General features: G+C 37.2%; 6 protein-coding genes across 6 annotated transcripts; 4 read left to right on the forward strand and 2 right to left on the reverse strand.

Moving 5' to 3' along the window:
* The first annotated feature begins 999 nt into the window (after window positions 1–999).
* LOC306872954 (caspase b-like) lies at window positions 1,000–4,224 on the forward strand. Its single transcript, XM_079421913.1, has 4 exons — window positions 1,000–1,092; window positions 1,635–1,704; window positions 2,840–3,119; window positions 3,210–4,224. The coding sequence occupies exons 3-4, from the start codon at window positions 2,849–2,851 to the stop codon at window positions 3,368–3,370; spliced, it is 432 nt and encodes a 143-aa protein (XP_079278039.1). The 5' UTR covers window positions 1,000–1,092; window positions 1,635–1,704; window positions 2,840–2,848; the 3' UTR covers window positions 3,371–4,224.
* Window positions 4,225–6,533: 2,309 nt separating this feature from the next.
* Window positions 6,534–21,725, reverse strand: LOC306872234 (NACHT, LRR and PYD domains-containing protein 12-like). Its single transcript, XM_079420728.1, has 10 exons — window positions 21,652–21,725; window positions 17,767–18,113; window positions 17,345–17,386; window positions 12,827–14,609; window positions 11,308–11,481; window positions 11,032–11,238; window positions 10,811–10,993; window positions 10,567–10,740; window positions 10,131–10,177; window positions 6,534–10,061 (listed from the first exon to the last, which is right to left on the reverse strand). The coding sequence occupies exons 2-10, from the start codon at window positions 18,020–18,022 to the stop codon at window positions 9,523–9,525; spliced, it is 3,405 nt and encodes a 1,134-aa protein (XP_079276854.1). The 5' UTR covers window positions 18,023–18,113; window positions 21,652–21,725; the 3' UTR covers window positions 6,534–9,522.
* A 5,187-nt stretch (window positions 21,726–26,912) lies between these two features.
* LOC306872921 (uncharacterized protein) lies at window positions 26,913–30,260 on the reverse strand. Its single transcript, XM_079421847.1, has 7 exons — window positions 30,117–30,260; window positions 29,691–30,023; window positions 28,747–29,064; window positions 28,245–28,427; window positions 28,033–28,128; window positions 27,800–27,864; window positions 26,913–27,699 (listed from the first exon to the last, which is right to left on the reverse strand). Exons 1-7 carry the CDS (start codon window positions 30,172–30,174, stop codon window positions 27,472–27,474), a joined length of 1,281 nt encoding a protein of 426 aa, XP_079277973.1. The 5' UTR covers window positions 30,175–30,260; the 3' UTR covers window positions 26,913–27,471.
* A 9,083-nt stretch (window positions 30,261–39,343) lies between these two features.
* Window positions 39,344–42,624, forward strand: LOC306872235 (nucleoredoxin-like protein 1; the record flags this gene model as incomplete). Its single annotated transcript, XM_079420729.1, has 3 exons — window positions 39,344–39,826; window positions 40,934–41,267; window positions 42,273–42,624. Exons 2-3 carry the CDS (start codon window positions 40,942–40,944, stop codon window positions 42,622–42,624), a joined length of 678 nt encoding a protein of 225 aa, XP_079276855.1. The 5' UTR covers window positions 39,344–39,826; window positions 40,934–40,941.
* A 4,603-nt stretch (window positions 42,625–47,227) lies between these two features.
* LOC306872955 (caspase b-like) lies at window positions 47,228–53,801 on the forward strand. The gene is made up of 3 exons (XM_079421914.1): window positions 47,228–47,354; window positions 52,406–52,673; window positions 52,760–53,801. Exons 2-3 carry the CDS (start codon window positions 52,415–52,417, stop codon window positions 52,921–52,923), a joined length of 423 nt encoding a protein of 140 aa, XP_079278040.1. The 5' UTR covers window positions 47,228–47,354; window positions 52,406–52,414; the 3' UTR covers window positions 52,924–53,801.
* A 1,900-nt stretch (window positions 53,802–55,701) lies between these two features.
* LOC306872953 (caspase b-like) lies at window positions 55,702–60,284 on the forward strand. The gene is made up of 3 exons (XM_079421912.1): window positions 55,702–55,769; window positions 59,728–60,004; window positions 60,083–60,284. The coding sequence occupies exons 2-3, from the start codon at window positions 59,737–59,739 to the stop codon at window positions 60,244–60,246; spliced, it is 432 nt and encodes a 143-aa protein (XP_079278038.1). The 5' UTR covers window positions 55,702–55,769; window positions 59,728–59,736; the 3' UTR covers window positions 60,247–60,284.
* The last annotated feature ends 664 nt before the right edge of the window (window positions 60,285–60,948 follow it).

Genomic DNA, 60,948 nt, shown 5'->3' on the forward strand with positions numbered 1-60,948 from the left:
GCAAACCCCTATGACCTATGAGCAGGGATTACACCTGGAATTTATTCAACTGGAAGTACACACTCACATTTTGAACTGTGTGGCTATTCAAAGGAGGGAAGAAACTATTGTTAAAAGGGTGAACTAAAGAAATATCTTGATTTTTAGTTGTTTTTAAATAATTTGAGGTCCTCTTCAGGCCCTTTTAAAGTCTACTGAAGATTGAGGAAAAACTCATTACTTATTTTCAAACACATCTGATTTTTATGTTTCGAGGTCATTGGTGTGCATGTATGATTATATACAGTACTATAAGGATCTTCAGATGACTGGCATTACATAAATGTATCCATAAATAACATGCATGCTTTCATCAACATTTGCATTACTAATAATCTCTGAAATTACAAAGAAAATTGTTCTTGAGCATGTTTTTATTTTCAGCAGTTGATGCACAAGAGATTTTAGATTATAATTAATAATAGAGTGTAACTATATTTTATTTTAGGTGCTGATACTGGCACTAGTTAGTAGGGATGAGTGAACGGAGACAAAAGCCAGCAAATGTTTTTCTCCAATGTCTTGCTCGAGTCAATTATATGCGAATGTGTTTGCCCATTTGAAAACAAAACAAAAAAAAAAATTTTTTAAGTTGGTCTAAAAGTATCATAATCATAATAATCTCATTTTGTGATGTATGTCAAGTTTGCTCTCATGAGCTTCTAGTGAACAGGAATGTGTTTCACTGGTCCTAGGTGCTACACATTACCTCTTTAAAAGCACAAATATCACTCATATTTTCAAAAATTACCAGATAACCACTATCAGTGTACAGAACTTTCAAGACATATCGAACATCTGTGTAACAATAAATATCTTAAGTTAAATTATATTCTTAATGCATCTAAAAGACTGCTTGAAAACAGCTCTTTTTTTCTTCCTTCTTGGACAGATGTTCTTTTTATTAGAAATGGGGGGAGGGCAACAACAATGCAGACTGAGCCTGGGGAAATTGCTTTCATCTACAGGAAGAAGAAAAAAAAAACTGTGTAAAAGTTCATCCGGCTGAAGCTAGGAAGAGTAAGCGAAGACTGCAACTTTACATTCAACTTCGTAAGTACAACATTAACTTCATTTAACAAGTTTTTTTAGATATACTTTAGTTGTCACAAGCTCTCAGTATAAATTCTTTAAGTCTATTTACACCAAGTGTGTGTGTGTGTGTGTGTGTGGTTTCACAGTAATGTTGGTTTCAAATGAAAGGTAACCTTTCATCTTTGACACTACACGGTTGAAACCAACATACAAACCACATTCTTTATTCTGACAAATATTTGATCTGTAATTGAGGTGTGAGACAAATAAAACAAATAAAAAACAAACTCAAAGGCAGTTATAGTCATCGGGGTCCAAGTACCAATAGCGCAGATGGTTTGGTGATAAGCTGCTATATATCTTTCCTGATTTGATCCCCAGGTTTGTATTATGCAAAAGTTCAAAAGGAAATGATGAAATAATTAGCAATTCAGCCTGATGCAACGTAATATACAGGACTAAAATATGAAATGTCTTAACCTGATGCTCTCTCTAATGGACGACTTTAGTATACCAGTCCTCATTGCAGCGTTTATAATCCTTTTTTTTTAAATCTACAGAAATGTGCGAAAGTGAAACTGATCGAAGCGAGAAAACAAGAGAGCGTAGACTGCAACTACCATCAACCTTGTAAGTACATTGTTTATTTCATAGCACATGTCCTCTGCCTTGGCTACGTTAGTTGTCACAAGGTCTCAGTTCAAACTTTTGAGTTTATAATTACACAAACTAATATATGCTTTCTCAGGTTTTAAACATCGTGTTTAAAGAGGAAAGACACATCCGCCTTTTGTCTTTAACAACCAGGCCTACATGTTTTAAACCATATTCAAAGCAATTCTGACAAATCGAGGCGTAAGTCGTACAGAAATAGATGTATTGCCCATGTAAACAAAAATGAGATTCAGATCATAGAGTTTAGAGTTCATATAAACATATTTTATTCCCATTTTACTCCAAATAAGGAAAATTAGTGTGTGAAAACCAGAGGTGGGTAGTCCAGGGGCCAAAGAGTAAAAGTCTTGCCATATGTTTATTCCACCCATGAACTCAGCAGCTGATTTCACCAGAGGAGGAACCAAGACATTCCTTTCAAGTACAAGCAAGTCTCAAGTCAAATCCCAAGTCCTCAAAGAGTTAAAGATAATGAGGCTGGAGGCTAAGTAAGGGCTGCCCGTGCTGGGAACCCCCAACTGCTCCCCGGGTGCCGCAGCATAAATGGCTCCCCACTGCTCCGGGTGTGTGTTCACGAATTGAATAATTTGAATTTGAATAAAGGCCTCCTGTAGTGAATCCATGTGTTTTTGTAAGATAAATATCCATATTTCAAACGTAATAAACTTTTTTTTTCTCACTTCCGCTGATTGTCTGACAGCAATACATGCCTGTACCAACGTAATAAATACGTGCCTCGGTCATGTATTGACCATGTGTTTTAGCGCCACTCTCTGGACATTTCACTTTGAAACTGTCGCGAAACCTGCAGTAAGGTACATAATTACGGCGTTACATAAATGTATAGAGGCACGTATTTCCAATGAGCCCGGGTTGGTGTTAACTGTATAGAAAATTACTATTATATGACAGTTATTTTCTTTATTGTTAAATTACCTGACATACTTATTTCCTTGCTGTGATGACCACAAGCACTGCTTAAACGGGCCACACTTTTTAGCGTGCCACGCTGGGAGCATGAATCAGCTAAGACTATGGTCCTAGGTCAATCAAAATTGTTGTATTTTTATTTTTTTATTTTTCCCAATAGTGAAACAAAATGGCTGCCACCAAAAGAGTGATTTGTGACATACTTGAAGATCTTCTGGAAAAAGATTTTGAAAAATTCAAATGGGAGCTGTCGAATGGAGTAATGCCAGACATCACCCCCATTTCTCGAGGAAAGTTGGAAAAAGCTGAAAGCTATGATGTTGTGAATCTCATGGTGCAGCAGTACGAAACTTCAGACGCTGGGAAGATTGCAGTCAGAGCACTACGCAACATTAAGCAAAATGAGCTTGCTGTCCAACTTAAGGGAAAACTTCAGGAAGGTACTAGAAGTTTCAACTCCTTGATGATGTATTTGCAATTTTTGATTCATACTGTTACGCATTTTGAGTTTAACTCTGTCTCTCCATCAGTTCTAGAGGACATTTCTGCTGAAGGTGGAGCTTCATCTGGTGCAGCAGCTGTAAATGCTTCAACTGCAGGAGTTAAACAGACCATCAGCTGCAGTGGAGGAACCGTAAAGGCCCCTGTTGTTCATGGTGGTGTTTTTAACGGCCCAGTGAACTTCAGCTAATGTCCAGGGATCTATCTATCTTGTATCAATGATTTTAATGACTAAAATGGAAACTAAAGCATTTGCTATTTGTTGTTAGATTATTTAGACAGCTCGTAGTTTAATAGGTAACATCCTCGTATTTGAAATGTAAGCTGACATTTTGCTTTTGATTTGTTTTATGCTCATTTACCACAGCCACATATATTTTCATATGTTAAAATGTGTATTTTTTACGTTTTCAATGTATTTGAGCCTAAATACAGCCTGAGTAATTTTGAACAGCAACTCTCAAGTGGCAGCTTTCTAAAAATACTGGTTATGTGAGGAATCTGAATGACTAATGACAAGTAAAGTTTTTATTTTGTGAATGTCATTTATGTACTTCCTTGCCAAAACATGTAGGGGGCACCTGAGAAGCGGATTTGCCAATGTTTGTATAACATATTCATTAAAAACACAGCACAGATTCATCCACTCAGCATTGTTCTTGTGATACTGTATCTGTAATTTGCAGCTTGTTACAGTCCATTTGGGTTTGTATTGTGGGAGCTGTAGTAACAGAATCCCCCGAGATGAGATGATATTGGGCACACTCATATGCACTGGTATCTTGGTCCTTGTTAAAAGTGGAGAACATCTGCTCATTGTGAGGTCACCAGCATAGAAGAGAAGCATCACTGAGGACAAGTTCACAACAGTACCATGACGCATATGTGCATCTTTCTCTGCTTGTAAATAAGGTGCAGCACATACATCATGTTCTACATCAGAATGCCGGCTCCTGTGTCAGCAGCACCACGTGTATGTGTTGCTGAGACACGGAAGAGAAGAAACAGTTGAATAAAGTCATTATTTTCGCTTACTTTGCACACAAAAAGTATTCTCATAACTTCATGAAATTGCAGTTAAACCACTGATGTCACATGGGCAATTTTAATGATGTCTTTACTACCTTTCTGGGCCTTGAACATGGTAGTTGTGTTGCTGCTATGGAGGGTCAGAAAGCTCTTGGATTTCATAAAAAATATCTTACTTTGTGTTCCGAGGATGAACAAAGGTCTTACGGTTGGAACAACATGAGGCTGCGTAAATATTTATTTAATATTTGCATTTTTTTAGGGGTGAACTATGCCTTTAACTACAGTGTGCCAGCAACAGCCCAGCGAACATCACTTGACATACCTGATTAGTGTCCAAAAATGATGCAGGAAAAAAAGGGTGTTGACTCGTGACATGATTCCATCTAGTCAACTGGTTTATATTGCCTTTCTGCTGCCCACCGATAGGGCAATTGATGAACAGACTCACCAACCACATGCAGGCAGGAAGAACTTCACTAGACCGGTTACATATTCAGTAAAATCCTGGTGATATAGTTATAGCTAAAAGTTAGATTTCATGACAATCAAGTTTGTAATAATGTTCTGATATAGTTTACTTCATGAAAATGATATTTTCTGTATAGAGTGAAATAAAAACCAGGCTTGTGACTGTCCCATTGACTGCAGAGTTAATTACACTGTCAAGGTCCGTAAAAGTATAAAAAACATCAAAATAGTCCATCTGCCATCAGTGGTTCGATCTGAATTTTACGAAGCGACGAGAATACTTTTTGCACGCAAAGAAAATAAAAATAACGACATTTATTCAACAATTCGCCTTCTCTGTGTGTCAGCATAGCACCATGTGTTTTTATACTTTTATAGACCTTGACAGTGTAATGAACTCTGCAGTCAATGGGACGGTCACAAGCCTCCCGGTTTTCATCCAAAATATCTTAAATTGTGTTCCGAAGATGAACTAAGCTTTTATGGGTTTGGAACGACATGGGGGTAAGTGAGTATTGACAACATTTTCATTTTGGGGTGCTTTTTACATTAAGTACAACATTAACTTAATTTAACAAGTTTTTGGATATACTTTAGCTGTCACAAGGTCTCAGTATAAATTCTTTAAGTCTATTTACACAAAGTTTGAGTGTGTGTGTGAGTGTGTGTGTGTGTGTGCATGTTTATGTGGTTTATGAGGACACAAATGTGTATAATGACATGGGTATGACAGAGGTATTACAATATGAAGGTGGTTTATGAGGACACTGACTATGTCCCCGTAATTCAAAAGGCTTAAAAAACATACTAAATGGTGTTTTTTTGAAAATCTAAAAATGCACAAAGTCTCCTGTGAGGGCTAAGTTTAGGTGTAGGGTTGGTGTAGGGCAATAGCACACACAGTTTGTTCAGTATAAAAACCATTACGCCTACACACCACATTCTTTATTCTGACAAATATTTGATCTGTAATTGAGGTGTGAGACAAATAAAACAAATAATAAACAAACTCAAACGGCAGTTATAGTCATCGGGGTCCAAGTACCCCGTAGCACAGATGGTTTGGTGATAAGCTGCTATATATCTTTCCTGATTTGATCCCCAGGTTTGTATTATGCAAAAGTTCAAAAGGAAATGAGGAAATAATTAGCAATTCAGCCTGATGCAACATGTAATATACAGGACTAAAATATGAAATGTCTTAACCTGATGCTGTCTCTAATGGACGACTTTAGTATTACAGTCCTCATCTGTCATGCACAGCTTAGTGTTGCCTAGCTTGGTCAACTCAAATCATCAAAAATAGTATTCAAAATGTTACAAAATTAACAACTCAGGAAATTTAATTAAAAATATTTCACTCAATAAACTTCAATATAGTCAGTTTGGTCAATTAAATGAAATGCAAAAGACTAAATTCAAGATTCAACTCAGAACAGTTTGATTTTGAAGTTTGATACAGTACTCTCAATTTAACAAAACACATAAACAAACAACAAAAAAACTCTGTACAATCATTGCAATCGATTTATGTTCGACTGGGTTCAAACCAATAGATTCACCTGGAAAATTATTCGATTCCACAGTTCTAGAAAACTGGTAGGAAAATATAAGGGGAAAAATAGTTATGTCTTAAAAGATTTTACTTTGAGCATCAAGGGAAAAAAAACTTGTTTCCATTTATGCAAATCTAGCAGGTAGCATAATCATAATTTTATTACCCCGTATGGGATGCTACATTTTATTCTTTCCGACATTAAAGCACTTGAATACGACAAGCTCATAATCACGACTTCATAAAAATAGGAAATTTCCGATAGTGAAGGCAGCATAACAGACAACACACACAGCTTCGTGTTCAGACAGTTTTATTTCGCTCTCATCGAGTTAAAAACACAAATTAATGTATTTGTACTCTGTGTTGAAAACATACATAAACACGCTGCTGTACCTCTATTAACATAAGGCTTATTTTGCAACGTTTATAATCCTTTTGATGGATTGCATCAAGGAGCTATAGCTACGGGGCAGGTTTTTTTAATCTACAGAATAGTGCGAAAGTGAAACTGATCAAAGCAAGAAAACAAAAAAAGCATAGACTGCAACTACGATCAACCTTGTAAGTACATCCTGGGAAAACTAGGTTGCTGCTGGAAGAGGTGTTAGTGAGACCAGCAGGGGGTGCCCACCCTGTGGTCTGTGTGGGTCCTAACGCCCCGGTATAGTGACGGGGACACTATACTGTAAAAAGCACCGTCCTTCGGATGAGACGTTAAACCGAGGTCCTGACTCTCTGTGGTCATTAAAAATCCCAGGATGTCCTTCGAAAAAAAGAGTAGGGGTGTAACTCTGGCATCCAGGCCAAACTTCCCCATTGGCCTCTGACCATCATGGTCTCCTAATCATCCCCATACACTGATCACTCTGTCTCTTCTCCACCAGTAAGCTGGTGTGTGGTGGGCGTTCTGGCGCAATATGGCTGCCGTCGCATCATCCAGGTGGATGCTGCACACTGGTGGTGGACGAGGAGATTTCCCCCCTTCTATGTAAAGCTCTTTGAGTACCCAGAAAAGCGCTATATAAAATGTAACAAATTAATATTATTACTTATTACATCCCCAGTCAACAATCTGATCTCACACTCAGGGGTGGATTGGTCAGGGGCCCCTAGGCTACTCTTTGTGTGAGGCCCCCCTTAATCATTATGCTTCACTGGAGAAATGTATTTAGTACCATACATGGTCCACACTCAAATAATAAGGTGAACTGAAACATTAGCCTTATTAAAGGAACTATTTATAAGCTTTTTTCTCTTCTGGGGTCTCAAATGGAGGCATTTTGGTCAATATTGATAGTCCCTGTTTTAATAAATAATTTATTGAATCATTCAAATCAAACAATTTGTTCAAAACCACTGATTCAATTAGAAAGGACACAAGTCCATGGACCGTGGATCACTGGCTCACTCGATTTGTTCAAAAACTGATTCATTCAAGAAAAGGAAACACCGTGCCGCTATGCACTGTTGTATAAAATTAATAACATATTTGTGCTCGCGCACTTGTACTGATGTCTTGCTCTAGAGTCAATTATATGTGAATGTGTTTGCCCATTAGAAAAAAAAAACACAAAAAAAACTATACATTTGTAAGTTGGTCTAAAAGTATCATAATCATAATTAATAATCTCATTTTGTGAATTACGTCAAGTTTGCTCTCATGATCTTATAGTGAACAGGAATGTGTTTGACAGAACTTGACAGAAATATTCAAGGACTTTAAAACTGTCACTTCAATGACAACTCCCATAGTTGTCACTAACTTGTTTTACTGGTCCTAGGTGGTACACATTACCTCTTTAAAAGCACAAATATCTGTTAATTATAAAACATGTATATGTCATCAACTTTTTAGCCTCCCATTTCTACAAATTACCAGATAGCCACTATCAATGTACAGAGCTTTCAAGACATAAACATCTGTGTAACAATAAATACATTAAGCAAAAAAAAAAAAAGTTAGAAGAAGTGTATATTCTTAATGCACCCAAAAGATTGATTAAAAAAAAAGCTATTTTTTCTTTCTTCTTGGACAGATGTTGTTCTTTTAATTTAAATTTTAAGAAATGAGACAAAAACATAACACAGACTGACCCTGAGGTGCCAGTTTGAGCTTGACAGATAAAAGAGGCCGAGGTACACCCTCTAAAACTCCAAGGACCATAAAAAAAGCAGAGGAAGGCCATGGACTTGCCATCACGGAGCAGTGTCACCGAGGTGGGTTAAACACTACAATGCTAGTTTGGACATAGGTCCAGTACTTTTACTTGTCGGGAGTAGGGCCACAACATCACCTCCATTCAAAATGTGAACCAAACACTCTTCTTGTTCGGGCTTCAGTTGGCAAATGCCGGGAATATTCTCCACATTCGAATCCCGTGTCTCCATGTCCGCTGTCGTTTTAGATTCCCCTAACCTAAACTACACTCGTTTACTTTCTCTAAACTACACTCTTAAATTCGGCGCTTAGCGTCTACGTCACGGCTCTCAGCCCACCCTCTGTTCGTTGGTTGGTTGGATGGCTGGTGGGGAGCCGGAGATGATCTGGGAGCTGGTTTGCTATATTAGACTGAGTACAGAAGCAAACTGAAATTGAGCGGAAGTACGAAGTCTGACATAGTCAGGCTAGATTTTGTTGCCGGTTTGAAGCATGTAACTTAATTGTGAGTGTGGCAAGCAGGTTTTGAGATTGATTTATCCACCTGCAAAATTACTTGGAACTTTTTTTTAATTAATAAAATGTAATTCTTATGAAAATTAACATGGTTTAATTTCTTTTGGCAGATTTTTTACAATTTGTATAACCACAGTTCTACTACAAATGCCATGTTTAAACTATGGTTTTATTTGTAGTAAAACCATGGGTAATTTTCGTAAACGTTCTCAATAATAAATGTTGTGTTAAATGTCCTCTAACACAAATTAAACCATTTTAATTTGGATAATTCCAAAAAGGACATGGAGGGGAGTTTAATTGCAGGAGCTGTAGGAGTATTAAGACAATTAAGAGAGAATTAAACCGGACAAAACATAAATATTCAACCATCCATGTTTGAACACACACACAAAAGAAAAAAAAAAGTCGGACAGGCAAATAACGTGGTGACGCGAACCCTGCCACTTCGCTTCTGAAATGCTCCTGGTGTGAGTTTGCACCACGTGGAGGACGGAACAAAACATTGCCGGAGCCATAACGCGCCGCAGATGCGTGCAGTGTAAACAAGGGGTTATCAAATTTGAGCTGATGGTGTACTCATAAATGGTAAGATAAAGAGGCTTTCAGGTTACATCTGACAAAAGGACACAGAGCCCATGTCCACCTTGAATGCTGCATAGAGAGGATCTTTAAAAGCCGCGAGGAAGGTGTATAAGTGTGTGAGTGTGTCAGAGACGCTGTAGAAGGATAAAATGCCAGCCGTCGTGTCCACATACACACCCACTCTTTTAGATGAACAAGAGGATGGAGTCTTTATATTAATGTCTTCTTTAGCGTGAGAAACATATGGAAAAGATGCAAAGGTAATTTTCCATGACACATCATTGTTTCCAAGCTGAGCGGTGGCCTCTACTACACAAAGATCATCATATTTCCTCAGGATGTTTTTATGTGTTACCCCGACCGTCCCCTCTTGACCCGTCCATTCGGCCTCCCAGTAACAACGACCAGACAGGATCTCTCTAGACAGCACTTGTTGGACAGATTCAAATCTCTCTGGATGATCTGGATACGGCTGCTTCTGCATTACATATGCCGCCGTTCTGTCTCCATTGAGACACAACTGAACATGAGCTGTGTTTGGATCCAATGTGAGATCGCAGGCATCTGTGAGACAGAAAACACATCCATTAGTGCCTCAGAGAGACAGAGAAAGATAGAGAATGAAAAACTTACACTTCCTTTTCCCGGCTTTGATGAACTGTTTACCCATAGGCTCAGTTCTGTAGAAATCAATGAAGAGAAAAGTAAGAAAAGGTTATGAGAATGAAAGCAAATAATAACAAAAGGTCATGAGTTTGATTTACAGGGAATGAATGAACTGAATAAATGAAGTAGCTGCACAAATGTATAATTGCTTAATATGTCGCTTCAACAACATTGACCCTACGACTAATGTTTTGTCTTAATTTAAAACAGCTCTACAGATAGATTTTTATTAAAGAATACGCTTTTTATTGAGACATTCTTCTTTAACTTAAGGACTACAAAAATACTGACAAATTTAAAAAATCAGACACTGAATCATAATATGTGAGTCTATAAGTTATTGTCTGTATACACAAGGCCATTCAAAAATATGAATGTCACATCAATGACTCACAAGACATACTTAAGTATCTGCAGTGAGCAGTTTGGATCCTCCAGTTTGTGTTTGAGCAGCTGGTCTCCTGATGGTCCTGGATGATTGTAGCTCAGATCCAGCTCTCTCAGGTGTGAGGGGTTTGAACTCAGAGCTGAAGACAAATATCCACAGCCTTCCGCTGTCACCATACAGCCAGACAACCTACAGATTGACAAAACAAATGAGAAACAATACATTTGTCAAAGAATTAAACTAAAGCTCCTAGTTTTACCTCAGTATCTCCAGCTGACAGTTTGGACTCTTCAGTCCATCAGAGAGCAGCTTCACACCAGAATCCTGCAGGTCATTGTTACTCAGATCCAGCTCTCTCAGGGGCCAATCTGAGCTGAGAATCGAGGAAAGGTGCTCACAACTCTTTGCAGTGAGGTTACACCAGCTCAACCTGCAGGAAAACATTTCATAACTGTCTTTAATCACTCATCTGCCTCATACAGTGTGTTAATGCTAAATATCATCAATACTTTCCTCAGAACCTGAAGTTTTCTCTCTGTATTTTCCATCCCATCTAGGAGCTTATGGAGTCCAAAGTCCTGCAGGTCATTGCCGCAAAAGTCAAGCTCTCTTAGATGATGTGAGATATTTTTGAGAGCAATGACCAGCTCCATACAGCTCTCCTGGCCGAAATGACACCAGGAAAACCTGAACGAGTACAATATCAGTATTACATTTCAGGCTACATTTTCACATTGAAAAGGAAACGGTAATGACCTCAATGTCTCCAGATGACATTGTGGGCTCTTTAGTCCAGCAGAAAGTACATTCACTCCCGCCTCAATGCTGTAATTGTGACTCAGGTCTAGTTCGATCAGAGGACAGTCCTGTAGCTGAAGAGCCATAGCCACTGTTTCACAGCACTGTTGTGTCAGTCCACAGTCTGAAAACCTGTAAAGATGGCAAGATGTTAGGTAGTCATGAAGAGTTCACCTCTACACCGTTTTAATAAATAGATTCAAATAAAGCTAAATAAAAAATAATGTAATACACTGCACAAAAATGTTGGAACGCTACAAAAAGCTTAAATACTTGCATGTCATGAAGAGTTTACAGTATCATACTTGTACATTATTTTATCAACAGAACAAAGCAGCAATGTAAAAATAAACAATTTTGTAAAAAAAAAAAAAATTATAATAAAAAAAATACACAATGGCTTACACTGTGTTGCTGGAGCATCACTAGGTTTCAAATCAGAACGCAGATTTCGGAACCACTAATGCCTGAGCTGTCGATTGAAATATTTTCCCTTCAAAACGGACGTAGGAAGCTTCATCACCGCATGTGATTGCTAGTTAAATTATACTGCATTTACGTTGTGTCAGATTAATTGGAAAAATAATTTTCGCCTTGCACAACTCGGGAAATGTGATAATCTGAGGAGCGTGTGAATGCAGCAATTCTATATGCTCTGACGGCAGCAGGTAGCCTACCGTTAGCTAGCTACATTAAATGTGCTTGAATTGAAATGCCTAAAGCTAAACTTCCCTTGTAATGATTTGCAATGAGAAGCATTTCTAAACCTGTTGTCCAACAAAAGAGAACATTAACATGTTTTGTTAATCATCTGTCAGATGCATTCTTTTGTGATTTGATGTGGCTTCTTATCACAGAATATGGCAGAAAATATTTTCCATACTGTAAAAGGCTGTCAATTAGCAATGAATTTCAAATATACTTAATTATTTTGAGTGTATATTGTCTATACGTTTCATCATTCAAAACATTTATATCTTCTTTTTACTCAGCTACAGTGATAGCTGGATGCTTTTGCCCATATTAGGGATTTCCCTGGAGCATCATCAGTTCTATTATTTCTGAGAGGCATATGTGGAGTTTCTGCGTGAGGGCACCCTCTAGGTTTCAATAGCAATGGAACAGACATTGCATGTGTTTTATTTATTCAATAGATTTAACAATTTTGTATTACTCAAATAGAATTAAAATGGAATCATGAAAAATCTAAATTGAAAAACAAAACAGAATGTTAAAAGAGGTTGTGGGGGAAATAAAAAAAAATTTGAGGGGAAAAAACAATATGTTGAAAAAATAAAAAAAATAATTTGGAGAAAAACAAACAAACAAAAGTATTCAGTTTTAGGGAAAATATTACCAAAAATAATATGTTGAAAACATTAGAAATTACATTTTGAAAAAGTAAAACAGAATATGCTGTCTAAAAAAAAATTTTGGGGGGGACGTGAATAAAACAGAAGAAAGTTTTCATACTTACAAGGCTTTTCTGCAGCATCTCACGGCTGGGACGAGTCTCCTGCATCCTGCATATGTGCTGTTGAACATCTTCGGGCTAAAGTCATCCAGCACCTCTCCTGACATCAGAAGCACATATACCAGTGCTGAGCAGTTGGAGTTGGACACTTTCGGCTGGCCGCTCTCTGACCTCAGATATTTCATGATTTGTTGGTACAGGGTTCTGTCCTGCAGCTCCAAGATGCAGAAGAAGTGGTTGATGGATTTATTTGGGCACTTGTCATTGTTTTGCAGTTGCTTGATGTATTGGATGGTTTTATTGATGCAGCTTTTACTGTCCAGCGTTTTGTCCAGCAAGCCGATGAGGAGTTTCTGATTGGACTCAAGAGAAATGCCCAGCAAGAATCTCAAAAAGAGATCGAAATGCCCTCGGTCACTCTCCTTCGCTTTATCGATCGCCTTCCTCAGGAGAACATACAGCAGTTCTTTATTATTAGGACGTGAATTCTCCAGAAAGAAAGTCAGCTCGTCCATGTCCAGCTTCAAATAGCAGAGGAACACATGCAACGCGGCGAGAAACTCCTGCACACTCAAATGTATGAAGTAATACACCTTCATCTCGTGCAGAACAGAGTCTTTCTTGAAGATTTCAGTGTACAATCCTGTGGACTCCTCGCATGCATAAATGCCGCACGCTTTCAGATCCTTCTCATAGAACATGACGTTATCCTCCTTCAGCTGTTCGAATGCCAGTTTAGCCAACTTGGAGATCATGTCTTTGTTTGAACTCAAAAGCTTTGTGCGATCTCTTTCCAGTTTCTTCTCATACTTCTGGTTCTTCATGTTCATCTGTATCAGAAGGAAGTGAATGTACATTTCGGTGAGGGTCGAAGGAATGTCCTGCCCATCGTTTTTGACAAGAATATCCTGAAGAACGGCGGCCGTGATCCAGCAGAAGACGGGAATGTGGCACATGATGTAGAGACTACGAGACGTCCTGATGTGTGAGATTATTCTGGAAGCCTGAGCTTCATCTACGATACGTTTTCTAAAATACTCCTCCTTCTGCTGATCGGTGAATCCGCGCACCTCCGTAAACAATCCTATGTAGTCAGGAGAGATCAGATTGGCCGCTGCCGGTCGTGACGTCACCCAGATGAGAGCCGACGGAAGCAGTTTTCCTTTAATGAGGCTTGTAAATAAAACATCAACAGATGACCGCGCATTGACACATTTTACTAATTTATAGTCAAAATCCAATTCCAGGCGACTCTCGTCAAGTGCGTCAAAGATAAATGCCAGTTTGCATTTTTTATAAAACTTGGTGTTTTCCACATCATTCAAATCAGGATAAAATTCCAACAGAAGCTCATGGAGACTGATCTCTGTATCATCTTTAATCAAGTTCATCTCTCTGAATGGCAGCAGAAACACACAGTCCACATGTTGATTGGCTTTTCCTTCGGCCCAGTCCAGGATGAACTTGTGCACGGAGAACGTCTTTCCGATGCCAGCGATGCCTTTAGTTAGCACAATGTTTCCCTGCTCTTTTTGCTTCAGTAAACAGAATATGTTATTGCAGTCGATCGGTGTGTCCTCAAATTTGGGAGTTTTCAAAGCTCGGTCAATCTTCAGAACCTCATGTTCATCATAGACATCTGTAATGTCCCCTTCAGTGATGAAGAGTTCAGTGTACACTTTGCTGAGGAGTGTTTTGTTTTCTTTTTTGCCCTCAAACACACGACCTGTTTTGGCCTTCATGTTGTCTTTGTGACTTTCCAGAATTTTTTGCAAGATGTCGTCCTCTAGGACAGATCAAAAGAACAATAATTGTTGTGACTTCTGCCTAAAATCACTGATATGTTGGGGATCATAACTTGTAGCCCTACTTAAAGGGTTAGTTCACCCCAAAATGAAAATTATGTCATTAATTACTCACCCTCATGTCGTTCCAAACCCGTAAGACCTTCGTTCATCTTCGGGACACAAATTAAGATAATCTATCTGACACTCAATAGACAGAAATACAACTGAAATGTTCCCAGGTCCAGAAGCGTAGTAAATACATCGGTAAAACAGTCCATGTGACATAAGTGGCTCAACTTCAGTTTTGCGACGCTACGAGAATACAAATATAATATACATTTATAAGAATATAATTTTTTTTGTGCAAAGAAAACAAAAATAATTTACTTATTTAAATGTAATAATTTAATTATTCTCCCCCGAGTTACATCTTCCGCCATTTTGGGGAGTACCTAAGGATGTATTTGACATAATCAGCATCGTTTACGCTTAGGTGAAAGCATGCGTGTGTGTTGTGATACTCTCTAAAATAGCGGACGACGTAACTCAGGGGAGAAGAATGGTAATTATGAAATTTTTGTTTTCTTTGCCCAAAAAAATTTTATTCTTGTAGCATCGCAAAACTGAAGTTGAGCCACTGATTTCACATGGACTGTTTTACCGATGTATTTACTACGCTTCTGGACCTGGGAACATTTCAGTGGCATTGCTGTCTATGAAGGGTCTGAGAGCTCTCTGATCAAAAACATCTTATTTTGTGTTCCGAAGATGAACGAAGGTCTTACGGGTTTGGAACGACATGAGGGTAATTAATGACATAATTTTCATTTTGGGGTGAACTAACCCTTTAAATGATCTAAGGGCATAGTCTGAAGTGCAAGGTGCAGGTGCACAAGGGTGTGTCCGAATCCACTTTTGCTAGTTTAACGACGGGAAAAACAGCGCATGGTCTAAAAGGGTTGTCCCTATTCTCTTAATGAGTCATGGGTGTGTTTTAGGCATAACGTGGAATAAACCAATCAGTCTCATCTCCCATTCCCTTTAAGAGCCAGATGCGCTCGCGCCATGGCGAATTCGCTATTTACAAAGTGGAATTTGCAAGAGCAAAGACTGAATGCGTCTCCAGAGAGGAAACAGATCTGCTGGAGCGCGATGAAATAGGTAGCCTCATTCTGATACATGCAATGACTATCCATTATGACATGCAGGGCTGTGACGGTCACCCTGACAACCGCGTCACCACCGCGGTGGTCTATTGCCACCTGCGGTAGTGCACGTGACGTCACACACTCTATAACAAGCATAATACAAAGTTCTGTATACAAGTGTAATAATAGTAAAAGTTGCAAATTGTTTTATGTAGAATATAAATCTATGCTAATTCAGAAATGACCTCAAACGCCATTCACGATGTTTCCTGTAGATTGGCAGGTTTGAGCGCAGGAAAATACAGTTTATTTTTGCTTTCAGCAAATTTACTTTGTGATGAGCGATGGACCTTGTTGGGAAAACAAATACTACATCGCCGATCTGAAATTATTTCTATTCATGTCAGCGTTTGTGCTTGTTTCTTCAAGTTCACGTGACAGCAAACGCCCGGCTGGTCAGGTTTGTATTGGTGAGGCTTTCTCCAAACTGGCCAAATACAAACAAGACAGCGGTAAATGGAAGATGCTAACAAGAAATGTGGCAACATACACCACGATTCCTATTCCAGAGAGAGTGTGCAGTTGAGGAGTTCATGCGCCCGCTTGCTTGGTAGCGGAACAATAAACCGCGTATAAACCCGATGCCACGTTACAACACAACAGGTTGAGTCTGTCTACACAGGACATTTGAACTTTGTGTCAGTACGTCATAAATAGGAAGAGGCAGTTTACTGTGAGGGATTTGTCGATTTGTCATGTCGTATCGCGCCACATCCAGAGTAGACAGAATCACTGACTATAATGGGTTCTCGCCGCGCCGCTCGCGTGAGGTAGACAGGGCGTATTTAACTTTCTTATTTAAGGCTACTTTCCTATTTAACTGTATTATTTCTTTGATATTTATTTTAGTGCTTTGCAGGCTGCATGCTCACTGACGGAAGTGCTAAAATAAACATGCATGTTTGTTAATAGATGATTGAGCCTCATTTATTTATTTTTGCATTTCAGAATTATATACATCACAACACCGCGCCACTGGCGGTAGTTGATCCATTACCACAGCGGGGGTAAAAATCTGCCACCGTCACAGCCCTAATGACATTTTTATAATGTAGCCAACACAATAATAATATTTTACATTGTAATCCTTTAATTTTTATATTTAGTATGTTTGTGTGCTACTGCTACTTGTGTGTAATAAGCAAAGTGTATGTGTGTTGTGGACCTGCCTATAGGCGCATATTACTAACACGCTCTTTAAATAATAATAATAAATAAAACTGCGCCATTGACTTTGGACCTCGTTTTAGTTGGTCAATGGCGCTATTTCAGTTGCCTCAAAATAGCAATGTGCCAACAACGCACCTGAACACACCTCGTTTTCAGACCAGCATGCTCATTGGCACACAAATGGGTGCAAATGCATTTGTTATTTAAACTATGTCGGGCTGAAATTAACAAAAATCACCTGCGTTGCGCCTGTTGCCGCATTACGCCGAGTGTGAGATAGGGCCCTTAGAAATGTATCTAAATATGAGTTTGAAACAATTATAACCAGGATAAATAAGTGGCTATTGGTTTTGTACCTTGTTTCTGAGACATCTGTCCTTCAGGTGGATTTTGAAGCCCTTTTGAGTAAACATCATAAAACAAGCCAGAGAAATACACATACATTAATCATAAATGGTTTAGCTATTAAAGTAGTAACAAAGCATATTTATTCAAACTATGTTGTGGTTGTGACACGTTAACCAGTGTTGCCAAGTTTTGCTAAAGAAATAAACAACCTGGACTGAAAAATTACATCCCAAAATAAGTAACCCTTGGTGAATTTGGGAAGAAATAATACAGAATATAAAACTATTTTTTGTAAAAAATAATTAAAATAAAACCAAGCATTGAAAAAAAATAAAAAAAAATCCTGTGTCTGCCCAAATCTAGAAACGAAGAAAAAAAAATCAAACTTGGCAACTCTGATGTTAACAATATTGCAGCGTTATGATCTTACCGACAGCACCAGTGTTGATGATTACGGAGCCTTGGATGACATTTCCAGTGAGTACAGGAGCGATTACAGTTGCACCTGCTTTAGCATTCAAATCAACACTGACTGAAGCGTGAGACCGGCCGATCATCTGCACTGACCCATCCACTGCATCTGCTTTCTCCAGTTCATCAGCCGTTACTGCATTTTTTTGTCTCTTTGGTTTGTTATCGTCCAACTTATCCACTGCTTCCAGAAGCTGCTCTGGAACAGACGCCATCTTGTCTACTTTGGTCTTGTACACACCTTATTTTTCAATGCAGTATTAAGCTGTTTTCTGGTAATGTGCGAGACCTCCGGATCATTAGCTGCTGTAGGGAAATAACGAGAAGAATATCAAAATGCAAATGGTAATGGTAAAACTGTGTGTTCATAATTATAATTATAGTTATACTACGGGGTCGTTGAATGCTTGAATCTGATTGGCTGACGAACGTTCTGAGGTGTGCAATTATTTTCAGGGAAACGCACGGCGAACGTAGTTCCAGGCAGCTCTCTTGACCGCATTACAGTTCCATATCACTTCGCATAGTTAACTGTAATAACGGAAATTAGCATACAGTAGTGCTAACGTTACCTATACAGCACACAGGACTAACAAAAACAACAACATGACAGACATTTCTCACTAGCGAGGTAATAACAGCGCTGCATCTTAAAGCAGACTTACAGTTTAGAGACGGTGCTTCAGAACACTGTTGAGGGACACACAGAGGTAGCCTAATTCATACAAGCTCTCTCTCTCTCTCTCTCTCTCTGTTTCTCTTTCTGTGTCTCTGTCTCTCTCGCTCTCTTTCTAATAACTTCATTATTAACTGCATTAGTCTGCTATCAACGGCTCAAGCCTCCATTGCCAGCTTTAAAATGACGTTTTGGAACTAGCAAAAGAGTCGTTGGATGAGATGCGGAAGAAATAATCCTACTCACAATAGCGATTTAAGTAGAAAAACCGGACGAATCCCTTGAAATATATCATCTGATCGATGTCTTGAGGTGTGGCAACCGTAGTATAAGCGGAATAATTGACTCCGGACCGTTGAATTATTAGAAAAATAATGCACACCCGAGGTGTAACGGCCACTCCGCTTCGCGTCGTGGCCGCATCACCACCTCGGGTGTGCATTATTTTTCTAATAATTCAACGGCCCGTCGTCAATTATTCCTTACTTAATTCATAATCTGCCCTCTACAGTGGTGGACAAAGTACACAGATCAAGTACTTGAGTAAAAGTACAGATACGTACAGTGGTGGAAAGAGTACTGAAAATATATACTCAAGTAAAAGTACCATTACCTTCCAAAAAATGTAGTGTGAGTAGATTAAAATTACTTGACCAAAAAACTACTTGAGTAAGAGTAAAAGAGTAGCCTATTTAAAAGTACTCATGAGTATTGAGTAGTGAGTACTGAGCTGTGGATTCTACCCCGTCATAATAACCGCTCTACGCTGCAATTTATACATGTGTGACCCTGGAGCACAAAAGCAGTCTTAAGTCGCTGAGGTATATTTGTAGCAATAGCCAAAAATACATTGTATGGGTCAAAATTTTTGATTCTTCTTTTATGCCAAAAATCATTAGGATATTAAGTAAAGATCATGTTCCATGAAGATTTTTGTAAATTTCCTACCGTAAATATATAAAAACTTAATTTTTGATAAGTAACATGCATTGCTAAGAACTTCATTTGGACAACTTTAAAGGAGATTTTTTCAATATTGAGATTTTTTTGCACCCTCAGATTCCAGATTTTCAAATATTGTCCTATCATAACAAACCATACATCAATGGAAAGCTTATTTACTCAGCTTTGTATAGATGATGTATAGATCTCAGTTTTGAAAAATTGACACTTATGGTTTTGTGGTCCAGGGTCACCTTTAAAAAACGTTGTACATTCTGGAATTCATATTATCTTGTTTGTCATAAAGAATGAAGAATATCTATAATCCAGCAGTTTTGATTGATTTTGACTGCCAACTCTTTAAAACACATCAAAACAGCACGGAAACAGTATTCAGTTGAAGAAAAGATAGAAGTTATTCTCAGTACAATTATCCCCATTTAAATCATAAAGTTTGAAAAATAGATTTAAAATCATGTGTCAAACCTTGTTTGTGGTGTAAAAACACCCCTGGCCAAATGCCCCCACGGGGCATCACTTCACACTTTGATAATTACTGTAGTTACTGTGTTCTGAACATCACATCCTTTCTTTTTACATCAGATGGAATCTGTCTAGGTGGCTGAATAAAAATATTTGGACTTTATATCAAAAAATTTCCTCAACTTAGCACCAGCAAGCTTGTAGTTCGGTAAAGTTGGCAAGATATTGACAGATTCGACTTTTCCGGATCAATAACTCGCGAGCAAATCGTTTTTAATACACAAATGGCACCTCTTTTCTTTTTTAGTGATGTAGAAAACGAGCTACAAGCGAGGTTTCCTCAAAACAAGGTTTCTTCCGCTCTGTATAAAATACATTGATCTAAATGGGCTGGCGTCTCAGAGACAAGTCCTAAGGGACCGTCTGCAAAGCGCCAAACTAATAACTAAAAGTTTTTACTAATAACATACTGTTTAAATTTAGTTGAGTTGACTCAATTGAGTTATGTACATCCTGCATTAGGTATCTGAGTTGAAATAACATGTTTCTACAGTGTGGAACCAAAGCTAATAATTTAAGTAATTTTATTACATCATGAAGTTATGTTGTTACGAAGTTATTACCATTTTTTTCTTAATGAACAATTATAGAAAATATGCAAAAATATTTATTTTCTAAATAAATCTTGAAGTACAACCAGCAGGAGAGCAGTGATGTGTGGACTGAATTGGTTGAAAGTACAGTGTGTTACAGTAAAATTATTAACAATTGTTCATAATAAAAATTCATAAAAAATGTGCTAAAGACATTACTTTTAAAATGAGTGTTGTAGTATAACTAGCAGGAGAGCAGTGATGTGTGGACTGAATATGGTGAAAGTACATTGTGTTACAGTAAAGTTATTAACAATATTTCATAAACATTCATAAAAAATATGCCAAAGCAATTACTTTCAAAATGAGTGTTGTAGTATAACTAGCAGGAGAGCAGTGATGTGTAAATTGAATTTGGTGGCACTACAGTGCGTTAGTGTAAAGTTATTGAGTATGTTATTAGTAAAAACAGTTCTCGTTTGGCGCTTTGCAGACGGTCCCTTAGGACTTATCTCTGAGACGCCAGCGCATTTAGATCAATGTATTTTATACAGAGCGGAAGAAACCTTGTTTTGAGGAAACCTCGCTTGTAGCTCGTTTTCTACATCACTAAAAACGAAAGGAGGTGCCATTTGTGTATTAAAAACGATTTGCTCGCGAGTTATTGATCCGGAAAAGTCGAATCTGTCAATATCTTGCCAACTTTACCGAACTCAAGCTTGTTAGCTAGACAGTTAGCATTAGCTAACAATATTTACTTATTTTCAGTATGGTTATGAATAAACATTCATATCTGTCTGCTCGCCTCGATGATCTAAACAATATAAAACTTTGTACTGTTGATAAACAATATAAAAACAGACGTCACATAGGGCTATGCATAGCAATGTAATAAAACTGCTAACTTTACAGCAGCGGGGAATATGAACGTGCATGAGTTATTTTATTTAATCTGTGTTATTTTAATGTTTTGTTTTTTGACCTAAAACATAGAGACACTGACATTGATCTGTGTGCATTCAAGCATTTCAGTGGGCTTAAATAGATCACCTTTTATAGCAGATTTAGTTCACAAACAACTGACAGTTTTGACTTAAATATGATTTTCAGTTACAATAATGAATCCTAAAATTCGACATTAGTAACTTACTTTTAGCAGCATCAGTTGCACTCACAAGATCTCCAGTGTTTACTTGTGAGTTGAGTTCACTGGAGACTCGCTCTAAACGGATCATTTGAATCAGTGAGTTGAGTTCACTGGAGACTCGCTCTAAACGGATCATTTGAATCAGTGAGTTCAGTTCACTGGAGACTCGCTCTAAACGGATCATTTGAATCAGTGAGTTGAGTTCACTGGAGACTCGCTCTAAACGGATCATTTGAATCAGTGAGTTGAGTTCACTGGAGACTCGCTCTAAACGGATCATTTGAATCAGTGAGTTCAGTTCACTGGAGACTCGCTCTAAACGGATCATTTGAATCAGTGAGTTCAGTTCACTGGAGACTCGCTCTAAACGGATCATTTGAATCAGTGAGTTCAGTTCACTGGAGACTCGCTCTAAACGGATCATTTGAATCAGTGAGTTGTCGACTCGAGAACAGCTGCAATCGGATCATTCCAATTCGTGAATTAATCGTTTGTTGCGATTTGCGAACCAATTTCACTGAAAAATTGGTTCATTGAAAATAATATTATAATATCCATTGAAAAGATTATAAGGAGTAACCATATGTTTTATGAAATGTAGTGAAGTAAAAAGTACGATCTTATGCTTTGGAATGTAGTGAAGTAAAAGTAAAAGTTACTCAAAATAAAACTACTCCAGTAAAGTACAGATACTTGAAAAATGTACTTAAGTACAGTAACTAAGAAGTTTCACTTCGTTACTGACCACCACTGGCCCTCTAGAAGCGCCCTCTGCAAGTGCACGTCACATTATTATTCATCCCAAAGAGGCACAAAATCACTTTCACAGAGTTTAGATTATATGTTCCCTCCTGGTGGAATTACCTGCCCAACTCAATCCAAGCAGCAGAGTCCTTATCTTCAAGAATCGGCTAAAAACACACCTCTGCCATCTTTATTTGACCCTCTAACTCTAGCACTCTCTATTCTAATTTTATTCTAAAAAAAAAAAAAAAACTAACACTAGCTTTTCAAATCTTTCTGTATTCTATCTATTTGTTTTCTTTTTATTTAGGGTAAACGTACCTATTAAGCTGACCAAAATCTACATTGAGACATTTTTAGTGCACACGATATTGGTTTCAGTACAAAAAGTTATGTTAAAATAAAATATTAATCTCTCTCACAAAAATATTAAATTTTATTTTAAATGACAAAAGCATTTCAATTAAGATATACATCAGCAAAAAAAATATTTTAAGGAAAATGTCTTAAGAATAATTGTAAAAATATATATTACAAAGGTACAAAGTCAATCACAAAAAAATAAAACAGAACACTAAAATCAAGCAGCAAGGCACTGAAGTTGATCAGTTATATATTCATAATGAAGTGTCATCTTAGCACATTGCAACATACTATTTCACTTTAAGCTAAGTAACAAAAATCAGATAAAATAAACCAAAAAAACATTTAATTAATGGGGATGAACACAGAAACTAGCCTCATTATGAAACCTCTTTTAAATGGTTGTTAAATCTGCCATAGGTGATTGTCTTCAGAAACATGTTTTGTTATTCTGGTTAAAAGTTTCTTCACATCTTGATAGCAATCATTAAGTTAAGTGGTCTAAATGTATTTATCTGTATTTATATATTCTGTGGAAGAAATGTTCGTCCAATCAAAACGCTCGGTCCGAGCGTTTTAATTGGCTTTTCTACCTGCCTGTCAACATGTGTATTTGCATACCTCTACGCACCCTGTTCACGCAGACACGATACGTCATCAGCGTGTTCACACACGCTGTGCAGATAGGGCGAGAATGGCAGGCAAACATCAACAACCCAATCTTCCTTCCTAGTATTGTAGTACTTTTACTAACTGTGCTATAAAGTTTTCTCACCGGTGAATGACAGATGATGTAGGCCAGCGGTTCCCAATTCCAGTTCTCGCACCACGCTCTGCATATTTTGCATGTCTTACATCTGAATCAGATAATCAGCTCGTTAGAAGAGCTAGGTACGTTTACTCTATTTTACAATTGACAAAAGCATAAAAGGCCTCTAACACTAGATTATTCTATTCTTTTTCTATTCTAGCTGTTTTCTTTTTTATTTATTATATAATAAATATAAAAAAAATTGCTACGTGTACTGTGTTAGGCTAACAGACTTGTTATAGCACTTGCATATCATTGCTCTTTTGTTGATTTTGATTGCTTCTGTTGTCCTCATTTGTAAGTCGCTTTGGATAAAAGCATCTGCTAAATGACTAAATGTAAATGTAACTAAGATGCTTTAAAATAATTTGGTAAGAAACACCAGTTTTCAATATCAAGCAGCAAAACACCCTACTGAAAAATAAAAACACAACGGAAACGGTCACAGAATTTGTAACAGTTTTACTGTGGAAACTGTTGACCCTGTTGACCTCTATTGGCAAACAACCGCCTTCTCTTGGTGGCTGGTTAGTTTGCAATGTTTGTAATGGTTTTTGCAGTGCAAGCCATTAGAATTTCTGTGATTGTTTCTATTGTTTTCTTCAGCAGGGCAGGCTGTTTTGTAGCCTAAAATAGCTGGAAGCGGATGAGACCGGAAGCCAGGCAATTTTGAGATGGCCATGCCCCACACTTACTGGAAAAGGTGGATAAGATCAGATGAGAGAAGATGTATGACAAGTTGGGTCTGAATATATATGTATATATACATATATGTTGCGGTCCTACTCACCCGCTCTGAGCGGGATTCGAACCGTGGTCTCTGGCGTGGGAGGTGGGTGCTCTAACGAGGAGGCTAAAGGCCATAGACTCTAGCGTCTGTCGCTAGAGAGCCACTTGAGATCAGGGAGTGAGGTTTTACCTGCACAGCACTTACCCGCTGGCCTCTGCTACACTCACCCCCTAAACCTCACTCCCATCCGGGTCACGGCACCAATGTTGCAGTCCTACTCGCCCTGCTCCGATCGGGATTCGAACCGGGGTCTCCGGCAAGGGAGCCGGGCGCTCTAACGAAGAGGCTAAAAGCCATAGTGTCGTACCTGCACAGCACTTACCCGCTGGCCTCTGCTCATGTACCTGCTCATGTATGTGTGTGTGTATCTGTTACGAATCCTGGCCATGCACTTCCGTTTACTCACCACCAGAGGTCACCAGAGTATTTCCCTTAATTGCTTAAGTGTTCCCTTAAGTTCTGTTATGCGTTGCTACAAAGTCCTTAGTAACCGTTTCACCTTAAAAAATTAAGGGACCAAAATAGCTCCCTTAAGACATCTTTTACTCTAGCACGATGGCTGATTTCATGTTCATAGAAGAGGAGCAATTACCTAGGCACATTTTTAATGATCGAAATAATCCATTGGAGACTATGAATGATGCGCAGTTATTGAGAGAATATAGGTTTGATCGTCAGTCAATCCTTCATCTCACCGCAACGCTTGAGCCACCAACACCAAACCCGATGAAGTCGTGCACTCCCAGCACTGCTTCAAGTTTTGATTGCTTTAAGGTTTTTCGCTTGCGGTACTTTTCAGTCTGTCATTGGCAACGTTTTCAGAGTACACAAATCCACTGTCTGCAGAGCTGTCCATCGAGTGGCCTTAGCCCTGTGTCGCCGAATTGATTTTGGGGCTTTGTTAAAAGAATATAACATTGTATTTAATACCATATATTGGTATAAAACTCTGAAAGGAGAGCAAACCTTTAATCCTGTTTCTATATATAGGCCTAACACTTCTATTTCAGCAGAAGGGAATTTGATTGTTGAGGACAATTTCAATAACTACTATGTTAGAAATCATATTAACAGAAAATCTATTCCAGCGTCTTGTTTTAAATGGATGGCATTGTACAATGTTAATTTGAATGTTTCTTGGTCTCTTCCGCACAAATATTTATCAATAAACAAAATAAAAGAAGCCACATTTAAAATATTACATAGATGCTACCCTTGTAATATTAAGTATATGCCAAATATTGGGGGAAAAAGTACTTTCTGTTATAAGAGACCATTGTGCATCTTTTTTTGTGAATGTGTTTGTTACATTTTTTTGGAATGAGTTATGTGTTAGAATATGTATCCACACTTTTGATATTTTTTTATTATAACTTCTGTATTCAATATATTGTTAATCTTTTTATTATGCTTGGTAAATGTTTTATCGCCACCAGAGGTCACTCTTCCATCAAATCGACTCTCACACCACATATATGACTATCATATATTACCCTGGACTGCATTTCCCATCATTCATTGCACTAAGTACACACAGCTGTCACAATCACACACCCTTTATAAACCATGGACTTCCTTTCACAGGTGGCTGAGTATTGTTCTGTGTATAGCAGTCCCCTAGTGTTAGCTGCCTTACCGAGCCGTTCTGTGTTTCTGTTTAGTCTCATGTACTGTTCTGCATTTATCACTCACCTTGTGATAGCTGCTTTACTGAGTATAGTGTCCAGTCCTAGTTAGTCTTGTCATTCAGTGTTTCCTTGTTTCCTGTTTCCTTATTCCTGCCAGTGCATCTTGGATTAACCCTTGTCTCGGCGTTCGGACCCTGTTTGTACCTCGTTTGGATTATTGCTCACCCCTCTTCTCAAGCCCGTTGGATATTGTTTGCCGATCAAAGACCCACGCTTGCCCTCTGGATTATTCTTGTATCTTGTCTGTGCCATACCTGTGTGCTGATGTTTTGACCCTGCTCGTGTTTTTTGACCACATCTTTGTTTAATAAAGTTTGCAAATGGATCCGCACGTCTCACGTCTCGTTCGCCCCGTTACACCAGTACTGTCAATTGTTCTGGTTGACTATAATTCTTAAGTTTTGTCTTTAATGGGCATAAAAAAACAAACAAACAAACAAAAAAAATCTTTCAAAAGTCAAAAATTGCTTTCATTGTTTAACCTTGTAGAATTTTCCCCCTTTGGTGTATGCTTTTTATTTATTTGTTGTCTTTTAGTTTATTTAACTTTCTATCTTGTATTGGTTTTGAGGTTGTTGTGGTTATATGCTAAGTGTTTTGGCATCAATAAAAAAATAAATAACATAAAAAATCCACATTTTTTTCCACATTTCTGGAATTAATGGTGAGACTGTAGATCAATACTGGGATCTGCTGAATTAAGGCTACTCATCACTAAATATCCCTTATTTTTTATGGATATTCCCTTCTCACTTAAAGTCTCTAGATCATGGAATGACTAATTTTATGAAAAAACAAAACAAAAAAAACCCGCCATGGATAAATCATGTGCATCACTTCCAGAACTGTTTTTGAAATACAAGACACTTATGGTATTCTGGTACATTTTTAATACCTGGCGAAATGGGAACCTTATATAATAGTGATGCGTGACTGACTGCAGAAATATCTTAATCAGGTTATGAAGATGTATTCTAGCAGTATTCACACAAATAAATAAAAACTTTTGAGCTAATCGTGAGATTTTGAGATAATTGTGCATTTTTGCAAGTTGCACAATTATTGTGAACACATTGTAATGACCAGAATAGATGTTTGGCAACTACTAATCACATTAATACTAATTAGCTCACAAATACCTCATTTCAGCCTGTCAGTACATTTGTACTGTTATTCATACACCATAACATTTATTTTCTTCAATAATTTAATTCTAGACTATGTACTTTGATTTATTGTTACATAACACTAACGGATTTGTGGCCATGAATAAATTACAGACATAAATGTAACCAAACATATGTCAAACAATCTTATGTGTTCAATACTGTTTTATCCAAAATAATACCAAGGCCACAGATTTAAAGTCACAAAGCAAGTGAGAAGCATTCAGGTTTAACCTGGTCTCTAATAATGTTCTCAGTCTTCTATGGTATAACAGTGGCGTAGTCGCATGTTTCCTGCCCATCAGAAGTCCTGTCTGAAAGATGTGTAGCTGGAAATCTAATGCTGGAGTAGTTGAGATTGTCAGAGGGGCTGCTGGGTAAATGTGCTAGAGCATAAACAGAGGCGTCATGTTCTGCAAATCCTGGAAGGACCAGACTATAGTCAGGATGATCAAGTGTGAGGATGTTTTCATAAACCGTATGTGTGGCCTGAAGAGAAGAAGAAAAATAAATGAGTGGAAAAATTTATTACAATCCACAGACAAGTGAGTGCATAAAGACTGAACTCAAACAGACAAGATGAACTAACTTCTCTCGTTTCTCCACTGGGCAGATTCGTAGTCGGGCCATGAACCACATCTTTGGGCTGCGTTCCTGTTTTGTTACACAATATTTTTTTTATTTGTGACAAAATGTATTAAAGACCTTTCTTTTGACACAATATGCAGCTTTGTGACATTAATGTATGGTTTGACTATGAAAATCCCGTGATTTACTATGGCAAATGAGAACAAAAATGGCTGATGTGAGAAAGACATTTACCTTCTTTCTTCTGCCTCCTTCTTAAGTAAATGAACAATGAGAATACAAGCCCTGTCAGTGTCCCTATGACCACCACCATGATGACTGGTGTAAAAACTTGAAAAACAGACAAAAACATCTAGTAAATGTCCTATTTTTAATGAAACTTGAGAAACACACGTCTCTGGTCTGGACATTCAGTCAGAAACTTCGAGCAACAAAATCCGTCACACCTGAAAGTGGTTTTGGTGAAGCTGCATCAGCAGTCGATGAGAAAAACATTAACACTGAAGGTGCTGACGATGATGATGATAATGATGATGCTGATGAAGATGTGATGGTTTTGTCAGATGCAGTATCAGCTGTCACTGGTTTGCTGGTGTGAAATGAAGCTGTTGTTGCTGGTTTAGGTGTGTCTGAAGCACAAAAAATCATTGGGTTTAATGCATGACAGCCCATGCAGTTATTTCCGGATATGATGACAACAAAAACTCTTTAAGATGCTTTTTATATATTATGTAAATGATTTAATTCTTACAGTCTTATTGTGATAAAGAGTCATGTGACACTTTGTATTTCCCCCTGACACAGCTGTTAGCAACGCTTCACTAATGTTGAGGGTGTGGAGAAAATATAATGAGCAGTGATGTGCGTTTAGCATTTTCACTACTTCTATATTAAAAACAAATCTTTTGTATCCCTAAACATATTGTAAAATGTCTGATGTCATCTTACCAGCAGAAATGTTCAGATCAAAGACTGAAAGCCACTTGTTCTTGTGCCCTTGTCCTCTCTGTACAGCTCCACACCAGTATATCCCAGAATCCTGTTCTCTCAGATCAGTGATGTTCACAGTAAAGACTCCTGCAGACACATTATCGCTCAGAGAGAATCGACCGTTACTGTTGCTCTCTGATGAAACCTTGATAGCTGATTTCTCACAGAGGGACGTGCTGCTTTCTTTGCAGATGAATTTGACATTGCTCTTCAATTCACTTTCATAACGGCAGGGAACATTCAGATGCTCTCCAGGCACACCAGACACTCGGGACACTAAATCAGAGAAATACATTCCCCCATCCTTGAGTCTCAGATTTCTCAGAGTGACAGTATTGTTTTATATTCTGCTTAACATTCATTCACACCATTTTCACTGGCTGCTCCGCTTACAAACACTGATAATGTTATGAATATGAAGTGAAAAATGATTTCTGCAACAGAACGACATTGACCTTTTGGATCACTAAATGTCAACAACTCTGACAAGCTGTTAATTACAAAATTAACAAAATAAGTTGTTTATTTATGAGTTATTTAGCCGTTACAAAATAAGCACACCTAAATACTGAGGAGCAAGTTATGAAAAAAGAGAGTCTGAGTTGTGTATACTTTTTTTTGAATGAGCTATTTATTCTCAAAGAATCTGCATGGCATGTGTCAGGAAGTGATGCGGGTCAGTATTTTTGTTGTGTGTGGTGTGAACACTCTTCACCATCCGCAGAGGATACTGTGGTTTCTGATATCTCACCTCTCTACATCTTTCAGCACACGATACAGTACTGTCACATCCGCAAACAGACCTTTGACATATTACTTTACAGTATACTAGTTTCATTTATACATATTTTACACCATATCTATGTGCTCTGATGAAGTACTTCACACATATTCTGACTTACCATGTTTAATTTCCAGATGAATCTGTGTGATTTCATCAAATTTTCCCCACCCTGTCTCTATTCCACAGCAGTATTTGCCTTGATCGTCTGTTCTCAGATCAGTGATGGTGACGGTGAAGATCTGGGCTGATTTGTTATCATTCAGAGAGAATCTCTCGTCTTGAGCTGCTGATCCAGATTCAACAACTTTGTCTTTAAACACTACTGGACATTCTCCTCTGCAGAGATACTTCTTATGTCCTTCATATTTAGACTCATATGAACACTGTATCTCAACTTTTCCTCTTTCATGCGCAGTGAAAGTCAAGATCTCACTCGTCTCACATCCCAAGACTATTAAAACATAAAGAGAAACACAGCTCAGTGCAAACATGGACCTGATTGAGAACAGAACAGACTGTTAGAGAGACACAGAATAACTCTCACCTGACATGAGGAGCAGCAGGTGAAATATGAGGAGTTTATCATCACAGATCTGGATCATTCTGCTTTATCTGTGTGGAGCTGGTGGTCTCTATTAATGATGAGCTCAAGCTCTCTCTCTCTCTCTCATTTGCTCCTCCTCTCTATGAAATACAGTGTTTGCAGCAGGAACTCCCTCTATTGCCATCTTCATTGCATAAATTAAATCTTAAATTTACATTTGTTCATTTTGCAGAAGCAAATAAATTCAGCTTTGTGCTTAGAAGAGATCAATAACTTTTAAGTACACATGAACATGAATGAATATATATTTCATCAAGTCATCAACACTGATCACAACCAACAGACATCAGGCATCATTCAAATGTGTCATACTGTTTGAAACCTGCATATGTGACAACTTGGTGTCAGTATGATCCAATAATGACACCATGAAATGCGGGCATTTAGGATTGAATATTACTTTATCATTGAATAGTGCTTGTTTATGTGCATATTTATTCGTTCATGTAGTTGGCCTTCCAAATATGACTTTTGAATTAAAAGTTACCTCTAGGATCATTTTATGTGGTGTATTTTAGAAAAATACAATGTTTCTCTTTCTCACTTTAACATCTCACATATTTCTCCTAGACAGAAATGTGGTTACTTTAAGATCGAATAGAGATTTTTGCTTGAGTCGCCTGCTTCTCAAACTTTTCTCCTGAGACAAAAACTCTAACACTCTCACAATGGTCTCCTTTAAAGCTTTAAAAGAGCAACATCACACACTGTGCTTAGGTTTTTCTCTTTAGCTAAAAAATCCGGGGGTCTCATATTTGTCTCATGTGAAGCTTTAGAAGAGATCTCAACAACTTTACAAACTGTGTACCAAGTCAAGTACTTGAAATGCACTAAATAAAGGAGGGGGGGGGGGGGGTCCTAAATTCAGAGTTAAAGGCTATATCGAGAGAGAAATAATGCAAAAAAAAAGATAATGTTTCTTTTTATAGGACAATGTTTATGTACTTAGGCGCATAATTCATTGTTGGAAATACTAATGTGATTTATAGAAAATGTAACCCTGGAGCTTTCTTTGCTGAAAGGCACATACATGGCTTATGACTCACTCTTGAATATTAATTGACTAATTTGATTATTTATACATTAAATGCTAGAAATGTTTGAGCTCATATTGGGGCATTTCACTTGGTGCACACTTTGTAAAGTTATTGATATCTCTTCTGAAATTTAGAGGAGACAAATGTGGGAGCTCCTGAGTCTTTAGTGTAGGAGAAAAATCTGAGCACTAATGTTGTTGAGATGTTTTCTAAAGCTTTAAAAGAGACAAATGTGAGAGATCCAGAGTCTCTGGCTAAAGAGAAACATCTGAGAATCTTGTTTGAATCAGTGGAGAAGACAAATATGTGTCTTTAGATTAGGATAAAAATCTGAGCACATTGTGTAAAGTTGTTGAGATATCTTCTAAAGCTTTAAAGGAGACCATTGTGAGAGTGTTAAGGCCTTTCCACACTGAGCGCAATGCGAAAACGCGAAGCGAATCACCCGCGAATGTTGCTTTCACACCGAGCTCGAAACGAATGTTTGCCTTCTGCTAATTCACGCCTGCACGCTAGGTGGCGCTGACCAACAATTGCAACAAAGCAAAACATGTATTTAATTTATTAATATATTTGCTTACCCACTTTAAACCATCATCGAGTGCTTGTAATAACTTCCGATTGTGATTTATAGTTGATTTTGATTCTATAATAAGCAGACACATGCACTCTTTGTGTGTTTAATAACGCTACACTGCTAATATTAGTCATACACATCCTTTATTGCTATAAAAAATACCATGAGCTGCATACAAAACACATACAGAAAATATATCGTCAATCATGTCTATCTGCTTTCATATGTCATGTGTAGACAAAAGTTTCACTTGATTTTTTTGTTTTTTTTAAATATGGAAGATCTAGACTAGAGAGTGAACGTTGCTGACTCATAACACTCGCACACGTGGAAGAAAACAGACCTTTAAACTTTAAACAGACCTAAAAATTCCTTTAAACTCTACATTGTATGAGAGAAACCTGAAAGCTCACATTCTCACTCAAGTACACCCGGGAAACGAGACAGTGCTGCTTTCCTTTTCCCTCCCTCCCTCTCTCTCTCTCTCTCTGTCTCTATTGGATTAAGGCCTTGGTGTATTTTCAGCCAATTAGAGAGCTCTCTAATACAGTTCTTACTAGTAAGAAATCCAGTTACAGAGCTCTACAATTGCATTCTTACTAGTAAAAACATGTATTCATGAGATGCAAAACAGATTTGTGATTACACCCATTCCCCTTTCCAAATCCTGCCTGTGGTGATACACTTCAAAATAAAAGTCCCTTAAGCATGAATTAAGAGTATTGTCCTTGTGTCAGAATGACCATAAAAGTAAGATGACAGCTTGTATGTTTTGTTTTTGAAAAACAATATTTAATCACTAGACTGATTTAAATCGTTATAGTCTTGAAATACTTAAAAGCAAAGAAGACACAAACATGTTTCCTCTAAAAAAGCTAATGTCGGTAAAAAGGTCTGGTAATGATCAAGAGATTGCACTGGAAAAAACAATGATATAGGTAAGTGGTTGCAAACTATTTATTTTAGCTACATTTAAATAAAAAAAAATGCTGAAAGTTATCTCTTCATAAAGCCGTCTCATTATAGAAATATCTATCTAGAAATATCCGTATCATTATAGAAATATCGAAATAGAAATATCTATTTCTATTTATTGTTCATTCATTCATTTGACGTAATGTTTTATCCTTCTGATCAGATACAAACATATTTTGTCTGCTATTGTGTAAATGAGTTTTTTTGCTCCTTACAAAGATCAAAATGTCTAATATTATCCATCAAACAACAAAGAATCTAATAAATCACAAAAAACACATAATACAAATCCATTTTAAAGCTAGCAAAGGAATGCTTGTGTGGCAAACTAATGTTTACATGATGCTTAATGTGCTAACTCGAGAAATGGATGTTATTTTATTTAGTGAAATTAAATGAGGGAACATTGTTTTTTTTAATATATCGATCCTTTCTGTTTCTTTAATCCTGAATGTGCCTTTTATACCAAAGAATAAAGAATGTTTCTAAAGTCTGATGATGTAGATCCAGTCTGATTTTAGAAGGCGTCTGCTGTGGTATATTGGTGCAGTGAATGGGTGCCGTCAGAATGAGAGTCCAAACAGCTGATAAAAACATCACAATAATCCACACCACTCCAATCAATTCAGTTCCATTCATATTACTATACTGGCATGACATACTTGGGTACATATTGTATATCTGTTTCCTTAAACTAGTTTGTCATGCTGCTCTTTATTTCAACACATTTACAGGTAAAGCCTAGCATTTTAAATTTGCGATTAATCGTGATTACATTTTTTTATCGATTGACAGCACTAATATATATATATATAAACACTGAATGCGTCAATGTATCTTGCTGCTAGTAAGATACAATCTTGTTTTTCACCAAATAAATATTGAAGTTGTGTTTTTTTGTTTAACATTTTGAAGTCATGGCAAATTTTATCCCCCATCAAATTTGGGATACATTTTCTTTCTAATTTCTTCATAGTCCCTCTCTCTCTTTCTCTCTCTCTCTCTCTCTGTGCGCATGTGCGGGCGTCTGAGGAGCGTGTGAGCGTCTGAGCGAGTTGCGGTGTGTGAGTGAGTTGATATTCTTTTTTCCTTTTCTGGTTTTTGTTGTTGTTGTTTAGTGTAGATTTAATTGTCGCTGATTGTATCACCTAAGGGTGGTTAAAAATGGGGACAGACTCGGACGGACGTGATCCTTTAACTGATAAACATGGGTGCAAATGTTTACCTGATGAATCCATCACAGTTGAGGACTGTCTAATTGCTATTGGTAGTGAGGTTGGAGCTCGTAACATTGTGTCCGCATCAAGGATGAATAAAGCGGTTGTTGTCTTTTTGAGAGAAGTTTCTTTGGCTCAGCATTTGGTTGAGTTTGGTTTATCTATTAGAGATACTTTTCTTCCAGTTTTACCGTTGTCGAGTCCTTCTAAAAAGGTTATCCTTTCGAATGTACCTCCATTTATTACCAATGATTCACTCGAGCGGCTGTTAGGACGCTATGGTAAATTAGTAGCGCCAATTAAAATGATCCCTTTAGGATTAAAAAATCCGGAATTCAAGCATGTGATGTCGTTTAGACGTCAGACTTTCATGATTCTGAACGCTGAGTTTCAATCTTTGAATACTTCAGCGAAAACCACTTTGCTGGGTAAAGAATATACCATCTATATCAGTACTGAGTCACTGAGGTGCTTTACTTGTGGGAAGTACGGTCATACAAAATTGGTGTGTTCAATGAATGATGAGGTTAACATTAGTACTAATATCACTGAACTTAATCCTTCTGTGGAACAATTGCCATCTGTTTCTTTAAACAATGAAGGCGGAAAAAATCATAGTGACGGGACTGATCAGAAAATTGAAGCTCTTTCTCTGTCTAAAGATGGTGGGAGTATAAATGAGCTTGTAATGAATAAACACTCTGAGGATGTGGTAGATATTCCCGTGATTACCGCTGAAAGTGTAAATGATAACGAAGCAGAGCGCGGTGATGTAGATGCTGGTCAGATCAGTGGATTGGACAGATCTACAGAGAGTGCTGAGATCGTGAGGGCTGGTGGGGAGCCGATAGAGTCTCAAGTATCTGATCTCAGCCAGGCACAGGATGATGATACTGGTATGCTGATAGAAGGAAGTGAAGTTCAGTCCATGGATTCTGACAGTGACACTTCTGATATAGCTGAATCTCAGGGAGGTTCTGCAGAGAATTGTCACAATAATAAATTAAAGCATTCTTATTACACAGTTCGCCAAATAAATGAATTTCTTGATGATACCTTCAATCAGAGAAGACCTAAACTTGAAAAATACTTCCCAGATTTACAGCTTTTTATTGATTCATGTACCCTGGCTATGAAAAAGGCAACCCTGGAGGAACTTGATCAACCTAAACGTTACAGGCTCAAGAAACACATGAGCACTGTTAAAAAGAAGATCTCGTCTTAATGAAATATCTATGGGATCATGATTGTTAGTCCATTTTTTTGGGTTTTTGGATACCCTAGTATTATTCTGTTTATGGCATTCATAAATATTGGATCTTTTAACATCAATGGATGTAGGGACACAACAAAGAGACTTGCTATGTTTAATTATTTAAAATTTAAAAAGGCAGACATTATTTTGCTTCAAGAAACTCATTCTGACTTACAGAATCAGACACAGTGGAATTGTGATTGGAAAGGAAATATTTTAATGAGCCACGGGACTAATCTTAGTGCTGGTGTTGCTATACTTTTTTCTCCATGTGTCTGTAATCAACCGGTTATGTTTGAGGTAATACCTGGTCGAATTTTAAGAGCAGATGTTATGGTTGGACAAATGGGGTTTTCTTTTTTTAATGTATATGCTCCAAATGTTGGACAAGAGCGTAAGATATTTTTTCAAAAGTTGTCTGATGCTTTGTCACAGTGCCCACAGGATAATATTGTGGTAGTAGGAGGTGATTTTAACTGCACTATAAACCCTGATTTAGATAGGAATCATGATGAACCTCACCCAAGTTCTGCAGAAATCTTAAAAAATGTTATTGATTATCATGACTTTGTTGATTTGTGGAGAGATAGTTTCCCTGGAGTTAAACAGTACACCTGGTTAAAAACTAACTCCAATGCGTTGTCTGGAGCGAGACTTGATCGATTTTATGTTACTAAGAGTAACAGTGGTAGGTTTTATAATAGTTTAATAGTACCATCTTTTCTATCTGACCACCACTATATCTCTGTAGCTGTTTCTGTCCTGTCTTCTAAAATTCACAAATCACATTGGCATTTTAACAATAGATTATTACAGGACCACTCCTTTATTCACTCTTTTAACCTTTTTTGGCAATCTTGGAGAGAGGAGAGATGCAGTTTTTCTTTATTATGTCAGTGGTGGGATATGGGCAAAGTGCATATTAAGTTGTTTTGCCAACAATATACTGCCCATAATACCAGAACTCTTAAAGAGAAAATGAAATCACTAGAAGAGGACATTCTGAGACAAAGCAGTCATGGTGATTCTGCTGATTCTATTGAGAGGAATAAATTCCTTTTAAAGACATTGTTGGAGGAGCAAGGAAAAACAGCCCTCTTAAGGACCAGATATTCTCAGCTAAATGAAATGGATGCTCCCTCTGCATTTTTCTTTGGTCTTGAAAAAAAACCAAGAGAACAGAAGTACTTTCACAAGCTGAATTTACCCCAGGGTGGTGTGACAACTGACCAGCAGGAAATCCGTACTCATGCTCTTTCCTTTTATGAGGACCTCTACTGTGCTGAAAGATGCGATGAAGCTGTAACAGAACAACTTTTGTGTGATTTACCACATTTATCAGAGGAAGATCAACAAACCCTTGAGAATCCTATATCCTTTGCTGAACTTTCTCTGGCCGTCCAGGAGTTGAGCCCTGGAAAATCGCCTGGATTAGACGGTCTCTCAGCGGAATTTTATCGTGTTTTCTGGAATTTGATTGGGGAGGACTTGTATGCGGTCATTCTGGAAAGTTTTAATCAAGGGAAACTTCCACTGAGCTGTCGGAGGGCAGTTGTAACATTGATTCCAAAAAAAGGAGATCTTGGGTTCCTTAAAAATTGGCGACCCGTGTCACTGATCTGTGTTGATTTTAAAATTTTGTCTAAAACAATAACTAATAGACTTAAAAAATATATGACAAACGTTATCCATGAAGATCAATCATTTTGTGTCCCTAAACGTTCAATTTTTGATAATCTTTTTCTCGTCAGAGACATGATTACAGTTGCACAAAGACACAAACTGGACATTGGATTCCTATCTTTGGATCAGGAAAAAGCTTTCGATAGGGTGGACCATCATTATTTGTTTAAGACCCTGGAAGCTTTTGGTTTTGGTACTTATTTTATTTCTCTTGTCAAGCTTCTGTACAATGATATCTACAGTATGTTACGGATTAATGGGTCTTTAACTAGACCTTTCCCTGTGACCAGAGGAATAAGACAAGGATGTCCTCTGTCTGGTCTTTTGTATTCTATTTCTATTGAACCTCTGTTGTCTATGCTGAGGAAACAGCTGTGTGGGTTTGGTGTCCCAGGTTTTCCAGAAGTAGCCCCGGTGAAGCTTACAGCATACGCAGATGATGTAACTGTGATGATTAGGAGCACTGATGATGTTACTAAACTTATATCTTGTTTGGATAGGTTTCAGAGAGCTACTTCTTCTCGTATTAATTGGGATAAATGTGCATCCTTGTTGTTGGGAGAATGGGAGGATATAGGACCACCTCATTTGCCACAACAGTGTAAATGGGCTCAGGATGGATTTAAAGTACTTGGTGTTTTTTTTGGGACAGCCCAATACACCGAAAAGAATTGGGTGGGATTAGCAAATCGGGTGATTGGTAGATTACAGAAATGGAGATGGCTTCTCCCGCAGCTTTCATTTAGAGGGAGGTGCTTGATTGTTAATAATTTGGCAGCCTCTATGTTGTGGCATAGGGTCACTGTTTTAAATCCTCCTAAAGAATTGCTCATTGCCATTCAGAAAGCTTTTGTGGATTTTTTTTGGAATGGTCATCATTGGCTTATTCCTGGGATACTTTACCTTCCTGTGGCAGAGGGAGGTCAAGGATTAATACATATAGAGTCAAAAATATTAGCAATGAGACTACAAACATTGCAGAGACTTTTGTATTGTTCTGCTCCTTTAAAATGGGCTGCATTTGGGTTGTCTGTATTAACAGATCTAGGTGGAATAGGCCTTGATAAACAGTTGTTTTTAATGGAAAAACTATTTGAGGAAAGGGCACAATGTTTTTTTCCTAATTTTTATATGTCAGTTATTAGATCATGGAAATATTTTTATTTCTCAAGAACAGAAGAGGTACATTATGGGATTTCAGAACCTTTGTTTTTTAATCCCCTTATAAAATTACCATCTAATATATCTTGTTTTATTCCACGGTTATTAAATGCTGGGGTTAGTAAAGTAATGGATTTGATTGATTTGACACAATGTGAGTGGAGAACTGTGCTGTCACTTGCGGCGCAGGTTAAATTAAAATCCTTGAGAACTGTGGATAGGATTATTAAGTGTATTAAAGATGCTTTCCCCCCTGCATTAATTTCCTCTATAAATTCAGCCCTGGTAAATGGTTTTTTACCTCAGAACTTCCCTGAACTGAAGGTGATCCCTAAAGATATGGGATTTGAGAGTAGGATGAATCCGAGTACATTGTTGAAGGGATATGGTGATTTGGTTTTTCATAATGTGGCAAAGAAAACTCTTTATTATATTTGTGTCAAATCCTTACATATTAGACAGTTGCAAGGAAGACCAGATACTAAATGGAGAGATAAGATTTCTGTTTGCGAGGGAGTACATCCATCATGGAGAGTATTATATAAACCTCCTGTCTCCAAGCGATGTGGAGATCTTCAGTGGAGAGTACTCCATTGTGCTATAGCTTCAAATAGCTTAGTCTCGAAATTTAACGAGATGGTTTTATTGTGTCCGTATTGTAATGCTCATGATACTGTTTTTCATATGTTTTTTGAATGTGCAAGACTTGGTTCCTTATTTGAAATACTTGAAAGATTGATTATAAAACTGGGGTTTTTGTATAATAATGTTTTGTTTATTTTAGGATATCGATATACAAGGGCGTGCCAACAACAATGTGTTCTTGCAAATTTTTTAATTGGTCAAGCTAAGCTAGCCATTTTGAAGTCTCATCAGTGTAAAAATGCAGGAAAGGATGTTGATATGTTGGCAATGTTTAAATCTCTAATAGAATCCCGAGTGATCATTGAGTATACATACTACCAACACACTGATAATGTTGCTTTTTTTGAATGGAGGTGGGGTGTGAGAGAGGCATTAGTGTCTGTGACTGAAGATGGAAGTTTAGTTTTTAATTGGTGAAATATGTTTGGTTTTGGTATTTTGTGTTTTGTAATGTATGTTTGTGAATTATTTTTATTTTTTTAACCCATAAACTTGTTTGAATAATAAAATAAAGGGGGTTAAAAGTCTCTCTCTCTCTCTCTCTCTCCCTCTCTCTCTCTCTTCTCTCTCTCTCTCTCTCTCTCTCTCTCTCTCTCTCTCTTTCTCTTTCTCTCTCTCTCTCTCTCTCTCTCTCTCGGATTAAGGCCTTGGTGTATTTTCAGCCAAGAAAGGCTTATGGGGATCTCTGGCAAACATGGTCATAATCCTTCCAGAGACCAAAACGATAATTTTCATGATTACACAGAAACAAAAATCAATACTTGAAACTTGGCCATACATTTGCATGCTTTGCTCATGGTAATAATCTTATATTATATGAGTATCTGTCAGATGCAACATCTACGGAAGACTCTGATACTAATCTCTGTCTCTCAATAGGATTATGACGGTGGGTTCATGTAGATTAGGTGGTCTGTTCGCCGTGTCCTCAACTCTCTCTGACCGAAGAGTAAATAAACACTGACAGAACGATGTGAGACTGTCTCATGTCGGTTTAACCCTGTGCATGTGGTGAACCTGTGGAACCTGAAGCTGAACTCGTGATCGGTTCGGTTCTGATCAACAGCGATTCTGAGAACAGCGACACTCCATCACTGAAGGTCTGAAAATAACTTATAATAAATGCATTTTTGGGCAGTTGTTATGCGGTTCTACACATGTGCACAGTGATGTCTGTGCAATGCATTAACCTAATTCTTCTCTGGACTTTGTGTTTTTTATGATCTCCTACATTGAACCGGTGCTGTATTCGGCCCAAATATGTCATCTCGTCCAGATTAACCATTTCAAACGCGACTCCATCCTTACCCAGCTAACAAAAATGTGTTCTAAAATGTTTTCCAAATGTTCTAATCAAGTGAAAACATTACTTCTGGATGCCCAAAACATCCGGTTTTTTTTATGTTAAGGGAACATTTGATCATTTTGCAAACATTACGTTACTATTGAATGATCTCTGAACATTCTAAACTGTTTTAAAATGTGTTTTTTTTCTTGAATAATGGAACGCCAAGGGAACATTCCATTTATCATTTTGGCAAATGTTATGGGAATGTACTTTTAAATGTTCTCTGAGCATTCTGAAACAATTGGTAGCATTTAAAAATGTTAGATGAACATCCAGCTAAAATGTTTTAGAAAAAACATTACACAAATTATGTTTTGTGCAAATGTTTAATGCTATTAAAGACAACTTTTGAATAAATATTAACTTTACTGGAAGAGCGTTTGTTTAAAACTTTGAGAGAGCGTTGCCTGAATGTTAGGTATGTTCTATGTTCCCTGTCAGCTTTATACAATATTCTATAACAAAGGTTTTTAATTGTACTTTTACATTTGCAGTAAAATAAACTGTTGGCCTAGTTCTTCTTCTTTTACTTTTACATTACACTTTTACATACCACCACACATACACATTTTATTAAACGTTTTTCCTTTCCCTGCAACTTTATTCATATAGGCTATTTTTAAATCTTATCTTAAGACATTTTTTTTTTCACCCTAGCTTATAACACTAATTATGTTATCCTGGTTTTCCAGCTGTATTCTGTTGATCCCACTTTTTTATCCTTTTATTTTATTCATTGTGTTTTTATTCTTTCTAAAGCACTTTGTTAACCTCAGTTGTGTTTAAAAGTGCTCTATGAATAAACATTGTTGTTGTTTAAGAATATTTTCAAGCACTGATCAGCACGTTCTCTCTTCAGAAGCTGTCATGGTGGACCTGTTCCTGGGGAAGGTTCTGGTGAAGAACAATAAAGACAAAGACGAGCTGGACACGGAGCGCGAGATCATCCTGCGGCTCCAGAATCGCATCCTCATGCTGTTCTTCGGCTCCGGCGAGTGCGAGAAGTGCCAGGAGTTTGTGTCGACGCTCAAAGACTTCTACAAGAAGCTCACGGACGAGTTTTATGTGGAGCGATCGGCTCAGCTGGTCCTGCTCTACATCTCGCTGGACTCCTCCGAGGAGCAGCAGGAGAAGTTCTTGAAGGAGCTGCCCAAACGCTGCCTGTTCCTGCCCCACGAGGATCCCTACAGGCAGTACGTACATGTTTTTTGTTTGTTTTTTTTCGGAAAAGCATACTAACAATTTGAGTATACGATAATTTCTAGTACAGTGGTTAAGGACACTTTGATGGGGTCTGCAAGATTACTTAAAAGTGCTTAAAATAAGACAAAAGATGCTTTCAAATTTTTTTTTAAATTAGGACCCCCCCCACAAAAAAATACAAAACAACAACATATTTTACAGTTATGTCTAGCATGTATATATTATGTACTGTACTTACTGTATTAATTCAAACAACTGGGTAATAATTACTAATCATGATCCAGTGACATTTTACATATTATTATAGTTTTGTTGATATAGATTTTATTTGAATTCTTTCAGTTTTCATTTTAACCTTAGTTAAATTTTCTTCATTTTTCTTGTTTAATATTAATATTTAGCTTTGTTTTCATTTTTTAATCTTAGTCTTTATTTTATTTTCAGAATTTTTTTTGTGCAAAACAAAATAATTTTTTTATTTTTTTATCATTTATATTTTTTTCAGCTTTAATTCGAACGTTAACTAACACATGTTAATTAAGAAAATGTTGTAATCATTTTAGTTTTTAGTTAATTATCTTATTTTTTTAAATGTCTTGGCAATGTTTTTCTTGGTTATGCAAATGTCGAGGGAATGTTTCATTTTATCATTTTGTAAACAATTATTATTTTACTCTTCAGTGTTCTGAAACAAGTAACATTTCAAAAGTGTTAGATGATCATCCAACCATACATTTTAGGAAAAAAAAAACCCAATGTTTTGAGAACATTATTAGAGGTCAGATAACTTGGAACCAACATTCTTTAAACATTACTGGAAGAGTTTGTTTATACATTTGGGAGAAAGTTCTGAGAACATTTTCTGTTAGCTGGGTTCAAGTCAAAAAGGTGGAGAATCTCTGATTTAGAGTGTTTCTGAACCGGTATGTGTAAACATCAGATGCGTATATTGAGTGAAGGAGCTCTAGTTTATGACGTGTCTGTGTCGTTGGCAGGGAGCTGAGCGTGATGTTCGAGGTGCTGGATCTGCCCAGGGTGGTTGTTTTGCGTCCGGACTGCTCCGTTCTCACAGCCGACGCCGTGCCGGAAATCTGTAAACTGGGGCCGGACTGCTACCGCAACTGGCAGGAAGGGGCGGAGCTTATCGACAGGAACTTCATGATGAACGAGGAGTTCGACGAAGGCAAAATGCGCAGCATGACAGACCCAATCCGACGAGTCAAATACAAGGTGGAGGACAAGAAAAAGAAGAAGAAAAAGAAAAAGAAGAAGGACGGGGTGAGTGTGGAAGAGGAGGATGAGGACAGAGATGAAGATGGAAATGATGGAGGAGGAGGTTGGGGCTGAGGTTAGGACATCTGATGCTCTAATAACTATTAGTGAAAGAAGCCATGAGCAAGTGTCGAGTAAACATCGCTGATCAGATGAAATAACAGCGCTGAAAAAGCAAGATGGATGATCTACAGCAGTAGTTCTCAAACTTTTCAACTCCAAGACCCATCATTGTCCACAACAATATTTGAAGACTTATAGGTTCTCTCTGGAAAGACAAATGTTTTTATTTTGCAGAAATTGTGTAAACGGATTCAAATAAGAAACTAAATGATTGTAATTCAGGTAATCGAATTTCAGCAATCCAAAATTTATAAGAGCTGAATGTTCTTCAGTTTTCCCGCTCTTTTCGACCAATGAATTTCCAGATGTTCATGATTTACTGGACAAGACTAAAGGGGTCATCGGATGCCCATTTTCTACAGGTTGGTGTGATTTTTTTAGGGTCTTCATGAAAAGTCTATAACATACTTTGGTTCAAATTTCTCAGTATTAGTGTAAAACAACACCCTTTTTACCCCAAAAACAGCTCTGTTTACAGCAAGCCGTTTCTTTTCATGTCCCTTTAAATGCTAATGAGCTCTGCTGACCCCGCCCCTCTCCTCTGTAGGGTGACGAGCCATTCTCTGATACCTTAAACTTTAACCTATTCGTCGTGGAACTTGCTAACTAGCACATTAGGAAAGGCGATTTGTGATTTACTCACTTCTTCTGGTGAAGCTGGACCTCGAATGATTCACACGAACATAGACACATTTATTTAGATCAGGGGCGCTTTCCCTTCAAAAACAAATGCAATCCACTGCGTCTTCAGCGGCTCAGATGTCGGGAGTAAATGATGACATGTTCATTATTACGTCTAACAACAAATCACCTCAATCACTTAGGAGACATTCTTGTCTGCAACCACTCTGGCTTCGAAACAATGGCGGACTGATGACAGCTCACTCAAGCCGGGTCTGTGATAAAACACCAGTGTCAATCAACAATCGTGGGAGGGGCCTTGGTACATCTGGCCCGATTCTGAGAATGGATTGATGTGAGAAAGTGATTGTGGAAAGAGGGTGGATTTTATCATTATAAGGTGGTTGTGTACACACACTGCCAATACACATTTCAGTTCAAACATCAAATAAAAGTGATTTTACATCTCATTTAAGGACCCCTTTAAGGATAAGGATTAAAAAAATAATAATAAATATATATATATATAATTCTTTATAAAAATGGCCAGGCCGATTTTCTTATAACTTTCCTCATATTTCCAGTTTTCTCAGAGAATCCTGCACTGTAAAAACTGACAGAAATGTACACAACTAAAGAGTATTATTTTCAATAATGTAGTCAGAAATGTACTGTGCTTGCTGGGTTACTTTCTCCCAAATTACTGTGAAAGTAATGCAGTTATTAGAATTTCACACTAAAATTTGTAACTGTGAAGGGGAAAAAATAATTGTTAAAGGGGTGAACTGAAATAAGAAATATATTGTTTTTTTGTTGTTTTTAAATAACTTGAAGTCCTCTTGACGCCCTTTTAAAGTCTACTGAAGACCCTGGTTTGAGAAAAACATGGCTTCTGAAATGATTGACACTTGAGCTCAATTTCAGGATCCATTACTTATTTTCAAAAGCATCAGATTTTTTTATTTGTATTTTTTTTCCAGGTCATAGGTGTAAATGTATGATGTATACAGTATTGATATGATGATCTTTAGAAGACTGGCGTTACATAAATACATCCATAAATGCTCTTTTTTAACATGCATGCTTTTATCAACATTTGCATTACTAATAAACTCTGAAATTACAAAGAAAATTGGTCTTGAGCATGTGAAGTATATTCACTGTTTTATTTTCGCCAGTTGATGCATAGAGATTTTAGATTATAATTAATACTAGAGTTTAAGTATTATATTTTAGGTGCTGATACTGGCATTAGTTAGTAGGGCTGAGTGACTATTAACATGCTAACTGATACTGCTGGAAAAATTCAGACATAAAATGATCCTGTTCAGAGAAGCAGTGTCATTCGATCAATATACAAATGTGCCATTTACGTCACACCATGAAAGAAGAGCAACGATCATGTCATTGACTGTAAAGATTGTGTTTGTCTAAAGGCCAATGTTGGATTCCGGTTTAACCTGTTTGTCAAAATGCAAACAACACAGGTGTCAGCCTTTAAGCAACTGAGCGCCAGTGGGCAGGGCCTATGTTGAAATGATGTTAAATGATTCGCCGATGTCTTGCTCTAGAGTTTTGTCTGGTTGGTGCAAAAGTATCATAATCATAACTAGATTGTAGACATAGGCTGTGTCCAAAATTCAGGGTCTGCATCCTTCGGAGTATTCATTTGAAGGATGTTACGTCACAGCGCCGCGACGAAGGCTGTCCAAATTCGTAGGATCCTTCAAATGCGGCCCACAAATACGTCCTCCTTTTCTCCGAATTGGAAGGATGGGTGTGGTGGATCCTTTCCCGTCCTACCTATCCCATAATTCTTTTCGGCAGAGCGTAATGGCGGACGAAGCGAGCGGTAGCGGAGTGGGAGAGGAGTTTCTCTGACAAAACAAGCTAAAGTTTATGCTTCGGCTCAATGAATTTGTAGGAGAAATTAGTAGAATACTTAAAAACAAATAAAAATAGGCTATAATGGCTTACCTGGATGTGACTGTCTTGTAGTCTGATATAAAAAACTCTCCGACAACGAGCAAAGAAAGTATTTAATTTATTTAATTGCTTTATTTCTTCCAAAAGAATTAAAATGAGGAGAATAACTCTTTGTTTGTCCATTTTCCCGCTTCTTGCTTGGCGCTGTCACGGTTGCTAGGCGACAGGATATGAGCAACGGGTAAGGGAGGGAACTGAAAGAAGGGTAGGCTGTCCAAATTCACAAACACCGACTTCCGGGTTTTGCGGACGTCGGAGGATCCCTTCTCCTTCAACCGGGTAGGAAGGATCCTAAGGAGGATGCAGACCCTGAATTTGGACACAGCCATTGTTGTAGACAAGTTTTAAGCTGGCTTGAAAAAGCCTAGCCAGAAAGTTTTAAAAGCTTGCAGTCTGAAAGATTTCAGTTCGAAGTAGTTTGAAATTTAAGATAGTTTTAAAGATTAAAGTTTGAATCTTTTCAAGGCAATACAGGCTATCAGAAAAACAGATAGGAATAAAATATATTGCTAGGGTACCTTGGGTGGTTGTTAGGTTGTTTCTAGCATGACTAGCATGTTGTTAGCATGATTAGCAAGTTTCTAACATGTTAGCATGATTAGCAAGTTACTAGCATCTTGTTAACATGTTTATATGCTAATCCAGCTAAAACCAGTTGATTCAGTAAAAAAATTATAATAATAAAATACTGCTGAAAACCAGCTAAGACCAGTCTGACCTGCTAAAAAGAGTGGCCAAAACCACTTTAAAACCAGCTTGGGAGACCAGCCAAAGCAGCCAATCAGTTTAGGCTGGTTTTAGCAGTTTTTGTTCAGCTGTTAAGCTTTGCTATAGCAATAGACATCTTAAGGGGAGACACTGCAGGCAAAAACACTTTTTTTCATGCACCTGTCAAATTTGAGATTTGGGGTTTTTTGGTTTTTCATAAAGTATTTTTTCAGACTAACGGAAAGAAAACATGCAAAAGACACTGTTAAGTATATATTTTATAGCACTGTATCTATTTGTGTTAATAGATTTCAATTACAATATATATTTTTAAAGAGCGTTTTCTCAAAATGAGTTTTCTCTCCTACATATCTCCACTTCAGTAGCACTTACATAGACCAAACTTTACATCTTTATTCCTGTCTATATCCTGAAGGTTTTTACAGAGGGATTTGTTCATATATAATTTGCTTGATTATATACAACATTTTATCACCCCCCAAAAAATTGAAAATGTATTATTTTCTGTCTGTTCTAAGTATTTTCTGAATTATGGAGTGACAAAATGAGATACCCCAAATTCCCTCTATAAAACCTTTTGACTCTAATATGTCAATAAAGTGAAATAAGAATAATAAATAATAAATAAATACATAATTTTGAAACCAACTTCATCCAGTGTTTAGATTTTTATTCTAAAAATGTATGCAAATTAGCGCATATTTCATTAAATAATGCCTCTTTTGCATATTTAAACCTAACATTTTAGAAAGCTTGTAATACAATTTTTTTTTGCAATGATCAATGTAATCAATCAACTAGGTAAGTAAGGTGATAACTATTAGTTAATTTTTTTACCCTATTCACCTGCAGTGTCTCGCCTTAAATACACCATAAGATTCATCGTACAAAAGTTTTCACTCCCTCAATGAAAGTCTATGGGATTTTAGTCTGGTTTATGAAAACCGTAAGCCGGGCCAGTTAGAAAAATTATAGCAACCCAAGTCAGCCCAGTCTGAAGGCCTGACCCGAGTTTGGTGGTTGTAGCCTTAAAGGTCTAGGAGGAGATACACTTTAAAATTAGGTCTCAGAAGAAGAAAAAGAAGAAGTTTAAATAGGATTTAAGTAAGTTGGCTTTTTCAAGCCAGTTTATAGTGAACAGCAATGTGTTCAACAGAATTGAATCACTGTAAAACTGTCACTTGAAAGACAACTCCCCTAGTTCTCACTAACTTGTTTCACTTGTTTTGAACATAACGCACACTGAGCTGGGCGCAGTTTTCATCTACAGAAAAATAAATGCAAATATGAAACCAACCAAAGCGAGGAACCAGGGAAGGGACGACTGCAACTTTACGTTCAACGTCGTAAGTACAACATTAAGTTAATTTAACAAGTCCTTGGATATATTTTAGTTGTTAAAAGGTCTCAGTGACTTCGTTAAGTCTAATTACACAAAGTGTGTGTGTGTTTTGTGACATAAGAGGAATGACATGGGTATGACAGGTATTACAAGGAAAAGGTGACTTTTCAGGACATTACCCCATGTCCCCATTTTTCAAAATGCTTATAAATCATACAGAATAATTTTTTTTGAGAAAGTAAAAATGCACAAACTTTCCTGTAAGGGGTAGGTGTAGGGCAATAGCACACACAGTCTGTACAGTATAAAAACCATTATGCCTATGGAATATCCCCACAATTCACAAAAACAAACATGTGTGTGTGTTTTTACAGAGATGTTGCTTTCAAATGAAAGGTAGCCTTTCGTCTTTACATGTTTGAAACCAGCATACAAATAACATTATTTATTCTGACAAATATTTGATGTGTAATTGAGGTGTGAGTCGTTCAAATATGTGCAAAGGATTTTAGCTCACTCTTCAGGGCTTGTTTTTACAAATAAATAACTCAAGGGCAGTCACAGTCATCGGGGTCCAAGCCCCAATAGCTCATATGGTTTGGTGATTAAGCTGCTATATATCTTTCCACATATTATGAATCTTAAATCTGATTTGTAGTATGCAAAAATACACACCAGTTAGGAATAAAACATATAAGGAATCACAAACAAATATACAGGAATAAAATCTTAACCTGATGCTCTCTCTAGTGGACTACTCTAGTATTACAGTCTTGATCAGTCATGCACAGCTAGGGTTGTCATCAATGTATGGGATTAGATCTCTGCCACAATTCTGTGCAAAAGTGCATTTTGCACATTCAATGATCTGCTAAATGACTAAAAGTAAAGTAAAAGTAAGTAATATATATATATATGTGTGTGTTTGTTTAGTCATACGTTTGTGATTTAGTTAATAAAACTTTGTGCACAATACATATGAGTGTTGGTTTCTGATTCCCTGCTTGCCATAAAGCAATTTTAAGTCAATTTAATGATTTTGATCTTGTTACATGCTCTGAGTAGTACAGTACATTAAACAGGGTAGTTCCCTTACCCTGGAAATTAAGAGTTCTTTGAATTCATAATTAATCAATACTGAGCGTTTGCCAGACGGCCTGGTCAATTGATTGTACTGTAAATTCTGCTTTATCAAGTTAATTCTATTAACTCATCCAAATAGTATAATTAATTATAACGAGTTATGATTAATTATTAATATTCCCCTTTTGAACGGAAGTGTATTGTACTGTAAAAAAATGTCTCATGTAACCAAAAATGTACATTATTTAGTTGCATCAAGGGTCAAATCAAATATAAATAGCACATTTAAGTTAAAAGTTACACAGTTTTTTGTGTGCGTGCTGTACAGGTCTGGTATAAAGAATGGTGTTGCTCAGGTGACCGAAATGTCCACCCAATAGAGAAAAGTTTTGCTCAGCAAGAAAACAAATTAGAGGGAACATCATTTAAAAACATCAAAAACAACTCTTTGGTATTCAAAATGTTACAACATAATAAACAATTCAGGAAATATGTTTCAATAGATTTTATTCAATAAACTTCAATACAGTCCGTTTGGTAAATTCAGTTCTAAAATATTTGGTTCAACACATTTAATGCAAAAGACTCAGTAAATTCAAGATTCAACTCAGAACAGTTTGAGTCAGTACTCCGTACAAAAGAGCGCGGTTCAATCAATCACTTCAAAAGAATGGGGCTCAGTACAAATGGGTTTGAATCGATAGATTCACTGTGAAAAATTATTCCATTCCAGTTCTAGACCACACCGTGTGGTACAAAAATATAAGAAAAAAATAGTTATGTCTTAAAAGATATAATTTGAGCATAAAGGGGAAAAAAAACTTGGTTCTGTTTATGCAAATTAGCAGACAATCATTATTTTCATACCCGTTCCTGAGTTAGTCAGCATTCCTCTCCCATGGGTTGGCTCGCCATCTTGCATCATCTTCTAATTAAAATACCAATATGAAAAATAATAATAATAATCTGCATAGGCAATAAAGTTCACAAGCATATCAAATTCACTGTTCTAGTTTAATTACAGTTTTAGTTCAATAACAGTACAGCTAACGCTTGTCAGCCAGCTAATCAAGTGACATTTCCACCGCATTTGACACTTATATTACGCTTACAAACAAACAAATAAATCTCATTACCATCATCACAAAATATGAACATATAGGACTTACATACACTGCCTTTCGAAAGTATTCACACCCCTTAATTTTTTCACGTTTTGTTATGTTGAGGCTTTATGTTAAACTGCTTTAAATTACTTTTTTCCCCCCACATCAATCTACACTCCATACACCATAATGATAAAGCAAAAACAGAAGTCATAACCTCTCAAATGTATTAAAAAAAACTGAAATAAGTACATTGCATAAGTATTCATTAAATGCATAATTAAATGTTTAGCTGAAGCGCCTTTACAGCCTCAAGCCTTTTTTGCATGATGCTACAAGCTTTGCTCATTATCATTTGGCAATTATCTGCCATTTGTCTCCTCACCTCCTCACCTCTCAAGCTCTGTCAGGTTGGATGGGCTTAGCCCAGTCATGTGTGCCGTGAAAAATGATCCATACTTCATATCTCTATTATAATTCGTCATTATTATTTTAAATCAGAGGGTTTTAAAATGTTTAACCAATGCCAATCATTAAAAAGAGCTTGTCAGTAAAACTTTGTAACGCCATTGGATCCTCAAGCTCTCAGCGAAAGCTCGTAACTTCACCCCGCCTCCTTTCAGATTGAGCGCCGCGCACAGCCTGGAGGAAACAGATCTCCGCTTTTTCACAATGCAAGGGTAAATAAATAATAACTGATGTTTGAATAGTACAGCGTTTTCTTTACTCAGCAGGCTCGTCCAGGGCGGGTACTAATGACTCACAGGGCGGGCCAGGCCCCCCATTGCCCGCCCATGCCGCCGGGACTGGGCAGATGCACATTTTCAGGTTTCTCCAGAAATATTTGATTGGGTTCAAGCTCAGGCTGTGGCTGGGCCACTCAAGGACATTCACAGAGTTTTCTATAAGCCACTCTTGCTGTGTGCTTAGGGTCATTGTCCTGTTGGAAGGTAAACCTTCTGCCCAGTCTGAGCTTCTGAATGCTCTGGATTCTGTTTTCATTGAGGCTCTCTATATTTTGGTGCATTGAGCTTTTGTTCAACTCTGATGAGTCCCTCAGTCCCTGCCGCTGAAAAACAGCCCCACAGCATGAGGCTGCTACCAGCACACTTTACTTTTGGGATGGTACTCTGCAGGTGATGAGCAGAGCTGGTTTCCTTCAAACATGATGCTTCAAATTGAGGTTCATCAGACCAGAGAATATTATTTCTCACAGTCTGAGGGTCCTTTAGGTGCTTTTTTGCAAATGCCAAGCGTGTTTTCATGTGTCTTCACTGAGGAGAGGATTGAGTTTGGTCACACCGCCATAAAGCCCAGATCGGTGGAGTGTTGCAGTGATGTTTGTCCGTCTGTAGATTTCTCCTACCTTCACATATGATCATGGAGCTCAACTAGAGTGACCATCAGTTTCTTCGTCACCAGTCTAGACAAGGCCCTTCTCCATCAATTGCTCAGTTTGGCCAGGAGGCCAGCTCTAAGAAGAATCCTGGTTGTTTCAAACATCTTCCATTAAGGGTAACAGAGGCTACATGCTTCTATGACCCTTCAATGAAGCTGCATTTTTTTCTGAACTCTTCCCCAGATGTGTGGCTCAAACCTGCTTCTGACGCAGTTCTTTATTTTTGCTCTGATATGCATTATCAGCTGTTAAACCTTTTATTAAGATGTGCCTTTCCAAATCATACCCATTCATATGAATTTGCCACAGGTTAACTTCACTCAAAGTGTAGTAACATCTACAAATAATATGAATGTTCCTGAGCTACATTTCAGCTGTCCCGAATAAGGGTATGAATATTTATGTTTTTTACTTTATCATTATGGTGTAGTGTAGATTGATGTAGGAAAAAAGTAATTTAAAGCAGTTTCACATAAGGCATTAACATAAAATGTGAAAAAACTGAAGGGGTATGAATACTTTCGCAAGGCACTGTACAAGTTATTATTTTATTTAACTTATAATGCAGCACAACTCATCCGTATCACATCGCTAAAGACCTGAGCTGGCATTTTCTCTGACTGAAATATCAGTACATATCTAATTACATACAACCAATACACATTGTTAAATGTGTGCTCACCAAAATCCAGAGATATAACTGCTCATCTGGTAAATCTCACGCAGACAGACTTTTACTTAGACTTAACCTGATTGGACGATCACTGCGATGTCAATCATCTTTAACAAACTGTTTAATTATTTCATTATTTATAATGAATTTACTATACAGGGTTACCTGTGGTTGCATTTTAGCATCTTTGTTTCCTTCGCGAAGGAGTCTCGAAATAGGCCTTTTTCACGCTTTATTTATTTATTTATGTTTGATAAAGTACTCCACACATTATCAGAACTTTGTAGATAAATTATAATAATGATCTAAGACATTATTAAGATTACAAATGTTTCATTAGTAGTATGTTAAGTTTATAAATATGGTTATTTATTAATTTATCATTAGTTACAGAGCTGTCATATACAATTTATGACATAAAAAGTTAAAAAAAATTTTAAAAATGGGACAAATCTTTAAAATGTCTACCTGGGATTAAAAATGCATCCCATTCAGGTAATAGCGGCAGATTGTGCAGAATTGTCTAAAAAGTAATACATGTTCTTTAGGAATAAATAAAATAATAATCAAATCTGTTCTGCTAAATGTTCACATAGTTTTGTTGCTGAGTTGTCAAGTGTTGAAATACGTATGAAGGGTGTCACTTATCTATTCTCAGTCAATGAGGTTTATAAATGAAATGACAGCATACTGAATCCCCTGCTAGGAACACAAAAACAATTGAAACTATGCAGGTTATATCCGCTCGCTGGCAATGAGGCTGATCAAGTTGTATTGTTATATTTTCCCCATAGTGAAACCAAATGGCTACAGTGATACTTGATGCACTTTCTGAGCTGCTGGAAGCAGAGTTCAAGGAATTCAAATGGCGCCTCTCAAATAGTGGGACACAAGACAAGTCTGTTGCTCGTGGAAAGCTGGAGAACACTAATCGCCATGATGTTGTGGATCTCATCGTGCAGCAGTCTGGCAGATCAGACGCCGGGAAGGTTGCAATCAGAGTGCTACGTGATATTAAGCAAAATGATATTGCTGATCGGCTGAACAGAAAACTTCAGGAAGGTATTTTTGACACTTGTTCATCTACATCTATGAATTTTTGATCTAAACTGTTATGCATTTTGAGTTGATCTCTATGTCTCCATCAGTTCCAGAGGACGTTTCTGCTGAAGGCGGAGCTTCATCCGGTGCAGCGGCTGCAAACGCTTCAACTGCAGGAGTTACAGTGAACATAACCTCCGGCAGTGGAGGAACCGTAAAGGCCCCTGTTCTTCAGGGTGGTGTTTTTCATGGGTCAATGACCTTTAACTAATGCTCAAGGATCTATCTATCTCATAATAATGATTTTAAGGTCTCAAATGAAGAAACTAAAGTGGAGTATTTACTGAATTAACTGCAATATTCAGATCTACATTGTTATCAAATACATATTATGTTTACAGCTCTGTTAATTTTGACAGCAAATTTTGATTTAGTTTTAATCATAGGCATTTAGTTTTAGTCATATTTTAGTCATCTAAATTGTTTTAGTCTTTAGTCGACTAAATCTACAATAGATAGTCAAGGTTTAGTAAGCATTCCTCTAAAATTTCCAAACTCGTTATATATTCCCGGAGAAAACATCTATTAAACTGGTAATATGAATAATCTGAGAATGCAACAAACAGATGTGACACATAACGTGTCTTCATCTCAAAATTAAATAAAACTACAAAGAAACAAGAACATGGTCCTCTTTTCAATGAAATACCAATGGTTATATAATATGCATTCTTTATAACAACTCGCATACGACATCCTTCATTCTTTCTAGCAGAAATCGTTTTTATATAAATTAAATTTAGATTAATTCCTCATTAGAGCTATTAAAGTGATTCAGTCAAGAGCAGTGAGCGATTTTCTTTCTTTCTTTTGTTGATTCATTAACAATAATGACACAGACAACAATAAAACTTTAAAAGCGGACTGTACGGATTCATTATACTGGTAATATCAGAGATTCTTATTATAGGGAGATGAGAGATTTGTTTCATGGTAAACTCTAAAAATGGTTCAATCCAAAAGCATTGTTAAGTGTAAAACGTGTTGAAGATGAGCAGATAGGCTGTCGATTCATTACATGATGAGCTGTTTCCTCTAAAAAGCTGTTTATTCAGCGTAGTGAAGCCTCTCTTCTATTGACATTCATTCAAAAAAAATGGTCTCTGGTCTCATTTCTGTTAGCATTAGCCGTCACAATTTTCTTGGCTAAAGGTTGCAGGCTTGACTTGTGGCTTTGGCAATATTCTCCCAATGATTTACTGAAGATGTAACCAAGTGTGTTTACGTGGTTCAGCTGTGTGCACTCAGAAAACTGGACCGAATTAAGCAGTACTCTTTCGTGTCATCACGCTATTCAAATGTATTCATATTTCTGCTCTTATCTAATGAGAGGTTTTTTTATGTTTTATGAGACATGCAGCACGTGTATGCAAACTGACCACAGTGTTACAGTTCAAATGTGTCCATCTACATTTAGTCATTTTGCAGACGCTTTTATCCAAAGCGACTAACAAATATACATGAAGCGATTCTTCTTAAAGAGGCAAACAGTCACAGGAAGTGCTCGTACACTTTAAAATTGGACTTCCTCACATTTTCTAAGAGAATCTAGCACTGAAAAAATTGCCAAGAAGTATAGGATTAAAGACCATTATTTAACAATAATGTAGTCAGACGTTTACTGTGCATGCCGGGTTATTTTCTGCCACATTACTGTGAAAGTAATGCAGTTATTAACCTGGAATTTCACACTAAGATTTTTAACTGTGTGGCTAATCAAAGGAGGAAAGGAGTTAAAGGGGTTTAGTTTAGTTGTTTTTAAATAACGTTAAGTCCTCTTGAGGCCCGTTTTAAAGTCTACTGAAGACCCCAGGTTTAGAAAAACTGACTACAATGGCTGCTGAATGATTGAAACTTGAGCTCAATTTCTCAATTCCAGGATCAATTACTTCTTTTCAAATGCATCTGTTTTGTATATTTCCAGGCCGTAGGTGTACATGTGATTATACAGTATTACTGTAAGGATCATCAGATGACTGGTGTTACACAAATGTATACATAAATGCTCTTTTTTTTAAACATGTATGCATTTTATCAACATTTGTATTACCAATAAACTCTGAAATTATAAAGAAAATTGGTCTTGAGCATGTTAACACACACACACACACACTCACACACACACACACACACACACATACATATACAGTGGTGTGAAAAAGTGTTGGCCCCCTTCCAGATTTAAATTTTTGTGCATGTTTGTCACACTTTAATGTTTCAGATCATCAAACAAATTTAAATATTAATCACAGATAACACAAGTAAACACAACATGCAGTTTTTAAATGAAGGGTTTTTTTTTTTTTTATGAAGGGAAAAAAAATCCAAACCCACATGGCCCTGTGTGAATTTTTTTTTTGCTTATGTTAGAATCATTATTATACTCTTATACCTTTTATTCTTTAATATTTTTAATTGTTTTTAGCTTTATTTATTTATTTTGTTGTTTGTTTTTCATTTAAATGTTAAGTTTTGAAATTGTGTTGTATGCATTTGTCATTTTTATTTAATTTAGTAGTAGTATTTATAAAGTTTTATCTTTTAGTTTTGTTTCTGTTTTTAGTTGTTTTAATTCTACAATTGATTGCTTCTGTTGTCCTCATTTGTAAGTTGCTTTGGATAAAAGTGTCTGCTAAATGACTAAATAATAATAATAATAATAATACTATATTATATATATATATATGTGTGTGTGTGTGCATGTTTATGTGGTTTATGAGGACACAAATTTGTATAATGACATGGGTATGACAGAGGTATTACAATATGAAGGTGGTTTATGAGGACACTGCCTATGTCCCCGTAATTCAAAAGGCTTAAAAAACATACTAAATGGTGTTTTTTTTTATCTAAAAATGCACAAAGTCTCCTGTGAGGGCTAAGTTAAAAGCAGCGTATAAAAGGTTGATTAAAAACAGCTCAATTTCATAATACAAATATTTTTTCTTCCGCCTTGGACAGACTTCTATTTTTATCTATAGGAAGTGTAAGGGCAAAAGTGCAACCGGGTGACGCGAGCAAACAGGAAGTGAAGACTGCAACTTTACGATAATCTTTGTAAGTACAACATTAACCTCATTTAAGTCCTTAGATATAAGCTTGTTGTTACAAGGTCCCAGTAACTTCTTTGAGTGTAATTACACAAAGTGTGTGTGTGTGTGTGTGTGTGTGTGTGTTCACAGTGATGTTGGTTTCAAACGAAAGGTAGCTGGTATGCCTTCCATCTTTAACATTACACGTTTGGAACCAACATGTACAAACCATGTCATTTATTCAGACAAATATTTGATGTGTAATTGAGGCGTGAGTTATTCAGATATGTGCAAAGGATTTCACCTTAGGGCTTGTTTTTACAACCAAGTAATAAACTCAAAGACAGTCACAGTCATCGGGGTCCAAGCACCAACAGCTCATAAGGTTTGGTGATAAAGCTATTATATATCTTTCCACATATTATGAATCTTGAACCTCTACTGATTTGTAGTATGAAAAAGGAAATTAGGAAATAAATAGCAATTCACCCTGATGCAGCTCGAAATATACAAAAATATTAAATATCTTAACCTCTAGTGGTCGACTTTTGTATTACAGTCATGATCTGTTAAACTGTGTGGTACGAAAATGTAAGGTTAAAAAAAAAGATCTCGAAGAAAAATAAAAATTAAACTTCAATATAAGCAAAGCTAGCAGGTAATCAGTATATTGTCCTGCCTCGCTCCTGGGTTAGTTTCACCTCAGTCAGCATTCATCTCCTGTCTCCTCTAACTCAAATGGACTTTGTTCCAACATGAACAGAAAAAAAAGATCTGCATATAGGCATTACGTTCATAAGCATATCAATGTTTGTCATCCTGCTAATCAGTGACATTTCCACTTTAACTTGACACTCAGTCATTATGCAAAGAAACAAACACACACATTTTGTTTTTTCTGTGAAACAAAAGTTAAATGTGTCCAGAATAGTCATTGTAGTTTTAGTCAAAGTGACATAATTTGTAAACCAAGTATGAACAAAGTATGAGTTTTCATGATATTTGATTTTTAGCATAAATAAGCAATTTGCTTTAAACATTTACAGCAAAATCAGAGTACAGGCAGTTTTAGCTTAAAATAGAAACAATATAATCAGTAATTATGAATTACAAAATTATATCCTATTTGAAAAAAAATGTGTTAGCCGATGCTAACTGGCTAGCTAACTAGCTACCTGATGCTAACTTGAGGTAATTGTTAAATAAAAAGTCCAAATATTTTATTATCTCATTATCATCATATGGGACTCATATACATGTTATTGTATCAGTATGTCATTGCTAAAGAACTGAGCTTTTCTCTCACTGGAATATCAGTACACATATAATTACATACAGGTCCTTTTAAAAAAATTAGCATATTGTGATAAAGTTCATTATTTTCTGTAATGTACTGATAAACATTATACTTTCATATATTTTAGATTCATTACAACACAACTGAAGTAGTTCAAGCCTTTTATTGTTTTAATATTGATGATTTTGGCATACAGCTCATGAAAACCCAAAATTCCTATCTCAAAAAATTAGCATATTTCATCCGACCAATAAAAGAAAAGTGTTTTTAATACAAAAAAAGTCAACCTTCAAATAATTATGTTCAGTTATGCACTCAATACTTGGTCGGAAATCCTTTTGCAGAAATGACTGCTTCAATGCGGCGTGGCATGGAGGCAATCAGCCTGTGGCACTGCTGAGGTGTTATGGAGGCCCAGGATGCTTCGATAGCGGCCTTAAGCTCATCCAGAGTGTTGGGTCTTGCGTCTCTCAACTTTCTCTTCACAATATCCCACAGATTCTCTATAGGGTTCAGGTCAGGAGAGTTGGCAGGCCAATTGAGCACAGTAATACCATGGTCAGTAAACCATTTACCAGTGGTTTTGGCACTGTGAGCAGGTGCCAGGTCGTGCTGAAAAATGAAATCTTCATCTCCATAAAGCTTTTCAGCAGATGGAAGAAGTGCTCCAAAATCTCCTGATAGCTAGCTGCATTGACCCTGCCCTTGATAAGACACTGTGGACCAACACCAGCATCACTGACTGTGGGTACTTGACACTGGACTTCAGGCATTTTGGCATTTCCCTCTCCCCAGTCTTCCTCCAGACTCTGGCACCTTGATTTCCGAATGACATGCAAAATTTGCTTTCATCCGAAAAAAGTACTTTGGACCACTGAGCAACAGTCCAGTGCTGCTTCTCTGTAGCCCAGGTCAGGCGCTTCTGCCGCTGTTTCTGGTTCAAAAGTGGCTTGACCTGGGGAATGCGGCACCTGTAGCCCATTTCCTGCACACGCCTGTACACGGTGGCTCTGGATGTTTCTACTCCAGACTCAGTCCACTGCTTCCGCAGGTCCCCCAAGGTCTGGAATCGGTCCTTCTCCACAATCTTCCTCAGGGTCCGGTCACCTCTTCTCGTTGTGCTGCGTTTTCTGCCACACTTTTTCCTTCCCACAGACTTCCCACTGAGGTGCCTTGATACAGCACTCTGGGAACAGCCTATTCGTTCAGAAATTTCTTTCTGTGTCTTACCCTCTTGCTTGAGGGTGTCAATGATGGCCTTCTGGACAGCAGTCAGGTCGGCAGTCTTACCCATGATTGCGGTTTTGAGTAATGAACCAGGCTGGGAGTTTTTAAAAGCCTCAGGAATCTTTTGCAGGTGTTTAGAGTTAATTAGTTGATTCAGATGATTAGGTTAATAGCTCGTTTAGAGAACCTTTTCATGATATGCTAATTTTTTGAGATAGGAATTTTGGGTTTTCATGAGCTGTATGCCAAAATCATCAATATTAAAACAATAAAAGGCTTGAACTACTTCAGTTGTGTTGTAATGAATCTAAAATATATGAAAGTCTAATGTTTATCAGTACATTACAGAAAATAATGAACTTTATCACAATATGCTAATTTTTTGAAAAGGACCTGTACAACAACATGTGTGCTCACCAAAATACAGAGAAATAAACACGTAGGTATGTTATCCTCTTGGACTTCTTCTTTTGCTCAAAGTTATACTGCAGCTCGTTTTGGTAAATATCAGAGTAGAAGATGCAAAAATGGCAGGATTTCTACTTAAACTGAACCTGATTGGAAGATCACTGCGATGTCAGGCAGTTTACTGACACATTTAAATCGGATTTTACAATTTTTCTCACACTGTTTACTCAATTATGATTAGTTTATTTCTTTAACAAACTGTTTAATTATTACATTATTTATAATTTGCTAAATTATACACTAAATTATAGGATTACATGTGATTATTTTATTTATTGGTTTGGTGAACACAGGGATAAAAAAGTACCCCATGTGTACAATGAAATATACTGCTGTATGTTTGATGTTGTGGGCCTATATTTCTGCTGGAGGTCCTGGACATCTTGTTTAGACACATGGCATCATGGATTCTATCACATACCAACAGATAAAAAAAAATCAATAATGTGATTTATTTATCTGTTAGAAATCTTATAATGGGCCATGTTTGAATCTTCCAACCGTACAATAATCCAAACACAAACCTCAAAAACAACACAAAAGTGGGTTAAATATCCCCGGGCGCCGCAGCATAAATGGCTGCCCACTGCTCCGGGTGTATGTTCACTACTGTGTGTACACTTGGATGGGTTAAATGCAGAGCACAAATTCAGAGTATGGGTCACCATACTTGGCCACACACCCCTTCCCTTTCCCTTTTCCCTTTGATCAAATGTGCTCTGTTGAATGTTCACATAGCCTACTTGTTCTGTTTTGTTGTTGAGTTGTCAAGTGTTGAACTAATCAGTGTGAATGGTGTACCTTATTTTGCCATACTGAAGGTGGAATCCCTATTCTCAGCTGCAAATGAGGTTTATAAATGAAATGACAATATACTGATTCCCCTGATAGCGCCACAAAAACAATTTAAACTGTGTTGTTTATATTCGCTCACCCAGCTGAGTCTGCACTGAGGCTGATCAATTTGTATCGTTTTATTTTCCCTATGTAGTGAAACAAAATGGCTACAACCGAAATAGCGATTTTTGATGCACTTCGTGAGCTATTGGAAGCAGAGTTCAAAGAATTCAAATGGCACCTGTCAAAAGGTGGGACACAAGACAACCCTATTCCTCGTGGGAAGCTAGAGAACGCTGTTCGCCAAGATGTTGCGACTTTCATGCTGCAGCAGTACAGAGATTTAGACGCCGGAAAGATCGCAGTCAGAACGCTACGCAAAATTAAACAAAATGAGCTTGCTGATCAACTGAAAGGAAAACTTCCAGAAGGTACTTTTTGACACTTCTTTTTAATCTATGAATATTTGATTTACATTGATTTAGAGTTGATCTCTGTCTCTCCATCAGTTCCAGAGGACGTTTCTGCTGCAGGCGGAGCTTCATCCGGTGCAGCGGCTGCAAACGCTTCAACTGCAGGAGTTACAGTGAACATAACCTCTGCCAGTGGAGGAACTGTAAAGGCCCCTGTTATTCACGGTGTTGTGTTTAACGGCACAATGACCTTTAACTAATGCTCAAGCACCTGTCTTATATTATAACAATGATTTTAGTAATTACATCCTCAGGTTTGAGATCAAAGCTGATTGTGGCTTCTGATTCATTGTGTTTTTAGGTCATTTAATACAGCCACATACATATTTATACATTAAACAAAATACAAATTATGTTTACAGTGTATTTGAACTTAAATAAAACTAAATTGGCAGCATTCTAATAATACTGGAATGTGGATGACTATGACCAGCAACATTTTTATTTTGGGAACATCATTTATGTACTTCCTTGTCAAATTGGGCGGCACCTGAGAAGGAGAGCTGCCAATGTTCGTATCACATATTCATTAAAAAAACAGCTGTAAGCACAGATTCAGCCTTTTATTCTTGTTATACCTGCAATTTGCACCTTGTTGAGTTCACTGTCTACAGAAAAGAAACACCTTATTAGTACACATGTCCAGACAATGATTTAAAATGCTCCTATTATATTATTTTAAAGGATCTTAATTTTGTTTTGAATCTCTCCTGCAATATGGTTTACATGCATCAAAGGTCAAAAACACCTTTATTTACATACTACACACTTCAGCATCAGCTCTTTTCTCAGTGTCTGAAACGGTTTGATCAAGGATTCAGTCTCTCTAAACCCCTCCTTTCTGAAAGCCTGCTCTGCTCTGATTGGTCAGATTCATACATCCCTTTTTTTTCCACAAAAAT

The sequence above is a fragment of the Barbus barbus genome (genome assembly GCF_936440315.1).
Source record: "Barbus barbus genome assembly, chromosome: 7".
Classification (NCBI taxonomy): domain Eukaryota; kingdom Metazoa; phylum Chordata; class Actinopteri; order Cypriniformes; family Cyprinidae; genus Barbus; species Barbus barbus.

Bases quoted from the DNA above. Each gene is read 5' to 3' on its own strand.
- LOC306872954 (XM_079421913.1), top strand. From the start codon at position 2,849: ATGGCTGCCACCAAAAGAGTGATTTGTGACATACTTGAAGATCTTCTG. The intron at 3,120-3,209 runs GTACTAGAAGTT...TCTCTCCATCAG, and splicing joins TAAGGGAAAACTTCAGGAAG to TTCTAGAGGACATTTCTGCT.
- LOC306872234 (XM_079420728.1), bottom strand. From the start codon at position 18,022: ATGGCGTCTGTTCCAGAGCAGCTTCTGGAAGCAGTGGATAAGTTGGAC. The intron at 17,387-17,766 runs GTAAGATCATAA...TTTACTCAAAAG, and splicing joins CATCAACACTGGTGCTGTCG to GGCTTCAAAATCCACCTGAA. The intron at 11,239-11,307 runs GTCATTACCGTT...GTACTCGTTCAG, and splicing joins TGTCATCTGGAGACATTGAG to GTTTTCCTGGTGTCATTTCG.
- LOC306872921 (XM_079421847.1), bottom strand. From the start codon at position 30,174: ATGATCCAGATCTGTGATGATAAACTCCTCATATTTCACCTGCTGCTC. The intron at 29,065-29,690 runs GTAAGTCAGAAT...TCTCTGATTTAG, and splicing joins TCATCTGGAAATTAAACATG to TGTCCCGAGTGTCTGGTGTG. The intron at 27,865-28,032 runs GTAAATGTCTTT...GTAACAAAACAG, and splicing joins AAGGAGGCAGAAGAAAGAAG to GAACGCAGCCCAAAGATGTG.
- LOC306872955 (XM_079421914.1), top strand. From the start codon at position 52,415: ATGGCTACAGTGATACTTGATGCACTTTCTGAGCTGCTGGAAGCAGAG. The intron at 52,674-52,759 runs GTATTTTTGACA...TGTCTCCATCAG, and splicing joins GAACAGAAAACTTCAGGAAG to TTCCAGAGGACGTTTCTGCT.
- LOC306872953 (XM_079421912.1), top strand. From the start codon at position 59,737: ATGGCTACAACCGAAATAGCGATTTTTGATGCACTTCGTGAGCTATTG. The intron at 60,005-60,082 runs GTACTTTTTGAC...TCTCTCCATCAG, and splicing joins GAAAGGAAAACTTCCAGAAG to TTCCAGAGGACGTTTCTGCT.